The 71,906-nt window shown below is 32.4% G+C and overlaps 5 protein-coding genes and 2 pseudogenes across 15 annotated transcripts; 1 reads left to right on the top strand and 6 right to left on the bottom strand.

Annotated features, from left to right (window-relative positions):
- Positions 1-9,459: 9,459 nt before the first annotated feature.
- Positions 9,460-11,816, bottom strand: LOC100807171 (NAC domain-containing protein 83). The gene is made up of 3 exons (XM_003553913.5): positions 11,434-11,816; positions 10,769-11,028; positions 9,460-10,466 (listed from the first exon to the last, which is right to left on the bottom strand). Exons 1-3 carry the CDS (start codon positions 11,615-11,617, stop codon positions 10,263-10,265), a joined length of 648 nt encoding a protein of 215 aa, XP_003553961.1. The 5' UTR covers positions 11,618-11,816; the 3' UTR covers positions 9,460-10,262.
- A 23,474-nt stretch (positions 11,817-35,290) lies between these two features.
- On the bottom strand, positions 35,291-36,642 carry LOC100776348 (uncharacterized). Its single transcript, XM_041012893.1, has 3 exons — positions 36,539-36,642; positions 36,138-36,237; positions 35,291-36,044 (listed from the first exon to the last, which is right to left on the bottom strand). The coding sequence occupies exons 1-3, from the start codon at positions 36,640-36,642 to the stop codon at positions 35,364-35,366; spliced, it is 885 nt and encodes a 294-aa protein (XP_040868827.1). The 3' UTR covers positions 35,291-35,363.
- A 5-nt stretch (positions 36,643-36,647) lies between these two features.
- Positions 36,648-39,886, top strand: LOC100776880 (nicotinamide/nicotinic acid mononucleotide adenylyltransferase). The gene is made up of 7 exons (XM_014771474.2): positions 36,648-36,731; positions 36,892-36,975; positions 37,160-37,244; positions 37,803-37,882; positions 38,646-38,747; positions 39,438-39,496; positions 39,594-39,886. The coding sequence occupies exons 1-7, from the start codon at positions 36,648-36,650 to the stop codon at positions 39,682-39,684; spliced, it is 585 nt and encodes a 194-aa protein (XP_014626960.2). The 3' UTR covers positions 39,685-39,886.
- Positions 39,887-41,999: 2,113 nt separating this feature from the next.
- Positions 42,000-43,012, bottom strand: LOC100777414 (protein TIC 20-v, chloroplastic-like; annotated as a pseudogene).
- A 16,507-nt stretch (positions 43,013-59,519) lies between these two features.
- Positions 59,520-67,116, bottom strand: LOC100777943 (chloride channel protein CLC-f). 3 transcript variants are annotated; one of them, XM_041012466.1, is made up of 8 exons: positions 66,705-67,116; positions 64,819-65,013; positions 63,679-64,133; positions 62,939-63,043; positions 61,618-61,848; positions 61,259-61,471; positions 60,657-60,848; positions 59,520-59,890 (listed from the first exon to the last, which is right to left on the bottom strand). In XM_041012466.1, exons 1-8 carry the CDS (start codon positions 66,973-66,975, stop codon positions 59,879-59,881), a joined length of 1,674 nt encoding a protein of 557 aa, XP_040868400.1. In that variant the 5' UTR covers positions 66,976-67,116; the 3' UTR covers positions 59,520-59,878. The 3 variants fall into 3 exon arrangements, with proteins under 3 accessions (XP_040868400.1, XP_014627491.1, XP_006604169.1); XM_014772005.3 differs by having other exon boundaries at positions 60,593-60,848; XM_006604106.4 differs by having other exon boundaries at positions 59,520-60,848.
- Positions 67,117-67,264: 148 nt separating this feature from the next.
- LOC102669142 (uncharacterized) lies at positions 67,265-69,741 on the bottom strand. Of its 9 annotated transcripts, none has more exons than XM_014772007.3 (5): positions 69,505-69,741; positions 69,281-69,369; positions 68,414-68,504; positions 68,013-68,112; positions 67,265-67,919 (listed from the first exon to the last, which is right to left on the bottom strand). In XM_014772007.3, the coding sequence occupies exons 1-5, from the start codon at positions 69,564-69,566 to the stop codon at positions 67,584-67,586; spliced, it is 678 nt and encodes a 225-aa protein (XP_014627493.1). In that variant the 5' UTR covers positions 69,567-69,741; the 3' UTR covers positions 67,265-67,583. The 9 variants fall into 9 exon arrangements, 4 of the variants coding, with proteins under 4 accessions (XP_014627493.1, XP_014627492.1, XP_006604172.1 ...); XM_014772006.3 differs by having other exon boundaries at positions 68,013-68,115; XM_006604109.4 differs by lacking the exon at positions 69,281-69,369.
- A 1,294-nt stretch (positions 69,742-71,035) lies between these two features.
- The window catches only part of LOC100778474 (heat shock protein 82-like), an 883-nt pseudogene continuing 12 nt past the window's right edge, over positions 71,036-71,906 (bottom strand).

Genomic DNA, 71,906 nt, shown 5'->3' on the forward strand with positions numbered 1-71,906 from the left:
TTATCATAAACCAAAAGTTTATGAATCCAAATAAATGTGTAGTTTTGCATGACCGGTTAGGCCATCACATGTCTATCATGGTGCGAAAAGTAGTTGAAAACACTCATTGAAGAGCCAAAAGATTCTTTAGACCAATAATTTTCTCATGTACTTTCTGATTTCAAGGAAAGTTGATTATTAAATCATCAATAGGAAAAATTGGGAATGAGTCCATTTCATTTTTAAAATGAATACAAGGTTATTTTTGTGGACCAATACACTCACTATGTGGACCATTTAGATATTTTCATGGTTTTAACTAATGCATCAACTAAATGGTCACATGTTTGCTTTTTGATAACTCACAACCATAAGTTTGTGAGATTATTAGCTCAATTAAATTGATTAAGAGTACATTTCCCCAATTACGCTTGTGAGCTTACATCTTATGCTTATAATGAGTATCATATCAAACCAACAAATTATAATTATCTTTCCTTTAAAATTGATTTTTGGTGAGCAATCTAATATTTCCCATTTGAGAATCTATGAATGTGTTGTGTATTTCAATTATCCTATTGCAACACACTAACATGAGTCCTGAAAGAAGGTTGGAAATATATGTTGGGAATGAATATGCATCTATAAAGATTTATATATGGCTCAATTTATCAATTATCATTTTGAATAAGTTGTTCCAACAATAGAGGTAGAGAATAAGCAGTTGGAAATTGATATTAGTTGGAATGAATTCTCATCTTGCTCCTTGAATGAAACAATGTGAACTAGAAGTTTAGCAAAAAAAAAAAAAAAGGCTAAATCATATGTACCAACTACTAAAGCTCCAATAAGATATGATGTCCCTGTTGGACAATATAATATTGTAAAATGAGTCTGAGGCACTTCGGATGCATGGTATTTTTTACCCAAAAGAGGTATTTTTTTCGTATTTTCCATATGGGTTCAATTTTGAATTAATTACTGAAAGGGGGTAAATCGTAACAAGTCTGAGTTAGAAGTCATAATACCTGTTATGACTTTAATTTTTTATAACTAAAGTCGTAAATAACTTTACGACTTCTGTATAAATATATTTTTTTACGATTTCAAAGTCGTAACCTTTTTTTTGCCTTTACGACTTCAAAGTCGTAAAAGCTATTTTTTAATAAAAGTTTTAAATTTTATTTTTTACGGTAATTTATTTTATTTTATTTCATTTTGTTTTCAAATTATTTAAAATTATAAAAAAAATTATTATTTATTTAATTATTAAATAAGTAATTTTAATTTTACTTGTTATTAGTTTTATTTAATATGTTGTATATTTTATGGTTTTATTTAATATGTTATATTTTTTAATGTTTTATTATTTAAAATATGTTATATCTTTTTAATATTGTTTTATTTAAATATTTTTGTCTATTTAAAATTTAGATAACCTATTAATAAATATAGATACTAAAATTAAAAGGAGATACTAAAATTTTAAAACACTTTAATTTAAAAATTGAAGACATTTATATGAAAATTACATGTTTTTTTAAAAAAAATTAATAATGAGATGATATCCCACAATAAGTTCTTCTAGATATGCATCAAAGTCTCTCATCTTGTTGGACTAGATTTGCATGTGTTTGTTGTCCTCTTGCTCTACGACCTCTACCTCCTCTTGTTCTAGGATGATCACGTGTAATTGTGTGTTGTTGTTGAGGAACATGACCACCACCATTGTCATCATCGTATTGTTATCATCATTTTCCTCCTCATCATCATGACTCATACCACGCATTTGAGTAGGAAATAATGGACGATAACAATAGCTCGATGGTGATAGATTATATGCAGATGGTGGAGTGTTGAAAGTGGTGTCAAACCTTTATGAGGGTCCATAAAAAACATTTGAGGTAGAAGGAACGTGAAATGAGTATTGAGACATATATGATGAGAATCCTAATGGTTTAAAACTTTGTTGACATCCTTGAGACGCGTATCCAAGAAAGGCCGATGATTGATATTGTGCTTGTGATGGATGATGCTGGGACATATATCTAGAAACATGCACTTGAGGTACACGGGGTTTAACATATGATTGATGTTGGTAATGGCCAAGATAATATTGTGAATTAAGATTTACAAAGTTATAAATAATAATGAATAATACTAATATGAATAATTTGTTTAAATTGTAAATTAAACTTACAACCTCAGTAGATAGTGTTCCATCATACGATATATATCGTCTAGTTCGACGAATATACCATTTGAATGTATTCTGAATTTTCATGCAAAAGATCTTGGTCCATTTCACCGTGAACAATATAATCATTCCAATAATTCTATTTGGCAATCCAATGACGATGATGGTGAGGCCAAAAAATATTTGTTCTCCCTCTCATATTTATTTCAAGCACTTTGACTTCCTTGCTCGCATGCGATTGCAGCGTGTACTTTTTATAATTTAAATTATGATGACTTTGTTGATCTTCTATACAAGTTGGAAAACATTTTCAAAATTTATCAGCATCACTTTCATTCCCTTGAAAGTGAAAACAAACGACCTCAATATTTAGGTCCACATTTTATGTGTGATCCTTCGAAACGATGACAAACATCGGGAATGTTAGCCACTACTCATATATATAATGAGATGACGAACCAATTTCAAATAGATCTAAGAAATGTTCATTGTGTAGAAGTGAATGACATAATCGTATTAACTGTCCATACAAACAAGTAAATGATTAATCTAATTTCTACTTTTTATGTTTCTCTTTAATTTGTATTGTTCACTTTATATTAATGTATTATGTTATTTTTATTACTAAAAGATTATCTAAATTTTAAATAAACAAAAATATTTAAATAAAATAATATTAAAAAGGTATAATATATTTTAAATAATAAAACATTAAAAAAATATATAACATTAAATAAAATCATAAAAAATATACAACATATTAAATAAAACTAATAACAAGTAAAATTAAAATTATTTATTTAATAACTAAATCAATAATTTATTTTACAATTTTAAAAAATTTGAAAACAAAACAAAATAAAATAAAAAGATTACCTTAAAAAATTTTAAAACTTTTATTAAATAAAAGAAAGGTATTACAACTTTGAAGTCATAATACAAAAAAGAAAGAAAAAAAGTTTTATGACTTTGAAGTGGTAAAAGAAAAAAAAATTACAACTTTAAAGTCATAGTTTTACTACTTTAATTAAAAAAATTAAAGTTATAACATGTATTATGAGTTATTTCTTTTTGGTAATTAATTTAAAATTGACCCATATGAAAAAAAAAACCCTATCGGGTAAAAAAGCCACAATTTGAAGCAAACCCATTTTTCGCAGTCAACGCCGACAAACGACTTCTTAATCCTTTGTTCGGTAATCCTTCTCTTCTCCGTCTCCAGTGATTGCCAAGGATGACAACTTTTGGTCAAAATAAATCGGACCCTCCAAAAATGTTTTGATTTTGTCCATGGTTTAAAAATAGGTTTTTTTCATTTTCAATTTTGGTAGCTGTTTTTTTAGTCCTTCTGCCTATGAAGCTTTGCATTCTAGAACTAGTATTTGGTGGTGAACAACTTGAGCTAGTTGTTCGTGTTGAATTTTGTACTTCGCTCATTTTTCTTCGCTCTTTGATAATTGAGTCACCATGCTGTACTACTTCTTATTAGGATAGAGATTGAAAATGAAAATACAAAAATGTGGAATTATGGCACATGTTGGAATGAGGGGGTTGCTCTATTCACCTGCCGTCCAACAAAATAAATAAAATAATTTTTTTAAAATATTCTTGCAAGATTTAGCAAAATGAAGGTAATGTCTGAGTGGATGTGCCAAAGTTATGTTCGTTTATGTCAGTTGCTTATTCCTTTGTCATGATAAAAAAATTTATATTAAATATGCAAGCATGATGATTGTGAAAGCTATAGGTTTTTCCCCACCTTTCTTTTAACCCTTTTATCTAGAGGAAGCATATAATTTCTAAGAAGCACTAAATTGATGAAGAATAAATGCTTAGATACCTTGGTCTTTTACCCACCTAATCCATGTTTCCGAAGATAGCTTTGTAAATATTATTTCTCTAATTCATTGTCATAACCGGAAAATGTTGGTCAGCAAGATGCAAGAATTTAGTAGGTATAAGTATAATTAACTTTCTTCAAATGCTTGATGTTGTCAACTATGGATTCAGTACATGAATGAGTGAAAATTGAAAAATATCTTATTCTCCAAAACAACTTAGATTTCTGGTTTTGGCTTGAAACAATGCCTATGATATTTTAAATTTTTATATATCTAATACAGGAAGTTATAGAAGATATAGCGATATCTTAATGACCTTTATTTGATGCCAAAAATTTAAATCGCTTTGTTGTCTGAACAGAGTGCTTTCCCTTCCCTAAGGCAGCATGGAACACTAAAGGAAGTGCTTCATGAGAGGAAATTAATTGAATAAGGAATTAACCATTCTCATTGATTTTTACTGATGTGAATACAAGAGTTATGCAAGAATAAAGGTGCAAATAGCCGTGCTTCTGTAACTCCATGGGACCACATGGCTGTGAAAAAGAAAACCTGCACAACTAGCTGTGAATAACACACGTATTACCTCCTCTCAAGTGGATATTTGGTGAAGATCAACCATACCAAGCTTGGTAAGAAGTTTGCTGAAAGGAGCAGGTAACAGAGCCTTAGCGAAAAGATCAGCTGCTTGATCTTTGGAAGAAATAATCTCCTTAGCCACTACACAAAATTGATGCCCTTCTGTCTTGGCAGAAATTTAAATTTACCTTTTTATCTCTTCTCATGATGGCTTACTAGATTTAATTTTGAGATGAAAACGGGAAATAAAAACAATAATAGTTTAGTGAATGATGATGAATTTGATATATATTATGTTATTATAATTAAGTTTTTCTAAAATAGGAAGGATAATTCAATGAAAGTAGATAGATTATCTTCACTATTCTAATCTATCAATTTACATGTCGTAGCAAGTGAAGCTCTTAATCCCTCATTGCCTAGGCACAATGACCCAGGAAATTAAAATAACTTCATTTCATATAGTCTATCAAATTAAAATATTGAAATGACTTCTTTTTTTAAGATTTATCATGTTCTTCATTTTCAGAAAACCGGTGAGGTCGTGAGGATAAATTGATTTATATTGTTACTTTATATCTTCTTATTATAGTCTGTATCTCTAGTTTTATGTTTCTTCTTATTATAGTCTGTATCTCTAGTTTTGTATTGTTACAATTGTACTTATTGTTTAATTATTAATATGACTAATGCAAATGAAAGTGAGCTCAACTAATAAGATTGAATGGAATTTATGCAATTATTTGATTCTTGATCTTAATTTTGCTCAGAACAACGTATCCTTATAATTGTTTAATAATGTTTGGAATCCATAAACAAGTAAGAAATGAATCTTATGCATTAATATTTTTGTCCTTTGAAACCGTTGACCAGTTTTCTAACTAGTGATGATGATAACAAAGATTGGTGCTTTGGCATTGATGCCCGGATGCTGGTTGCAATATGTGCATTCACTTTTACTACCTCTTGGTTGGAAATTCACCTAGCTCAGTAAGAGTACCAAAGTAGGTGAAACATTACCTCGTTATGTATTAAACAGTAAGTGTTCATATCTTACCCTCCTCCCCTTCCTGTTTTATCTTTATTGGATTCCCATCTCCTTCTTTTGGGGATTTTGGTAGAAATCACTCAATGGAATAAATCTTCCTATCTAAAATGTACTTCATTCTTATAATCAGGCAATCAGAAAATATAATGTTTTATTTTTATTTCTCTTGGCATTGTAGCACTACATGTATTTATCTTCAAAAATCTTTGTTACACATATATAGGGCTCCTCATTTTACTTAATTAAATCTTTTCTTTCTACCTACACCATTTGTATACCAGTTTCAACTCTATCCCTTGTTCAAGTTTGCTGCTTTAAAACTTAGTTACTATTCCCACTATTTTTCCAGAACATTTACTTCTTTCTGTTTTCCTTAATTCTCACAGTCACACCAATGCACATAAAAAAATATTTAAAATATGATGGTGTACGATACAAATGATGGAATTGTTTGCGATCTTTACATAAAGAGTTAGGTTATTCTTAATGGTGGAGTGGAGTTAATTATCTGGGTATCCTAAGATCCAACTAACTGGGTTCATAAATCAGGATCTCTATGGCTTATGGAACTGCTTGCATACTAAAAGTGGATGGTAGGTTATCATAAGACTGAACATGTAAGGTACACTTATGTGGAAAATGTGTTGTAAGTAGGTAAAGACAACAAAGATAAAATTTTATTTTTATTAATTAACTCTTCCTACTTCATTCTTCTAATCAATCTTGATTGTATTGGTTTATTGAATGAAGCTGTTATAAAAGCTTGTGTTCAGAATTTATGACGGTTGTTGAAAATGAAAATCTTGGGCTCAGTTTCGAAATGTAATGTTATGCATAGGACTCTAGGGTACAAAGTCGGAATTTAACCTGGTTGTTTATTCATTTACGTCACAACTCAAAAAGAAGCCCTGCATTCAGCTCCTTTCTTCGTCATTGGATTATTATAACTAATTTTTCTTGCTCAAGTTTTTTTTATGCTGCCATATAGCATGTTAGAGAACATGTGCTGCATGCCTTGGTTCTTGTTTAGCTAGATTGGTGCAACGTTGTTAAGTGTCACATCGTGAATAATGTTACATTGTTTCCTAGATTGAATGACTCGATGCCTTGTTCTTGTAGGAAAAAAAAATGAGAATTTCTCCTTTGCTTGTGTTGTTCCCTCTCTCTCCTTTCCCTCGTGGAAAATTTTAATAATAGAAGTCAAAATGCATTTTATTAGTTTTGGTATCATAGTTAAACAAACACTGTTGTTATAAATAGCATTACAATAGCTACATGTTTGGCAGCTCCATTAAATGTTAAAGCTGCACAAGTACAGAAACACCTTAGTACGTGGATTTGATGCTATAATGTAATAATAGCTAGGATTCAATGCTATCTTCAACATACAAAAACTTTGGCGGGAGAGTCATTCTCCAATGACCTTTTACAAAATAAACATTATAATAAACTTCTATTATGTACACAAAATCTCGCACTGATTCCAGACTCTAGTGTGAATTTGTGTGCATGACTAAACAAAATTTAGAATGAGAAACAAGGGGGAAAAAAAGAAGAAGATCTAGAACGTCGTTATCAGCACCTCCTAATTTTTTCACTGTTCATCAAATCTTGACTATGATTGTAAAGAAACTTTAGTAGATATGGTCCAGTGTGTAGGTCTGCTTCATTTGACAATTTTGGCCCGGAAAGTCAGCAAATACTACGCAACCTCACATTACTGTGCATGATGTCAGTGACGTGAGGAATTTTACTAGTGATTCACAAAAATCCCCTATATCAAAGATTCTACTACCATGGCTGCAATAAACTTTGGTCGGCAGTTCTAACTCGGTTGCTTTTGAACTTGACTCATTTTTCTTTACATACTATGCTCACGTTGAGAGATACCTCACATGCTTGTTGAATCCAATGTCTTAACACCATGTACAAAGTATCCATACTTTACTAATAAAATGTATATATCATGGATAACGCTATAGTCTGGCTACTTTAACTTTCATCAATTTGGTCCTTCCAACTTTAAAAAACAGTAATTTTTGTTTTTCATTGCATATGATCTTCACTATGAGGGATAACAAAAATGATCGACCGAGTTTTATAAAATTTGGAGACTAAATTGATTAAATTTAAAGTTGAGGGAGTAAAATAAGTTTCATTAAAAGTCCAAATATTGAGAACATATTTTACCCATTATTATAAAGTCATGAGTAAAGTTTAATAAATAAAAAGTGAGATTTATGAAATTTTATGATGTTTAATAAATTTCATTGTGTTATTAGTGTGTTTTTTCTTACAATTAAATATTTGAGCGTTTTAGTATTATGTACCTCATTTATCAAATATCTATAAGAGGGTTATTTAGTTTATTGATACGTATGAATTGATTTGTACACAACCATTTGAAATTATAAAAACAGAAAACCTAATGCGGTCCAGCACCACTTGTAGGGGGAATGGGATTCAATTTGAAAGAAGGTGATGGGATTTCCGGGTTTCGGTCTATTTGTAATATTCCCATATCTAATTATGTATGTTACTATATATTTTGGTAGTAAGTGTATAGATCTATATTAGTACGATTGTTCTTGTAATTGATGGTTTCAACAACCGCAAAAATAATTTTATAAATCGTCAACAGCGTGGGCATTATTGACAAGAATCTTATTCTCAATGCGAGGGGTTGCGTTATCTAAGCTTGCGGGAGAATCTTATAAGAATATTTTGTGCCTTCACCCCTTCACCTACTTGACCAACACCAAGTTTTCCCTTTTGTGCCTTGTTCGCTTCACTAACTCGACCAACGCCAAGTTTTATAATTCAATTATTCTTATCATGTCGAATATTTTTTTAATGACAATGCATAGTTTTTTTATTTATTAAATTTCAGAGGACTAAAGTGGCTATCAATCATTATTATAACTAAAATGCCTTTTGAGTAACCTATTAAAACAAAATCCGCTTTGCCTTGCTTCCTATTAGAAGAAAAGTTTATTGTCAAAAAGACACATTTGATATATAGATTTCACAATAAAAATCTAGTTTTATTCCTTGAACCATATATACTCGAAGATGTTCAAATATCTATTTTCCTTATATCCTCACTTTCACCAAGAAGAATAATAATCTTTTGCTCCTTAACCTGAAAGGAAGAATTTCATAAATGGAGTATTGAGTGCTATGGAAAGAAGGATGCGAATCAAATCCACGTGCTGGTGCCTCAAAAACTTAGGCACTACGATCCTTGTTGCGAGGCTTGTATGCCTATACCCATAGGGTATCGCTTATTTTTTCATAAAGGTTATGATTAGATAATAAAGAACCTCTTCTCTACTTTCTTTGGTGGATGCCCCCCTTTTGTGTGTATTCTTTGGATTATTGTTACCATACTTTGGATCGTATTTTTGTCTCAAAAAAATCATTTCCCTTTTGATAATTATAAGCAACAGTCAACGTTATTCGGAATAGGGATTTTCATTTCCCCCTCATGATAACCATTCTCAATTTGACATACAAAATAAAATAACGAAAAATACTCATTTGATCGTATACATAAACAAATTTTATTTTTTAATCCTATACTTAAAAATCATCCATTTCATTTCATGTGCAAAGACTTTTGTACTCTTTTTTATCCTGATTATTACAAAATGGTAAGAATTAAAAGGTAAATTTTTCCTAACAGTAAGGACTAAAAAGAATTACAAACACTACAATGAATGAGTCTGTAGGAAGATAAAAATTTATACCAAATACTAAATAAGCATTTTTTTTTCATAAAATAAAGCACGTTAGTGGAGAGTATTACCAATTAATGAATAATAAACAGTTGCTTCTTATTAGTAAATTTACGAGCCCATACACAAAACAAACTTCCATATAAAGAGATCATACACTCCAAAAGCATAAGATTTAATTGCTGTTTTAGTCTTTAAATTTGAGGGATATGTTTTTTTAGTCTTTAAAAATATCTTTTTTGTCCTTGAATTTTGACAATTTATTTTTTAGTCCTTAACATAATAAATTGATATTTAATGACGATTTTTAGTGTCTTGTGACAGTTTTATAACACTATAATTTATGAAAACTAAAAATCACCATAGAGCATCAATTTATTATAATAGAGACTAAAAAGAACAATTTATTAAAATTCAAGAATTTTTTTTTAAATTTAGAAACTTAAAAAAGCACACATCCTAAATTCAGAGACTAATGACAATTAAACATTGTTTAAAGTTAGTTTTGATACCAAAAACTAATTTCTATACTTATTTTAAAATTTGTTGAAATGGCAAGAAAATGAATTGATTTTTCAAATTAAGTCATAGTATTGATTCAATTTGAATTTGTATTTCAAAATTGTCATAAGATGTTTAAAACTGTCACAAAATACAATAAATTGACATAAAAATGTTAGAGATAAAAAAATAATTCTTCAAAATTCAAAGACAAAAAAAACATTTTTAAATTTCAAAGATTAAAAAATATATATCTTAAATTCAAAGACTAAAATATTAATTAAGTCGAAGGATAATCATAATAGTAATTTGGTGCCTATGGGCTTCACAATTGATATCTTGCACTATTGAAGGTTTTGAGCAACTTGTAGTCTAACTAATTAGGAATTTTCACTAGTAGCAGGAGAGGGAGGACCAGTCCCAATGCAACTCTCCATTGTGAAATCAATGACAATGGGTGCCTCATCCATAACTTCTTCCTCACTGCTGCTGCTGCTAGAGGTCTCCCCTTCAGACCCTTTCGCCTTCTTTCCCTTTCTTCCCTCCTTCTTCTCGAATATGCGGTACACAGCCACAGAAGACACCTACATTAGAGTTCAAAATTCAGTCATTAGATACTCACACACAAGACTCAAAAACCAAATGCAACTCGTAAGCTTAATTGAAATAAAATGCATTGCTTTAAATGTGGTCAATTTTAATTAGAGTCATGGTAAGTGTCATTATAAATGTTCACCCCATTTAGAGGTAAAAAGAAGGGAGAGAAAAAAGAAGAGCAGTAAAGGTAGAGAAAGAAAAGAAAAAGTAAAATTTAGACGATAAAAGGAGTGAATGTATGTTTATAATTTTTAGTAATAATGACAGTGGATACTGTTGTATTGTTTACCATGGAAGGAAGTGATTTCGACACAAGGCGAAATTCATGCATCAGCCAATTAGATTTGGCAAAACCATTGCCCTTGGCCTCCCAGAAAGCCAAAACGTTCCTTTTTGCCACAACCTGATCGTTAGAGAGCTCAACATCTTGAGCTTCCTCTATTGTTCTCCATTGACCGTTCCCGGCTTCTCTCTTGTTAAGGTTATCGAACACACAGGTCCTCAAATCATGGAAGAAAAACCTCTGCCAATTCAAATACTTATTACCACCTGAAAAGAAAACAAACGAGATTAAACTCAATCAAAACACCATTTTGATCCAACTGGTTTGTTCATTCATTGGGGCATGGAAAAATTGGATTTTTTTTTAAGACAAGACACATTGTTCACTGACAAAAGAACAATAAAAAAAAAAACAATAATTCAGCGACAACACACATCAAACTTGACCCAAAGGCTTAGTTGGATCCCTGTAGAATAAATTTTTATGAAGAACACAAAAGTTTAAGTGTGACCAAACTTGAAACTAATGATTAGTTTTGTAACTAACCTAAAAGATCGAAATTTGAATAGGTATACATTTGGGTTCCACTAGAAAGTCAGATGGTACAAAAAATAAAAAATAAATTGAAAGCAAATGGAAAGAGAGGATTTGTGTTTGTGTTCTAGACCAACCTCCTGGCAGCTCCCAAGGCACTGTTTGGTAAACATCACAGTCTTGAATGAGGTCATTAGGGAGTGGTTGGGCCATGATCCTCTTCCTAAGGTAGTAACCAGCAAGAATTTCATCACTTGGATCAAATCTGTATCCAACTGGGAGCTTGTAGGTCTTGCCTTCAATTGGGTTTAAGACTTCCATCTCAAAGACCTTTGCCTTTGGAGAAGAAGGAGAAGGGAAGGGACTTCTTGTCTCAGCTCTTAGAGTGAATCACTGTGGCAAGGCATGATGTAAGGAATTTAATTTATAGATAAAAGACATGCAGAGTGATGGATGTGTCTGATAAGAGAGAGACGGAAAGAGATATCAGATGTGGAGAGAGAAATGAAAAAAATGAGAAAACATAACTCATATATGGTTAGAAGTCTTAATTTATGTTTGACTTTGTGGTAGGAATTGACGGTTTTTCTATATATTTATATATTATTTTCAAGAGGTGGATGAACGTTTTCACAAAAAGAAATGGTAGAATTTATTACTATCAAATAAATGCAGTAAAAAAATTAATATCAAATAAATAATTCATTAAATACATTGAGTTGGCTTCAATTTTGAATTTGGATATGACAAAAAATATTAAGTCACGCTTGGATTGAGTGTCGATTTTTTGTTTTTATTTTTATTATTTAAAAATAATTTCTATTTTCAAATTTTTAAAATTTAAAAAACATGTATGAAGAAAAAAGTATTTTTAAGTGTTATCAAAAATATTGATTTTTTATTTTTAATTTTAGGATTATTTTTGAAAATATTTTCAAAAAAATCTTTTTTAAATTTTAAGCAAATATATTTTTATTCTTATTTTCTATTTTTTTTTGGAAAATAAAAACAAAATATATTTAAAACAAGTGTCACCTTAATTACTTTTTAATGAGATTAATATTATAATTAATTAAGAAACATGTTTAAGTTGAATGTGTGTGAATTATTGTAAATTTTCTTGTATTTATTTTTTATTCTTACATAATAAAGAAAACATACAAGCTTAGGTAATTAAATAAAATTCGATTAATTGATTAAATAATCTGTTTGAATTGTTATAATTTTTTATATATTTAATTATTGTGGGTAAAAAGAAAATTGCATGAGCACTGTAAAAATTACAACTAATGTAGTACTGATCGTGCGTGGTACATGTGTAGCTGAAGGAGTAACTTTCTTCTCTCGGTCAATTGACCATGGACTGTTCAACATGTGTTACACGTTTGACATTGACAGTTTATTTTATTTTATTTATTTAATCGGTGGCATCTTTTGAGTTACTCTACTTGGTTAACTCTAAAACTTTTTAGTGTTTAATATTTTGTTTTAGTACTTAATTAATTAATAAATTTTTTATTTATTTTATAATAAATTAATAAATTTTATTTTAGTTTCAATTAATAACAAGTGAAAATTTTTTATCAAAAAATAAACATAAAATTTATTAATTTAGCCGGAACTAAAAATAAATATAATGATTAAAAATAAAATTGTTATTTTATTATATACTCAATAAAAAAAATTTATTAGAAAAAAAATACAAAAATTAAATATTTATTAAGGATTAAAAATATATTTAAGTCTAATAATAATAATATGCAAAAAAAAATTATTATACACAAATAATCATGGACTCATGGTAGCATGTTAATATTTTATGTATCCCACTTTATCATTATCAATCCCTAATTGTTTTATTTTTTTTTAACTTTTTATGGTATTTTATTTTTTTAACTTAACAAAAGAAATTATAATGTAAGGTAAATATTTAAACTGAGAAGCAAAACTTTATCTTATTAAAATAAGGAAAATTTGTCATATTACTAATATATTTACTTATTTATCTCTTTTTTAGTATTAAGAGAATATTGATCAATATATTTTTTTATCCATAAAAATCAAACTCAAATATTAAGAATTTATCACAACTCGCACGCATACACTAGTTAATTAATTGGGCTAAATTTCTTAATTGTTTGATAAAGATGTACAAAACTCTTAAATGAATGCATGATTCTATATTTTTCATCTCCAAGCACTTTTTTTCAGTTGACTTTTTCCTTAAGTTAAAAATTAATTATCATATATTAATGTTTTAGGAAGGAGGAAACTTAAGGAATAAGAAAATCTAAAATAAGGCATGCATTTAATGATTTTGGAAGAAGCCTAAAATGCAAAGTATCAAATATTTTTTTTTTCTTATAGGTTGAAATCAAAGACGGTCTTTACAAGTTTACAATAACTCATACATCTTGTTGGATCAACTAAGCTAGACCCTTGACAAATCATCTTAATTAAAACTTGTGAAAAAATAAAATATAAAATAAGATAGTATTAAATGTGACATATTTTTATGTTATAAAATAGACTAAAATATGTTTTAAGTCTTCATAAATATGTAAATGTTTGGAATTCATTCCTGCAAAAATTTTAATACGTTTTTTGGTCCTCACAAAATCGACATGTCATTTTTTTACCCAGAGCAATATGTGGATTGCTTTTTTACATCGACTATCTGCACAATCAATGTAAACATGACACATTTTACATCAGTTATATGCATAATCAATGTAAAAAACGTCACATTTACATCAATTATATGCATAATCGATAAAAAAAAAGGTCATCATCATAAGTTTGGATTTTACAAAAACATATTGTGAGAACGAAAAACATATTAAAAATTTTACAAGAATGAATTTTAAACATTTTCACATTTATAGAAACGGAAAATATATTTTAACTTATAAAATAAGGTTAAATTTTATATTATTACTAAAACATTAAATATATTTAATATTTTAATTATTTTACAATATTAAGAAATGTTTTATAATATTAATGCATGCCAGATTCTACATAGGGAAAAATAATTTGATACGCTAGTCTTTGAAGAAAATACATGTTATAAATAATAGGCTAAATAATACATATAGTTATTTGTCTTATTTTTTAGATTTGGTTTGTTATCTTTTTTTTAGGAAATTTAATTTAGTCTTTAAATTTTAAATTTGGATCAATTTGGTCCTTCCGTTAGCTCAGAATTAACGTGGTTAATAATTTTAACATAGTGGAAGTTAAAAATTACACAAAATAATATTTATTAGTTTAGTCGTGTTTTTGGATGCATATTAACATAGTGGTGGTTTTTAGTTGCTAGTTTAATATTTAAAAGTTAGAAAACTAAAAACTACTTTTTAAGGTGGTCTAATTCAATTAGTTAATTAAGCAGAGTGCGTGAGTTATTATAAACTCACTAACACTATCTTCAATTCCCTCCGATAAAAAAAAAGTCTATTTTCATGTTTGATTTTTCTCATTTTGTTCTATGAATGATAAAATTGTTTAAGGAGTTTTTCCACCTTGTGTTTTGATCAATGTATTTGAAAATAAATTAGGAGAGTATACAGATAGGATCTAATCTGCGAACCCACCCAATCTAACCCAACTCAATTAGATTTTTATGGGTTAGATTGAGTCATTAGATTGAATTGGTTTTAGTTTAATGAATCTAATTAAAATTGGATTGTGACGTGTTTGGAATTTTAGATCCTACCAAAACTCAACCCAACTTGCATATAATTAAATTACTACTATAAAAACCTTAAACTAAACACATTTCATTCTCAATGTAATACATTGTTTTAGAGTTTATCTCTTATTTTTTATTTTAAGGTAATGTATTTTTTTATGAATGATATTGTGAGTATATATTTATGATTTTTTTTCTGTTTATCATATGAATAGTACTGTATAGTTTCAAACCAAAAGATAAGGTGCATACATATTGGGAATTGAATTTTTATCACTAAGGTTTACGTAGCTTAAATGCAAAGTGAAAGATTGCATTTTACTAGATGAACCTTAGTTGAATGGATGTATTGGAAGTTGTTTTTGTTTCAACTTCCAAGATAACTTATTTATTATAGTTGGTAACAATCTTCACTATAAATAGAAAAGAGAATTAGTGGAGAAACATAACACATGAAGAGAGAGTGTGTGAGAAGAGAGATTGTGAAACAAAGTCACTTTGTTGAGAGAAAAGTGTTTTTGTGTGAGAGTATTATCATTTCTTGTAACCATTGAGGGAGGTACTTGGGTTTGTAGAGTGATACACTATTTGGGGTGGGTCATAATCTTGTAATAATTTTTGTGATAATGAAATGCTTTTTGAGACGATTACGTGGATGTAGACAAGAAGTGTCTAACCACGTTAAATTCTTGTGTTTGTTATTATTTTTCTACGGTGTAATCTTTGTGTATGTTCTCATGATCCTTGGTGGGTGTGAGTAATTTTATTTGAGAAAGTGTTGATTATCCAACAAGTACAATGTTTTATGAACATTAATATTTAAAAATATCCTTACTATTTTGTAAAAAAATAAAACATTCATACTATTTTTGAATTGGAGGATTTCTTTAATTTTTTTCCAATACTTAAAAGAGGTGACAATTTTTAATGATTCAACTCAATAATCAACCCAATCCAATTAAATCCAATTAAAGTTGGATTGTGTTAGATTGGATTGACAATAAGAAAGGTAAATACAATCAAATTTAACCCAATTAAATTTAATTAGATTGGATTAAAAAATAAGCTAAACTCAATAACCTCGATCACTTACACTTCTAAATAAAATGATTCATTCAAGCATGTATCAAAATCAAACATTTTTCTTGTGGTGAGTTTTACGAATCCAATTGAGGGATTCAAATCACCTCTCCCATCCAAGCAACATAATATAAAAATTGTTTCATTCTGATCAAGAATGAAAGAGAACAATTTTGGTTAAGTTTTTGGGGAAAAATTGTTTCATTCCGATCAAGAACGAAAGAGAACAATTTTGATTAAGTTTTTGGGTTGGAGAAACCCATTTTTGCATTACATTTCTAACATGACCCCTTCAATTCTTTCGATCTAAGCAACTCTTGTCACTTTGATTGGAATGTGTCGATCTAGAGTAATCTCATGTCAATTTTAAGATTCATGAAACAAAATTAGATAAATCAAACATGAAAATGGGCTATTTCTTTGCAAAGGGTTTTTTAATTTCTATAATTTTAAAATTATATATAGTGGAAATTTTTAACCACTGTTATATTAATTATGCATGTAGAACTAGTCCAAGCTAGTAAGTATTGTTTTGTGATGATTTTTTACTATCATTATGTTAAAATTATTAACAAGTTCGGAACTTATTTTCGCACATACCTACCATTGGGATTTTCGAAATAATATTTGTGGTGAGGGGAATGTCCCTCACATGTAGCTCTTTGTTTTTCCCTCATACACCCAAACCTATCCAAGTAAAATTACAATCCCAGACTCATTAACTGTTGGATCGTCGTGAAATTTGGACATAGGTTCAGAATGTATTTTCTCACATCCCCACCATTGAAATTTTCGAAATAATGTTTGTGGTGAGATCAATTTCCCTCACACAAAGACAGTGCAACGAAGGCTTGAATCCCTTCTCCTTCTCTCTGGCACTTGGAAACCCTAGCAGAGCAACCGGAGGAAAAGCTTCGGGAATCTTAGGAAACCACTAGAGATGCCACTATCACTACCGGACTACACACGTGAGGCCATTTAGAGGTAAGGGATGAGTTTATCGCAATTAGAGTTAGAATGAACATGTGTAGGGATCCTTAGAGGATTAAATTGAGGTTTATATTAGGATATTTATTGTATTGTAATTATTCCTGTATGATTATGTGAAATTGTTTGAGGGGCTTTCCTCCCCATGTTGTGAGAAACATTTTTGTATAATTTGTTTGTGTTTTAGATAAGATTTATTAGATTAGCATGTTAAATTGTTATATTGGGATCATGAAATTGTGATTGAAATTGTGTATAAGTGATAAATTCAATATGTGATGAATTGTGAGATATCATGTTGCTTTATAACATTGTTATTGAGATTAAGTATAAGTGCAAAGTTGAACATGTATTAATTTGTGAGATACACGTAAACACTGTTGGATCAAGTGGTCTCAGAATAATTAAGAAGGGGGGTTGAATTAATTATTCCTAAACTTTTACTGATTAAAAAATTACTCTTCTAAGGCTTTTACTATGTTGTTAAGAGAATAAGGAGTAGAAGAGAAACTTAACCAAAAGTAAAAGCGGAAATTAAAATGCACAGCGGAAAGTAAAAGAGTAGGGAAGAAGGAGACAAACACACAAGAGTTTTTATACTGGTTCGGCAACAACCCGTGCCTACATCCAGTCCCCAAGCGACCTGCGGTCCTTAAGATTTCTTTCAACCTTGTAAAAATCCTTTTACAAGCAAAGATCCACAAGGGATGTACCCTCCCTTGTTCTCTTTGAACCTAGTGGATGTACCCTCCACTAGAACTGATCCACAAGAGATGTACCCTTTCTTGTTCTCAGTCAAACCCAAGTAGATGTACCCTCTACTTGTACCACAAAGGATGTACCCTCCAATATGTTAAGACAAAGATCTCAGGCGGTTAAACCTTTGATACTTTGTGAATGGGGATACAAAAGAATTCTCAGGCGGTTAGTCCTTTAAAAACTTTTGTATAAGGGAAAGGGAAGAATCAAAAGAATTCTCAGACTGTGTCATTTTGAATTCTTTGACAAGGGAGAAGGGAGACACAAAAGAATTCAGGCGGTTAGTCCTTTGTTCTTTTGGAAAAGGGAGAAGAGAGACACAAAAAGAATTCAGGCGGTTAGTCCTTGGCGAATTATTTTTGGCAAAGGGAGAAGGAATGAAAAGAATGAATAGCACAAGTTTTCAAGGTTTAGAAAACCAGAAAACTTTGGAAAGCTTTTGGCACAAAGAAGAAGAAGAATTCAAAGAGATTCAAGGCTTGTAAAGGATTGTATGAATGATGATTGTTATTCTTTTTAAAATGCAAAACAAAGCCTTGCTTTATAGACTCTTCATGTCTGGTCAAGAGAACCATTTAGAAGAGTTATGACTTTTAGAAAAACTTAAAACCAATTTGAAAAAGTCAAAAACCATTTGAAGAGTTACATCTTTTGATTTATTCAGAAACAATCACTGGTAATCGATTACCAAATCAGTGTAATTGATTACACAAAGCTTTTATATGAAAGGATGTGACTCTTCACATTTGAATTTGAATTTCAACGTTCAAAGGCACTGGTAATCGATTACCAAAACATTGTAATCGATTACAGCTTTTTGAAATCAATTGGAACGTTGTAAATTCATTTGAAAACTTTTTCAAATCCATTTTGCTACTGGTAATCGATTACAATAATCTGGTAATCGATTACCAGAGAGTAAAAATCTTGGTAAACATGTTTTGAAAAAATCCATGTGCTACTCAGTTTTTGAAAAAACCTTTTCATACTTATCTTGATTAAGTCTTCTCTTGATTCTTGAATCTTGAGTCTTGAATCTTGATCTTGATTCTTGAAGCTTGACCTTGAATCTTGATTCTTGATTCTTGAATCAAATTTCCTCTTAACCTTGAAGTGTTCTTGATTCAATATTGAACATCTTGAACTCATTCTTTGATTATCATGATTGACCTTTGAGCTTTTTGTCATCACCTTTGTTATCATCAAAACATCTTTGAATCAATCTTGATTCATCATGAAGCTTTGCTTCTACAAACACGTGATGGTTGATTATGACATTGTGAGATGTTAAATTGTGGATATAAGATATGGTTGTGAATAAGTGTGTGGTTAATACTTGATGTGACAATTATCTATGTTGTGAGTTGTGAATTATACAATAACTGGACTAGTGTTTACCTTGAGAAAAATGTTTATGCATGAGGTGTTAAAATGAAAGTGTAGGGTTCCAAAATTAGGAACCTGAGGTGTTAAATTGTGGCACAATGTGCAAGGTATTAAAAGAAAAGTGTAGGGTTCCAAGTTAGGAACCTAAGGTATTAAATTGTAGCGTAATGTGTTAAATGTGTTTGAAAACAAGTGTGAGGTCGTGGATATTGTATAATTCATGAACAGTGTCTGCATGCAAAAGTTATTTTAGGGGTTGGACTTGAATCAGGAAGGTGAAACCCTAATAGATTCTTCGGAGTTTAGGCCTTAAGGGTAAATACACTTAGTTTAAGTGTTCCTTAAAATCTATATTGATCCCATATGTTTGGAACATTCTCGCAAAATAGAGTGACCCTGACTAGTCACATTATGATTTTACTTAGTGAGAATGATCGGACATACCCATTAGTGACGTGTCTTGTTACGTACTCCTAAGTGCTTTGTCTTGTTTTTCACTGATATGGTACCACATTGCATATAGGTTTAAGTCTTAGTATAATTGTTGCATAACGCCCATAAATGGTTTATTATGAAATTGATCAGTGTTGTTAAGCATTGATTTGAGTGTGTGATTCATGTATAACGTGATTGGCGATTGAAAATGAATTTTAAATGATAAAGTGGTGAAGTAACGTGGATTGTATTAAGTTGAGTTATTTTATAAATACTTTTATAATTTATATTGATTATGTCTTTGTTTATCTATATTTTATTTAGAAATGTGATAACTCACTCGTTGTGTGTTGTCTGTGTTTGGATCATGTGATGATCTCAAACCTTGTGTTTGTGGGACCAGATGACTAGGTGGATGATTTTAAAGAACCTTGTGCTAGAGGACGATGGAACACAATGCTATGATAGAATGTGGCATTGAGGCTTAAGTTTTTAGTTCAATTGCATGATGTTGTTTTACTTTATTTTATTTCACTATTTAACAAGATTTCTTTTATAAACTTTGACAGTCTTGTTTTAAGCCGAATATGTTTTTAAAAGTTTTATTTGGTAATAGTAAAGCGAATGTGACCCTTTTACCCACATGAGCTCTTTTATGCTTAAAATAAAATCATTTTAGTTAATTCCACATTTTTATATGTTTTTCTTATTTATATGTATGTCGGGGTAGAGGGTGTCACAACTTGAACCTGAAACAACGTCGTAATAGTGACAAAAAAAGAAGCATAAATTAGTTCATTCTCAAAAGAGACAATGATTAAACAAGGGAAAAAGTAAAAAAGAAAAGGGAAAAAAAGTGCCTTATTAGGTGTAACAGCATCGAAGACATAGACTTGGCTGCGAAATGAGAGCGCGAGCTGGCTAGAATCGTTGATAGAGATTTCAGGGTCCGAAACGATAGAAACGTCTTCGACAGCAACAACATTGTCTTCGATGGTGTGGGAACTGTAATGGATGCGGAGATGGGGCCGACGGTGTCTTCGGTGGAGACGATCTGGTTCATGGAGCCGAACATTACTGTTGTTGTTGTTGGAAAGAGGGTAGAATTACGCAGGTAAAGTAAAGAGGAACCCTAACCCTAATCCTACTTCTAACCTTATTCTCTTCCTCTTTCTCCGATTTGCTCTTGTTCCATTGATTCAACCTTTCTTTGATTCCTCCATGCCGACGAGGTCGGATCTTAGTCTGGCGAGCTCATCTGACCACCACTACGAAATGCATAAATTGTTGGTGTTAGGGAGTGCTTAGTTTGGTTTGGTTAGTTGGATGGAAAGGGAAAAGGTTAGAGACAGAGACTAGAGGGTGCTTGTCTGAGTCTAAAAAGGAGGTTTAGAAACAAAAATCATAGGATTTTGAAGAAAAGTGAGGTGGAAGAAATAAAGACGTGTTTTTTTTAGTACATATCGAGAGAGGGAGAGTGAGAATACATAGAGGCACAAGAGAGTAGAGGGAGACCTTAAAAAACTTCAAAAATATTCTAAGACAGTTTTATAAAACCGTCTTAGAATGACATCCTTCTAAGACGGTTTTGCAAAACCATCTTAGATTCGTATTTTCTAAGATGGTTTTTACAAAACCATTTTAGAATAGTTATATTTATATACAAAAATGCCACCACATTTCTTTCTACAATGGTTTTTTATCGACCGATGTTAAATCAACGTCATAAAAAAATATTTTTCTAGTAATGTCTCTAAGCTTCCAAAATTAATTTCAATCAAAAGAATCATGAAAAAAGAGCTCAGAAAAGGTTTTGACCTAAGATGATCTTTGTGTACCAAGATTCAAATCTTTCTTTAAAAGATCAAAGATTTGGCATCTCACATGGTCAACTTGTGCTGCAATGATATGATTTTCACGAATTAGGTGAATTCATTCCTTTAACTCTTTTGTTGATTCTTAGATTTGTGGGTAACTAAAATAGGATTTTTCAATTCCTTATAGTAGGTTTCTATAAGGGGATTTAGTCTTCTTTCTTGAGGGGTTCAAGATAGAGTAGGTTCTTTAAATTTTTGTGTGTGCAATGTTTGTAACTTGAAATTCATAGTGGAAAGATCTAACTCAGGTTGTTAGATCAACTAAATATAGGTCCTAAGAGACTGAACCATTATAATTTCTTTGTCCCGTTTATCTTCTTTTCTCTACTCTTAAAGATTTTGCATCTAATTCAAGTAATTGAAAGTTTGTCTTCAAGTCTTTGCATTCAATACACATCTTGGGATATACTTTGAAGTTTCTTTTTAAATCTTGTATGGTATATTAGTTTTAGAAAACAAGTTTTGAAATTAAGGAAGGGTGAAAGAAAGTTTGGAAACACCAAAATGTTAAAAGAGAATTAGAATTTATTCACCACCTCTAGAACTTTAGCCTATATCCTACATAGAGGTGGTACAAGAATTTGTTTGTTTAGGAGAAAAATGTGCTTTTAAAACTATTTAATTTGCTAGGCAGTGTTTTTTTTTTTAAACAAAGAGGAGCAAAATCATTGGGTCTACGTAGTGGATAGCACTTGAGGTTATACAATGATTTGAGCTTATACCCTTTTAAACTCAACTGAGTATTGCCTAATGTGAATTTCCCTTCTAAGAGGTGTTTTAAATAAAATTATAGGCTTGTCAGATCCCTCTAAAGGTAAAGCCTTCTTTTGGAAGGAGTTGCTTGATAGTCTGTCAATAAGAGACTTGCTCTTTTTTCAAACATGTTCTCCTTTAATTATTTGCAATATATCTCATATGTGTTCTTTTCAATAGGCATCAAGAGGTCTCTAACTACTTGTTTTTCTCTTGCCTAGTATTAATCCAGATTTGGTTTTCTTTGTATATGAGCTAGATTTAATGTTTTTTCACTTATCTCTAGTTTAGCTCATTTTCTGCACCAGGGAGGTTTTTGGTTTGCGGTAAAATAAATAAGGTTTGATCTCTGTAGTTAATGAGAATTAATATTTTATTTCATGGACGATCCTTTGATATATTTGTTCTGGTGGAAGTTATGAAGGTTTGGTCTTGATCTTGGTTCCAAGAAAATGTAAGAATGCATTTTATTTGTTTATCAAATTAGTGTGCGAAATAATTCAATGACATGTATATCTTTATGATGATCTTAAGAATGTCAAAATGGGTGGAATCGAAAGGATCAACTCATCTAACGTTTAAAATGGGTTAGATTAGGTTAGAAGATTGAACTTACCAATTTGCATAACTCAACTCAATACAATTAATTTAATGGATTAACAAGTTGGGTTGAACTGATCTGTTGAATATATTTATTTCTTAATTATTTTTTATAATTCTAAAATTAAGATATTTGAATGGTTTATTATACTACTATTTATAATAATTTATTTGTGTTCATCTTATGATTGATGTACATAATAATGATTTATGTTCTTATTTCTTATATATTAATTTATTTGTTGGCTTAACCTTGAGTTATATTTAACCTATATTTGTTATTTTTATTTTCTTATAAATTTTGACATATCAGTCCAATTCAACCTCTAATTTATAAGGATTGGGTTGAAATTTTTAACTCAATGACAAAAGGGATTCCCAATCCAACCATTTTTCTATATCTTGAGTTGGATTGGATTGATCTATGTTGACACCTTTAATTTTATTAGACTTTTTTTTTACATGAGTTAAAAATTCCTTTTATTTTTGTTATTTCAATTTCTCCCTCCTTTCAAAAAAACAAAAAGTGTGAGTTCTATGTCATCATGAATGTATTATATATCACAATCATTCATTACATGCATAAACATGCAACATCTAAAAATTTGCCAAAAATCATATAACACTTTTAGAAAGCTACATGTATGGTAATTAAAACATTCCCCAATTGGTCGTTTTGCTATTCTTTTACGCATGAGATCTTAATCTGACCCCGAATAAATCTAATATCTGATTTTTATTTTGATTCCTTTTGTTAAAATAAAAATATAAAACACAAGACATTGGTCTAGTTTTCTTGCCTATGGGAAGTCAACTTGTGCAACAATTTTGCGTGAGCCATTGAAAACTAATTCTAGCTCATTATACAAATAATTTATATATGATTTTCATCCAAAATCAAGACAGAAATTATCTTAAATGAAATCTTCATCCAGAAGAAAAATTTAGTAATTTGGTGATGAGAAATGAATCATGGAAATGACTTATTTGTACCGAAGAAGGTGTTTGCATTATTTTATATCTTCAACAAAAGCCAAAATAATGCATCATCTTATTTAATTAAAGTTCAATAAAGTTCGAATAAAATTCAAGATTAAACCTAGAAAAACAACACGAAACATGAAAACAAGGTTCCATTGAGCACGAGAGTAGAATTGTAAGAGTTCATGAGTTTTATAGCATAAAACTAATTATTGATGTAATCAAATGGTGGAAAACATGTTATACACATTCCAATAACATGCAAATGGCCTAAACATCAATCAAGATAGATTTAAGAGTTGTTAGCTTTGAACATAATTATTTGAATGATATACAAAGGAATTTACATATATATATTGCTAAATTATTCCATTGAAGGTGTATAGCAACTTCTAATCCTAATTAGGAAGTTTCATTTCCCACGCATAAGCATTCATAGGGTATGGGAAAAATGGATTTTTTTATAGACAATACACATTAAAAAAGGATCATGGATAATTTAAGGGGCATATGCAAAAGAAAGGATTAATTTAGTTATATATATATATAATTTTTTTTAACAACCTCCTGGCAGTCCCCAAGGCTCAGTTCCAAACACATCAGACTCTTGAATGAGTTTTTCAGGGAGTTGTTCACGTATGATCTTCTTCCTCAGGTAGTAACTCACGAGATCATCATCATTTGGATCGAACTTATATCCAACAGGAAACACATAGGTCTTTTCCTTGGTGATAGGGTTTATGATCTCCATCTCACAAAATGTCACCTAGAGACCTTTACTTTTCTTCTTTCTTTTTTTTTTTTTTTTTAACAAGAAGGAGCTTGTCTTAGCTCTTTTGGGTGAAGCAATGTTATAGGGACATGATGTGATGAATTTCATTTATAGATGCAAGACATGGGATGGGAATGGATCCTCTCATTAATTAAATGGTGTTATTATTTTTAAAACAATTAAATAACTTAATTTTTTTACAAGAATTAAATGACTACTAAAAATTCATAAGATGGCCACTGCATAGATCCTCTCTTTAATGGTGTTGACCAACATGCATGGAAATAGGTGACCATTTTAAAATTTGTGTATGTCTAAAAAGAGAGATGAATACAAATTTTGTAATGATATGGTTATTTAAAAAAATCATCATGAGAGAATCCATTCTCATGCATATATATGATGTCATTAATGTGCGTGAGTCATTCTATATTTGTTTGTGTAAAAATGAAGTGGAAAGAAATAGAGAATGGGGAGATGAGATAAAAATGTCAAATTTTTCTATTTGCTCGAGAAGAGAAATAATATGGAGACAAGTTATTTCTATGAGATCCATCATAAAACACTTTCAAATTGGCATGAAATGGGAGAAAAAATTAATCTTTCTATTTTTCATTTTTTTAATTTCTTAAAAAATTAAATATTTTTTTATTACATAAAAGATTTATAAAAAAAATAATAACTTTATGTTAAGAAAAAAATGGAGTAAATTTTTTAATTAATGTAAAATTATTATTTTTACATAATTTTTATTTGTTTCTACTCATTTAAATAAGTATTTCTTTCTTTCTTGTTTTTATTCATCCGAATAATACATCTCTATATTTGTTTCCTTTTTATTTTAGTCTTAGGTTAAAGACAACTATAAACGAGAGATGATTGAGAAAAGGATAAGAAGAAGACAAAGATAAATAAAATGACAGATAAAGATGTAGAGAGAGATGAAAAAAAGGAAGAACGGAACTCCTGCATGACTAGGTAATCCTAATATTTTCTTTTTGACTTATGGAAGGATTTGGTCGTTTTTTTATATATTATATTTTTTTCTTATGGGTTACTAATTATTTTCTTTGTTTAACATATTATATTTGACTAATAGTTATTTTTATAAATTAATCAAGGTAATGTTTGACCAGAAATTTAAGGGCATAAACTATGAAAGTTTGTCATTATAGTTGTTTTCTAACGGTAGAAATGGTCAATATAATAAGCAAAATGAGTTGAATCCTGAAACTCTTTAATTTTTTTTTTAAGAGTCTTAATTTTTTATAAGCAAAAGGAAAGACCACAAAGAGTGAGTGTTGGTCACATCTCAATTATGTTGGCACTCAAACAACCACTTCCCAAGGCAACAACTCCCAAATATATAAAAGAAGAATAATTAGCAGGTTCAAGTACAACAGCAAGGGGAGACCAAGCCAAAGCCAAGCAAGCCCAGAATAATAACTATTTAAACCTGTAGCTAGGAAAGCCTAGCTTGTCATTAACAAATAAACTATTAGGAAAACTTGGCATAGAATCCCACCAAGAAAAACCAAGAGTATCCACACTGAGTGGCTAGCCTATTGGCATAAGTGTTACCCTCACAAAAATATGACCAATCAAAAAACTAAAATTGGAAACTAGAAGCATTGCATTTTTCCATCTAATTCTGAGATATCAAGGCACTACTACAGAAGCGCCTTTCTATGTCGGTTTTCACCCGTCTTTGAAGCGGCTGTTGTAGAATATCAAAGACTCTACGACAACGGTTGTGCGACCGTCTTAGAATGCACACAATTCTAAGACGGGTTTTTCTCCAAATTCTTGTTAGAATGCCCATCATTCTACTATGATTTTTAGGTTATAACCGTCTTAGAAGGGTGAACATTCTAAGACGGGTTATGATCCGAAAAACCGTCTAGAATGTTGTTCATTCTAAGTCGGGTTTGGAGATAAACCCGTCTTAGAATGTGCTACATTCTAAGTCGATTTTGTCAGACAACTGTCGTAGAATGTGCTTTTCTTTTGTTTCTCAGGTTTATTAATGAAACATATAACTTGTCAAATAGTTGTTACATGTGTTGGCATAAAAGAAAATTTAGCTAAATGAAGCACCATGTTGTACAAGAAATTCAGTGAAGGCTAAAGTTAGCAACTTTGTTGAACTTGCATTGTTGGCATATGAAGTTTGCTAGTATATACCGAATTCTGAAGCCAGGTAAGTATCCTAATTATAAGGTGTAAAAGCATGTAAATCTTAGCTCTGAGACAAAGTATGGAGTTCCTTGAGAAATGCAACAAATTCATGTGGTGAAGCAAGCATATACCGAGCATTGGTTTGTGTTCGTTCAATAGCACACAAGAAGTAATTCTCCTTCTTGAGGTCAAGCACATTCCAAGAGATTTTTTAGGAGCCAGGCAACGTGGCAGGTGGCAGGCGACATACATGATTGGCAATTGTTATCTTGTCAGAGTTTGACATGGGTCGTTTTCCCTTATTTTGGGATGACGATACCCTCTCAAGAGGAAACTTGACTCCTTCTATTACCTTGGTTTGTGGTAGCTCCAACTCCAAAAAGGCGTGTGTATATATATATATATATATATATATATATATATATATATATATATATATATATATATATATAATCCAAAATTCCTGATGACTTGATGTATTTTTCCAACTTTGCATTGTCCTGGATTTTTTCATGACAATATAGGTATGGGAAAACAGAAAGCAGTAAACAATTCCCACCATTGCAGAGACATGCTTTTGTCAAATGGGGGACCCAATTTGATACTTCAAAGGCGGCACCAGACCAAGTCAAGAACTGATTTCAAGCACACCCAGAATTCTTAAAGCCTGCTAATCCGGAGACTTCATTGTTTCTAAATCAAAAGTCACAACTAGCAGCTTTCTTAGCCAGCTCAAAGTCTAAGGAAAGTTTAGCTAAGAATTTAAAAGAAGTTCTCCAACTTCTTCAACAAGAGGAAGAAGAAGGTTCTTCATCCAAAAAGGAAGAAAATGAATAGTGTCTCTAAGGCACATTAAAATTGTTGATCTATGCCCATATCAATTAAGGGTTTGATGGCTACTTGTACACAACCTATGTGTAAATATTTATATTTACGGCTATGTTCATAAATTTAGTTTTTTGAAAGTAAATGAAATTCTTCCCCTATATCTTGTCCTAGAGGAATATTATTTTCTACAGTTTTGATTATGTAATCAAAATTATGTTTGTCTTTAATTGTTTTAGGAACATATATGGTGTCCTAAGGAATTTATGGAATGTTCCAGTCATTCATGTTTTGATTTATATCTTCGAATTGGACTTCCTCATCGAAGAGATTGTGTTTTGGGGTGACCTCATGGGTCTGGTTTTCGTGCTCATTGAGCAAATTATTATTATTTTTGGGAGAATTCATTGAGGATGAAGATAAGGATGAGTTAGATCTAAACGAAATGCGGGAGAAAGAGCACAAAAGACGAGACATATTGAATTCATCCTCTAGTATCTTTGTCGTCATATGGTTCCATAAAAATGTTTCTATAAGCATATATATTACTAAATTTCTTGGATCTGAAAAATGGAAAAAATTCTCTTTCTTTTATAAAAAAACAAACAATATAGTTTGAACGTTACTTCTATAGCCACCAGTATATTATGTCTCAATATTTATTTGAACAATACACCTTAGTCTTACTGCCCTTTCTCAACCACGGGTCTTACTGCTACAGTATCATCCAACTAAAATATCAGACTAGCCAATAACAACAAAACAAACTGTGGCAGACTACGCCTGGTCAATTCAAACTCTTCAGGCCCTCGAAGACATGGGTCTTGCCAAAATTCCAAAACTAGCCAAAAAGACCTGGGCAGAAATGGCCTCAGAATCAGATGATGATTCTGAAATAGAACTCCAAAAACAAATACAAACAGCCAAGCAAACCAAAACGATTAGCAATTCAAAAGGCAAACAAACACTAGCCCAACAAAATCCTACCCCAAAGTCTACTAACAGTTATGTTTCAAAAAATAAATTTTTTACTGTTTTGCAGATGAAGCCGGAATTTTGGGACAAAAATTCCTTCAAGGCGACAACAAAGGCATTCCCACAGGGATTTCATTTCAGGCCTACGGCCATCAACAAAACAAGAAAATTTTATGAGTTCATTTTGGTGGACACAAACTCAGCATCCATCAAATATTTTAAAGACTCCAATGACCCAAGTCTGAACACACATTGGACCATCCAAATTTTAAAAGTAATGCAACCTCGACATTTTGGATCTAATCTCAATCAACCCAAGAAATTCTCTGCCCCCTTTGACCCGGCAGGATACACATATTGGGACTATATTGATGCCTGGACCAATGCCTTTTGGCATCAAAATAACAAATTCAAACATTCCTGGTTAATTTACTTCAAAAATAACACAATATACAATTTTCCGAATTGGTTTCTCCAATGGTGGAATTTTTTCGGACTAACTTCAGCAATCTATCCAGAACAAGTCCAACAAGGGTTTGACCTATTCAACAAAATGTTCAATTCTCAAGAATCCAGAATTCCTGATGACACAAGACCATGGGCTTTTGCTTTTTTGGATTAAGCCTTTGTCAAGCAAATCCTTGATTTCTTTTTGATAGTATTGAAGCAGTTCTTCATTCATCTAAATGGGTCTAGCCTTTGTGGGAATTTGTTTTTCCCTAAAATCTTTCTCATAAGGGAGATTGACAATATGCTTCTTTCTATCCCAGAATGCATGTGGCAAATCGGAACATACAATTGATTCAATATGACTTAACAAAGTTTGAATTTTTTTATTTTATTTGAGGTTTTCCTAATTGTATTTGGATGTTATTGAAAGATACTTCCTCTTTTAAGAAGTTAATTTGGTTAATCTTATTTTCTATAAGATTTATATTTCTGGAGATTGGTTTAGTAGAAAAATTAAATATAATTTTTCTTCCTAAATGATTTGTAGTTATTCCTTCTTTAGATATTTGGATAGGAAACAAGGCTCTAATGAAGGGAGTTCCTAAGATTACTTCGTTCTTAAGGTTTTTTACCAGAAGAAAGTTTGTATTAATCCTAAGACCTTAGTTTTCAATGATTGCGTTGGATAATTTGTAATTGATTTTTAATTTAGATCAACTTGTTGTACTTAGTTTCTCTGAAGTTTTTTCAAAGAATTTTGTAGGAATTAATCCTTCTAAAATATAGTTTGAATCAACCCCTGTGTCAAATAGGGCCATAGTATCTAAGACAAAATCATTGATAATGATTTTAATGTTTATTTAAAAATTTTGGATTTTAATCTTGTTGATTAATCCCATAAACATTTCATCTTCTACATTTTCAATTTCATTTTCTATATCCTTTTCAGTATTCTCGGAATCACTGCTTTCTTCGAGCTGAGAAAGGATAATTTAGTGGATTTCTTGTTGTTGACGAAGTTCTTTAACCTCTCTTTTTAGGTTATTAATCTTCGTCTGGAGATCTTGAATTGTGGTTGGCTTTGCTGAAGTATTTTCTAACCTTTTGAATATGTTGCTTACATCAAATTTATTATTGGTAATGAAATCCTTTTGTCTAGGTTTTATTTCTAAAGTTTTCTTTAATTTTTCTAGAAAAACCTTCTTTTCCTGGGGATATGATATGGAATTGATTGCTTCAAACAAGAGATCTTGTTCTCTTGTTAGAGTGTTAATTTGCCTATCATTATCTGTCGATGATAGTTGGTCATCTCGTTGGATTATGTTGAGGTTTTCATCAAAGAGCATGGAGGATGATGTTTCTGTTTCTTCCTCCGAAGTTTCTATGAGAAAATTATTTATTTACTCTTCAATGGCTGGTTCTAGGTTAAGATTTCTTAATTTTTTCTTTAACCTACAATATTTGGTAATGTGGCCTTGTTTTCCACAATTGTAACAAGTTATTTTTTATTTTAATTTTTGTTTGGAATTTTCTACTTCTTTACTAGTCGAAGGTTTGTGCGAGTATCTCTTTCTTGGAGGTCTCTTTTTGTGGATAGGTTTATTCTCATGGATTTCTTTCTTAGAGGTTTGTTTTTTCTTTTGTTTTGGACAAGCTGGTAGTCCAAATTGTTCACAGAAAGAACCTAAGTCTCTCTTTGTTTGAGCTTTTTCTTTGGCTAATTGTCTTTGAATTTTGTCATCTTGACAAATTTTTAGGGCTACCTTTTGGACATAAGAAATTAATTGATCGTAACTTAAACTCTCATATGGAATGTCTCTATTAGCAGACTGGCTATAGATTTTATCTCTAACCTTATCTCCTAATGATCTTGGAAGATAGTGACCAAAACTCAGAAAATGCAACTGAGACAAGTTCTGTATCAGAAAAAGACATAAATTCAATTAATTCCAAACACTAGAAGACACCCTCCAAATTATATTATCAATGTGCAACTGCCCTTGACCTTCTATTAAAAGAAAGAGGTGAAAACAATTTTAAGAGTTTTAGTGCAAACAACATCTATGAATGGAATATAGATGCATAGACGAAGTATAATATCATGAATACACTCCAACATATGACCATGGTAGCCAAAGCCTACCAAACATCCCATGAATGTTCGGAAGAAACCATTATTGATATCTTAGTGGCAGGATTTTTTGGATAGTTAAAAGGTTGGTGGGATAATTATCTCACTAATGAAGAAAAATAAAAAATTTACAACGCAGTTAAGATGGATCTCAATGGAAAAGTCATTACTAATGATGACAATAAGGAGATTTTTGACGCTGTTAATACACTAATATTTACCATAGCCCAACATTTTATTGGAGACGGATTGATTTTTTATTTGGAGACTGTCAAACCATTCTGTTTGATGATATGGATGAAAGTCTGAAGGTATTTAAAATGTTGGCAATATTTTGGGAAAAGATTAAAACATCGTCTATGTAAACGATAACAAATTTTGAATAAGGATTGAAAATATCATTCATAATTTTTTGAAATTTTGAAGGGGCATTCTTCAGTCCGAATGACATTATATTTCACTCATATTGGCCGAAAGGTACAGTGTACGCTGTTTTGTACCTATCTGATTCTTGGATTTGGATTTGCCAAAATCGAGATTTCATATCAAATTTTGAAAATATTTTTGCAGAATTTAATCTGTTAAGTAAATCTTTTTTGTTTGGAATAGGATACCTAATCCATTGTAATGCTTGATTCAAAGGTTTTTAATTTATGACTAAGCGAGGCGTACCCCGCTAAAAAATACTCCTTGAAAAACATGTAGACTTGCTAAACATCTCTAGGATGTTACTGTTATTTCATACGTTACAATCTCATTAATTTATTTAACCTGTTTTCATTAAACAAATCAATTCGTCCAACCTACATTCAACTACTGTAAATTATAGACATAAACACCAAAATTCTACAACATATCTTATTAGCAATGGAAAATACTACTCAAATTGAAGAGACAAAACTCAATCAACGCTACGGAGAATTGGATTTCACATAGGTCTAATCACATCTCACATACATAAATGCTATTTGCATAGTACCTTGTCTCAAACAATAATAGCGATTTTTAGACTATATCCTCTCTTGGTTTATGTTTCATTTGAAAGTAATAAAAGGATGATAATTTTAGGGGAATAAAAATAGTTAGCGAATGAGTAAGTTTTCTCATATTTATGGTTAAATATTATTTACTCCACTTCTTATGTTGGATAAATTTTCTTGAACTTCACTAGGTCACCCTACTACAACCTCACTAAATTCAATCCCTCGCTCATAATGTTTGATAAATAATGTTCAATTGCAATGTGGCATAAGGGCTATAAAAAACACACACAATTGTAAATTATGTAACTCAATATTCAGCTACAATTGTGAATTATATTAATATATAATTCAACATTCAACAATGTGTGAAATAGAGCTACTGATATGGCATGCAACTTGTAATAAAGACTAGTAACAACCATGGCTGACCACCAAATGCCTCAGCCAGACTGCCTAATCATATATTTTAATTTGCCCATGGCTACACATAAATTTAAATCCTTGCTCATGTGCTCATATAAGTTCTAAGGTGGGAGACTATGGACCATACCTACTATTACCTCCTCTGTCTCTTATTTAGCCTCACTAAATATCCTCCAGCTCCTGAACTTGATCGGCCTCTGTCTTTTACTAAAAAATTTAATCATTTACCCACCAGATCTTAATCCAACTATTACCCATAATGGTCATAACATCGTAATCTACAACAGTCATATCTTTGTTAGCCGATACACTCTTAATACCAAAAAGAAAGACCATTCGAAATAGGGCAATTGGTGTTAATTGTCATGCTTTAAGTGGGCTATCTAACCTACAATGCAGTCAATAGCTGCTCCCTGATTAAATCACTATGAAAAATTTGTAGGTGAAAACAGAACTGAGAAAAATCAATTATTAAAAAGACAATTACCTTTGTAACATTAGCATCTCGCACCTCAACAGATCGACTCCCTTGAACAACTTCCACAGATGCATTAGACATTGGACTTGTCCAGAGATGCTGCAGCATGTCCCTTGCTTGCAGTCTTCCGAACTCAACATCTATATAATGGTGATAGCATCAGTTACTGGAAATTAAGACTGCAGGCAAAACAAAAAATAGTCTCCCTAAACCTAGAGACAAATAGAGAAACAAAAAATAGTCTTTGTGATATAGAATTCATTTCTTCAAGAATTAGAACAATATCTAATGATTGTGAAAAAATCAACATGAAACGAGTAAGGATATGTTTGTATAAACTTCTCTCAAGTTAAAATCAACTTAGGCAATTCAGCTTTTTATAAAAACTCATCTAAACTTTCAAAAATTCATTTTGCCTTCTAGTTCATACATCTTATTCTCTACATAATTTTATGCTCCAGGTTTCCTCCATCAAATATTCCCATCACTAATTTCATCTCATAAAGAGTAACACTACACATTAAAGCTAGACAAACTTAATAGTTAATACTACGCATAAAAATTCTTCAAGAGGCTAATTCTATCTTCAGTTATATTGTGGTACCAGTAGTTGATTACTCACTTTAATTGGAAGTTCTGCAGAGAAAATTCTGGACATTTTTTCTTCATCCTCTAAGATAGATGCAGAGTCTTCTGGAATTACAAAGCTTTCTTGATCTTCATGCTCTTCTGGAATTTGTTCTTTCTGATAGGGGTTCAGTATTCTTGTTCTCCACAAGGCCTTTATTGTTCTTTTATGGAAACAAAATATGATGTCAGCTGAATGTGGAAAATGGCATCAATTTATAAGATTAGGAATATAAGTATGCCTGATTCATACCTGGAGGCAACACTAAATGAAACAAATGATTAAAAATGAAATCTAAGTCTCTCTTCTTGATCTTGAGTCTTTACACCATGCCTTGCATTTGGTATTTATACTAATATGCAGAGATATTAGAGTTTGATGCTATGTAAGAACCACCATCAATTTTACATGTCGAAGTTTTTGATTTTGATGGTCCATTTGACAAGGATGTTTCACTTGGACATGCTGAGATCAATTTTCTAAAACACACATCAACTGAGTTGGCAGATATGTGGGTCATGCTTGAAGGAAAGCTTGCCCAATCTTCTAAGTCAAAGTTGCACTTGAGAATTTTCTTGGATAACAATAATGGAGTTGAAACAATCAAGGAATATTTGGAGAAGATGGAAAAGGAAGTAGGCAAAAAAGTAAGCATTAGGAATCTGACTTGCTCCTTTCTCCTTGCCCCATGTATATGCTTTGTTATTATGCAGCTCAACCAACTTTTTTTCCCTATTTATGTCATAGAACATATAGAACTATTTATTGTATATGAATGGCATGCAGTTGAATCTTAGATCACCTCAAAGGAATTCTACATCATTGGCAACATTAGGAAGCCCTACATTGGTCATAATTCTGCGAAGAGGTCGGGGTCTTGATGCTATAACGAGTAGTTACAGGAAAATATGACTGATGCGGCCATAATTACGATTAGTTGTGCTGCACAATTACAGTTGCAGAATGCTGTTTAAAACCATGTTCACTCTATTTGTGCTTACTGCTTAAGCTCTGCAACCAGCTACAGGACAACATAAACTTGGGATTCTAATGTGCACTATTATCTCTCAATTTCCAATAACATGTCAAATATGTGAGAGATAATTTGCCGACAAAAACATCCCATAAAGAGGGTTGATAGTGCATAGTCCTTTCAGCCTATAACATCCTATCGCAACATTGGTGGCAAGGAACGTACGTTAATCCATTTAGTGTGAAAGGGTTTTGCCAAATAAAATGAAGCAGCTGCGTCTTGACAATGAATTAGACAGTGTCAGAAAGTCGGGTAGAAATAAACAAGGACAGTGGAATAGCAATAGTTAAAATGTTAAAACTACTAGTCTATTCAATCACTTTACTCATTAACATTTTAGCCTATGTCTTCAGAATTGAATGAGAAATTATTGAACACCAAATTGAAGCAGCGAAGCTTTCATTTCATGATTTGATTAATGGACTAAAGTCGTTGAACCGTAATTGAATTGAATAGTGCTCAAACTGAATATAATCTGTTCACACTTCAGCCGGTTCAAGTATCCAGATTAGTTTCTAAAACACTTTTTGGCTTGCATTTGACTACCTAATTCTGATTAGAGAGCATTTTCCTAGAACAGCACAACATTTAGATTTCTGTTTCTTTCAAGGTAAATCACAATGTTTAAGAAATCTAGACTCATAACTGCTCTATATCCTGGGTAGAAAAGTGTTTGTCTATGGTGTTGAGAGTTTCTAGATCAATCTCAGTGGTGGTAACAAATTTCGGTAAAGAATAATCTAATCCTTCTGCTGGTACCACATCAATTACAACAGTTTCATTCTCATGCATTTCATTGTCTTGAAGGTCTTTAACGTTAGCGCCTTCGTCCAAATTGAAGAGTTGGGTCTTCATCTCTAAGCACGGCTTCAAATCCTCCTCAGTTCGGGCTTTATTAATTTTATCCATAAGATCACTTATAGCTGATAACCTTTCAATCCCCTTTCCCCTTTCTGAAGCTTTATTAGATTCATCATCAATTGATTCATTGATGTCACCATCTACAGCACTTTTCTCGAGCTTCTTTAATCCCTCGTCTACAATTTGTTGTATTCTCATTCTCAAACCATCACTTCTCATAGAATTTGATCTTAGCTGCAATTTTAACCCAGGGATCATTGCCTCATTGCTCTCCATTGTAGTAGGATTAGACTCCAATGCAGAGGGCACATTCTCATCCAACGACTTCACAGCTAATACTTCCTCCAGTAAATCTACATTCTGCATGTATCGGTCAAAAGCTTCATTTTCCACTTCAACATTCCGCTCCTTGTATTCCTTTATCTTGGCAAATCTCCATTCATTTATAGCTGCAGCATCCTGTAAACATCACAATGCTATTACTTTCAAACGAAATACAGGTCGCCAAAACAAGTAATCATTTAAACCAAGGATTGCTTCTGCATTGTGTACCTTTCTAGTTAGTGGCTTCTTTGAACGAAGTGAAAGGTGTAAATTATTGAACTGAGCAAAACTATTGGAAAGCTGTCGAAGTGATGCAAATCTACCAGCACTTCTGACATAAAAGACAAAAAAAATCCTCAGCTCAGGGGAAAACAGAGAATTTGAAAGAAGCTTTTAAGTGTTGATTGTACAGTTGAATTAACAAGTCACAGCACAAACACACTAGAAAAGTGCTGCATTAAGAAAATGGTATGAGAAAACTGTTAGCAGTGAATTCAGCATAAAAGAACAATCTTGCCTCTGTTTTTTAAATAAATTCGATATATTTCCAGTCAAGCCCAACATGTTTAAGATATAAACTAAAAAAATTGATTTGATGCACATGTAGGGTGCTGATGCTCATAACTTACGTTGATTGAGGTGGATCTAAGGATTGCTGTTCAAGAGGAGAGGCGCCAGAAGAGGGTGCCTTGTCAGGAAAAGTTGAATTAGCTTTTAACACTGCATTCACCATAAGACATGGAAGCAAAGGGACAGAAGAATAAAGATCTGTTAGGGTCTTATATTATGGGAAATATTATAAAAAAATTGTATACAGAACAAGTACTAAGCATTTTTTTACTTTGTAGAAGAAAGTTGTACTTTTAATGCTACTAGTTTAACAAATGCTTACATGCCCCCTAACAGTTTATTAATCTAGTGATGCTATTAGTTTCACTGTCACATGTTGGTCTAATTGTATTTTGCTTGCATGTTTATATAGGGCCTAATATCTGCTGAACATCGAATACAATTATGTCATTTAGCCGGCAAAAGTTCAGATTTGATAATGGTTGATCCATGGGAGGTAGTTACTCTTTTATCAGCTAGATTGCTTGTCTTCCTATTTTCTGTGCATGTTAATAAGTTTCATTATCCATAGATTTGAAAGACAATGCTTTGATGTCATGCGTGTTGTGAGAAATTTTGGCTCTCTAGCTAACCTTATTTATTAATATTTTGCATTTTTATCTGGCTATAAACTGCTGCAGGCAAGTCAGAGCACATATCAACGCACTTTAACTGTTCTCTCTAGAGTCCACAATTCAGTTTGTGAGACAGGGTTGGTATCTCAAGGTATGCTCAATAAACAAGCCTTCAATAAAATCACATACTCTAATTGCCATTTCAAATTGCTCCCCTGTCCCATCTTAAAATTCAAAATAAAGGAAGAAGTGACACTAACACCACCTCTCTTAATCTCTTTTAAGAATGAAATACTAGTCACATTAATGATAATCGCTGATGAACTTTTAAAAAAATGTGCTAAGTGTTAGGAATACTTTGTGATTTAAATGATTAATATATGGATTTTAATGTTTGGACATGTTTTCCTGTCCCTGGCATTAGGTGGTCATTTGACTCTAGTATTTTGTGGGAATTTCTTAGTGCTATATGGATGCATGATTGGATGGGCAATTTGGTTCCGTATGGCGCTAAAGCCTTCAAAAGTTATCTATCATCTATCTTATATATATGTTCATTGACTTAATTGTGATTTAGTCTAAAAGGAGCATTAATAGTTCCTTCACTTCATTAATTAAAGATACCGTGCTAGATTTTTATTTCTTTCTATACACGTTTTTGACAATGTTGTAACAATACAATAATTTGCTTTTGTATTGATTATTGTAGAATCCCTCAAGGTCATGCTTCTTTGTGGTTCTGATCTCCTTCATTCTTTTAGCATTCCTGGATTCTGGATTCCTGACCAGGTACTATAACGGAAAAATCTAATATTATTTATCATGGATTAGTTTCACTTTCACATTGAGTTATTTGACAATTCTTGGAACAAAAGACCTTGTCCCACCTAATAATTTGGGTAAACCAACCTTAAATGGCCGTGGAATTGAAAGTCAGGAATTATATTGATTTTGTGTTTTTATTGTTAGAATTAACAACCTTATTGAGTAAATTGTTCTTATTTCTTACCACATAGATACAAGGCATGGGTGGAGTATGGATTAGGAGTGTCAAACTAATTAATTGGATAATTTTTTTGAATTGAAATGGATAGCCAATCCATTTATGATCCATTAATAATGTATTGCAAAAATCTAATTTATCCGTAACTTATTTCATAGAAAAAGGTCCATCCATTATATTTTATTTTTTTCAAAACAATACTTTTCTAAAACAAAGTTTAATATTTGTACACATTCTTACACTGAAATACCATAGAATCCAATATTTGTCTCATAAAGACCTATGTCCAAGCAATGAACTTGGAACTACTTGATTCACTGGATTGCAAAATATGTTGGATGGTTCATTATCTATCCAATAACAAATGGTAATCCAATTCAACTAATGTATTAAGTTTTATTTTTATAATTGAATAGATTGATTGGTTGATTTATACTTGATGGATTGGACTGTTAGTGAATAAAAAGATTGAATTGTCACATATGTTAATGAATACTAATTTCCCATAGGTTGTGGAAACAATAAACTATAATTGTTTTTGTACTTTAGGTTAAAACTATATGCAAAGATTATGGAGTAGTCTGCATTCCCAGGGAAGGACAAGATGTTGAAAAGACTATATTTAAAGATGACATTCTGAATGAGAATAAGGTATATCACATTTCAAGCTTGTCCTATTTCCCTATATGCGTTTAAAATGAAATGTGGCTTATGAATTTTGGACATTTTCAAATATCTGTTTGCTGTGTATTTGACCAAATTAAGGTCAAATTATAGACCAACTTATGAAATCCTTCTGTGATGTCCCATATACTTAGGTGTGTTGATGTTTGATCAACATGGGAGTTTTAAATTTGATGATTAAAATTTATTACCTTGTTTGTACATGTGTGTGCTAGGGCACATCGTTTTTTGTTGTTGTGATTGGTTAGAATTGATTAATTCCTCTCAACCTTGATTACTGATTAGCTTTTAACAATGGACACTTTTTCTTGAGGTGTCGGAGTGTGAGACATGTGCTGCAGTAACACCCACCTTCTTGACATTTTGTTTGACATGTGTCGGATACTACTTATTAAGTGTATACCAGACCTTCCTGTATGACTTGGATACTTGAACCACGATACCTTCAAAGTATGGATGGATACTTTCGAGGACACTAGTACTATATAAACTATAAAATATATATTTTTTTAAATATTCAGTAATGAAACAAAATTCCTGGGACCAGACTTTGTATTAGCGTTTTATTATGTGAACAAGAATAAGAATTAGAATGAATTGCTTTGCTACTCAGCTTTTATGCATATTTAAATTTTAATTTTCCACTATTTATTTTAGGATAATATCAAAGTTGTGAATGAACTTGTTCCAAATCAAATCAGCTCAACCAGAGTAAGGTAATGCTATGACATTGTTTACTTTCAAGAGTGAGAGGACGATAATTTTTAAAAAAAGAGAGACGTTCAATTTTCTTGTCTTTTTCACTAATTTCAGGGATTGCATTGCAAGAGGACTATCTATAAAATACCTTACCGCGGATGAAGTGATTGATTATATCAGAGAGCAACAATTATACTTGAACTAATGATAAATGATTACTACTGTTTTTCATTACATTCTGTAGACATGGGTCTTTGCAAGAACCACTGGGCATCGCTATCCGAGCCAATTTTCTATAAACAGATGATTTTTCATTTTTGTGTTGTAAATTTGCAGATAAATAAATATTACATAATTTATGTAATCGAATTGCAAATACTTGAAATTGCAACCTAATGCCTTTAAGACTTTGGGTTAGATGTAGTATATTAAGTTTATTTGTTAAGGGTTGATGGGGATCTCTGCAATTTGTTTGTGTAAAAAAAATAAAAATTGAGCCGGGGATATTCTTGATTGGAGCCCTGATATATTGAAATTTATTCAAGTAGTTGGTTGTTCTCAATAGAAAATTTGTTAGTGTAGGCTTAAACTAGCTTTTATCCCGTGGTGATGTTATAAGTTAGTAAAATTTAGTCGAGTGTCATTGTTCATTTTAATGTAGTAAAATTTATTAAATAATTAAGTGTCAACACAGATTTGATGGTAATGTTAAAAATTTAAACTGAAAGTACCTCCAAATTAAACTTTAGCTAAATAATATTATATAATCGATTACTGAGCACACTCAATATAGTTTACATTCATTCAACTTGATATAGGGGCATGAAAAAGAGACTCAATACTTAATATATTAATTTTCCATACATTTTAAACTATATACATGATCATAAAGTGTTAATATCCTTGTGGTAATGAATAATGGCATATTAACACTTTATGATTTCAAAGATTTAATTTATATTCATTTTTTCTCTTTTATTTCTCTTCAGCACCATATCACTTATTATAAATTTATATCTATATAATTTTTTTTATCTGTATAAATCAAAAAGAGAATTTACAATAATTCATGTATTTTATTCAACCATTCGAATTAGATCTTTTTAACCTATGCCTATATAATTTCATTTTATTTTTTAGGTGTCAGCTAGAATTTGATGTTTGCCCAATATCATTTTTTTGCATTATAAATTGCAACATTTTGTATCACCACTTCCCAACTTCAAAGAGAGAATTTACAATAATTCATGTATTTTATTCAACCATCAGAATTATTGTGGCTGCTGTTCTCTAATGTCCAACACCTAAGCATTTTTTAAGAACAGTAACTACAATACATGAGTATTGTAAAAGCTAATCACAGATACTATAGATGAGGTCAAGTAATAGAACCTCCGGAAACAGCTTTGATGCTGCTGTTTTTTTATCAACATCAACTTGGATAGGTAGCCGCATACCTATAGATCCCACTTGAGGGACATTTTGATAAATAAGGAAAGGCGTATAACAACGAAAAAATGAAATCCCGATTGCTTTTTAAAGTGGATACTGAGACCAAAGACAAAACTATTCTAAAACTAATCAATGCAACATTAGAGAACAGAATTGGATTGGTTGGAGACAAGGAGAAGCTAACAGATAGCATATTGACATCCTGTTATCCTTTGATTTTACACTGAAGTTACCATGGATATGTAGTCATCCTTACTATAGGTTGTCAATCCTCAGACCCTCCTAACCTTGGGAAGAGACATGGAACTTTACATCCACACATCAGAGTTTATACTCCATGTAACACCTCAAGATGCTAAATGAAGATTGATCAAACATCTCTAGAATTATCCTAGTCCAACAACCTTTAAGCATTGACGCCATCTTGTATTTCTCAAAAAAGCTTGTCGTATCTATTAACCAACTTCTGTCATACATATTTCAAGAGTACTTAGTACTTGCACATTCAACTCAGGCTCACACTCTATCACGACTGCTCTACATGTGATATAAAGGAAACTAGAAAGATACGGGGGAGAGTAAAATCTAAAATTGTCATATAGATTATCCTTGATCAATCAAACATGTTACTAATCGAGCAGAGGTGAGAAAGTAACTAAACACTTTAAGATCTAATATAGGGATCTTACTGCCTCAATATTTACTTACTTTCCCTCGTTCATTAACAGGCCAAAATAACAATTTGGTTCCAAGCTTCCAGCAAAAAAAAAAGAGGAAAAGATTACAACTTCAGCTAATTACCCCTATATGTGTTTTCCTATTCCCGCTATGCAAAACCATTATAGAAAAACACCACTCTGAAGTCTGAACTCTTAGAAGAATAGCTCAAACTAAAACCTAGCGACATAAGAACTAAGAAGAGAAGATAACTGATTGTAGGATTGTTAAACATACAAGAAATTAATGAGTATGTGTGGAACACTACAACTCAAAAGTCATAACCATTCAGTAAATCCAGAGAGATATAACATTGAATTCAATTAACAATGGAGAAAGGGAAGTTTCTCATCATCTTACAATAATTTAATCCTGATTTAGAAAGACGTACTAGAATCCAGCAATGTAAGAAACAACTAAAATCCGTTTTGCAGAAACTTTCCAAGATAGTAACTATTAAGGAAGTGAAAATGCAAACTTTTCCACTACTTAGGCTGAAGTTGCTTTGCTATTCAATTAAATTATCTCAATAACGGATTGGTGATTCAAAGAACTTGCCTATCAGCTGCCTCAGCAACAATGGGTAATCTGGGGATTTGACCCAGCAAGCAAGAAGAACCATAAATCAAGCACACCAAGAGGAACAAAAACACAGTGCTATCCAAACTGATTATCAAATCGAATCCCAACCCATCTTTGGGATTAAACCCTCTTTCAAGGAGGTCAGGGAAAATCAAGAGCACATCAAGGACAACGGCTTGCATAGTTTTGAACCTCACATACTTACTGAAATTGGGGTTTCTCACCACAACAAAATAAAGGGTCAAAAACACAAGGAATCCATTAAAAGGGAAGCTCTTGAAAACTCTTATTGCAGGAACCAATGGTTGAACAATGGCTTGAACAGGGTAGAACTGTGTGATTACATACTTTCCGTACTGTATGCAATCAAAGAAAGGGTAAAAGTAGCAAAGTGCTGAAATCAAACGATCAGGAACATCAGCAGAGTCACTGCCATTAGATTTGGCCACTATGAGGGTTCTCAGTTGGTGGGGTTTTCTCAATTTCTTTGGAAGAATGTTTAGAGTGAGAAGAGAGGGAGATGCAGAAAAGTGGATTGAAGTGGCTTCTGTGAGAAGTTAAATGCTGTTTTATTGACACAATGTTAACAATTAATTAAAAGAGAAAAATTGTTACAATCAATCACATTTTTTTAATTTACAAAACAAATAAAAAAAATTATGACTTCATTTAAAAAAAAAATTAAAATCATAACATTTTATTCCAAAAGAAATAATAATCTAAAATCAATTCCAAATTTATAATTTGAAACAAGATTTACACCTATTTGATGAATTGGGCATGATGGTAAGAGATGTCGGCAAGGCAATGTAATCTTTATAATGTGTAGTGTTAAATCACCGGCCCAGATGCATTTATACTTATACCGAATCACACATGACGAAAGAAGGAGGCGACAACATCGACATGGAGGGTCTCATCAACGTTGCTCTCGGTGCTGATGGTGGCAATCAGGAAGAACAACAACACGGGAGAGACAACTCTTCTCAATAAACCGAGATTTAAGTTTGGTTGATCCTTCTTTTAAACAAAACTAACATTTGCTAATTAAAAAAAAACTCTTCTCCATAAACTAACTATTCATTTAACCGTTCTTAATTCTTATTCTATTGCTCCTTTTTCTATATTCTGGAACAATATCGTCCTCAGTACGAGGAGCCCCAATCTCAAAGTTCCTACAAACCCCAGAAGGTAATCACGCCTCCTACCTCTCTTGGCTTCGTTGCAATTTTAACACTTTGAACAGAGATATGGCATGCATGGCTGCACCTTAGCTTAGTATTAAAGTTTATAAATGATGTGTTTGCATATCTCAATTTAAGATCTCCACTATATGTTTTTAATTTTTAAATGTAATGTAGCTCAAACCTAATTTTATTTATTCATCTAACAATAGCCATATATTATTGTTGGTTCGTTTGGTTGTTACTTGTTACCTTTATGTGATATAGATCTGTCTCTGTGCTTACAGTTTAAGCTTTGTTGTTGGAGAAAAATATTAGAAGATTTTTTTTTTTCAATTTATGTACAAGAAAAAAGTTCCACTGAATTGGTTAGTTGAGAATTTGGCTTCATGAGAGTATGGGAACATTGAAAATGTTGAGAAAGTTTGGTTATTGGACAATCTTTTTCTTCTTTCCATGTGATGCTGTATATAATAGGGATACTTTTTTTATTAAAATTGAACTATTTAGGTGAGATTTTTTAATTTGGCGGGAAAAGAAGGTATAGCCTTTTGATAACTGACTCACAAGGTAAAGAGAGTCATTTCGTTCAGAACGCATAGGGTGAAATTCGTAGCTGCATCCCTCTCTACTCTCTATTTGCACAACAAAGTTAATTTGAAACACATCTATCTATCTATCTATATCACTTCACTTCATTCTCTCCCTCTCATACGAAGAAAATCAAATCAAATATGTTTAAAAGAAGCAAATGAAGATTTCTCCGCGGTGCATGTTTCTATTCCAATTTTTGTTGCTCTTTCTATCGTTGATCCTCATTGAATGGATTCTCTCATGGCAGTTCATGAGATTCTTCGCCGAATCGAATCCGGAATATTCAACTTCGAAGAAAGCTTTCCGGCCAGAATCAGCTTCGTGTCGGTGCAGACGCCGCCGCCGCTCACTCAAATAACACCATAACCGTAAACTCCCGATCATCTCTCTCTCTTCTAGTTTATCTACTACTCTCATTATATATGTGCCGTGAATCTTTATAAAAAAAACTGCAACGCACGTTAGGCTTTCAATTTCTTTCAACGAACGATCGGTGTTGGTTTAATTTGATTTGTTTCTGCATCTCATAATTAACGTGTGTGTGAGAGAGAGAATATGTTATGTATATTAACGATTATGCATATGATATATTAATTGTTGTACTAACAGAAAGAAGTGGTAAGAGTGAAGAGCAGAGAAGAAAAGCGAGAAGAAGGACTCGCGCGAGCAAGACCTCGATGCGCATATCGGCATTAGCTGGAACAAATCTTACTGCATGCGCCAAACAACGACATAATTCCCGCTGCAACTGTTTATCGTAACCCTCGCTTATTTCACCAGTATGTACTCCTCTCCCACCTTCGTTCTAATTCTCAGCATAACATATCATCATCATCATCATCATAGAGAAGCTTATTCACAGTTTTTACTTATAATTAAAGAAAAATTATTGTATGTTATAGAATTATATGATAGTATCAAACAATTTATACGTACACAATTTTTATTTGATAGGTAATCAAATTTTATTAATTTTTCTTGTAACTAAATTGAAAAATTCAGCTAATTATATCACAGAAATTGACCGAAATCGTGAATGTGTGATTTTGATGAATTATACACAATAATTTCTTGCTTGTGAGAAACCTTCTATGTATGCTGCCGCAACATTACATGTTATTAATTTATGATCCATAAATTCTCGTCCTTGCAAGTTGCAACTGACGATAACTATAGAGCTAGGGGGTGCCATGCATATGCCAACTGCCAAGTGCATGCTTTCAGAGTTCCATATATAGTCCTCATTATATTTATATATTGATCAAATTGCTGCGGTAAAGACCTTTAGCTGTGTGCTTGTCACCATTAAAATTGTGCGAGGGGCTTGTGATCACCACCAAATTCCATGATTCGTGTGTGTCAATGAAATAACGTGGCTATGTTTGTACATCCAAGGCTAATCTTGGAATTATAGTAAGTATAGAGTTTATGCCCAGAGGTGTTCCCAGGCCGGTTCGGACTGGTTTTGATCAAATCTAGGATCTAACTTAATCAAATTTGATCAGTTCCGTTTGGTTAAATTTTCATAATTTTTTTTAACTCAATCCATTCATAAACGGTTTGGTTTGATTCGAGGCAACAAATTATTCATTTAAATTTGATCTTTTTTTCTTAAAATTACTATTTTATATCATGATTTTTTCAAATATCCAATACAATTAATGTGGAAGCAAAGCTTCATGATGAATCAAAAGTGATTCAAAGGTGTTTTGATGATAACAATGATGACAACGAAAGATGATGACAAAGGTGATGAACAAAAAGTTCAAAGATCAAAGAACAACTCAAGTGAATCAAAGAACATCTCAAGTGAATCAAGAAGAATTCAAGACTCAAGAAGAAAGCCTAGAATCAAGATTCAAGATTCAAGATTCAAGATCTCAAGAATCAAGATCAAGATTCAAGAATGAAGAAAAGACTCAATCAAGATAAGTATTAAAAAGTTTTTTCAAAACTTTGAATAGCACATGAGTTTTTGACAAAACCTTTACCAAAGAGTTTTTACTCTCTGGTAATCGATTACCATATTGTTGTAATCGATTACCAGTAGCAAAATAAGTTTGAAAAAGTTTTCAAACTGAATTTACAACGTTCCAAGTATTTTCAAAAGGCTGTAATCGATTACAATGTTTTGGTAATCGATTACCAGTGCCCTTGAACGTTGAAATTCAAATTTAAATGTGAAGAGTCACATCCTTTCACTCAAAAGCTTTGTGTAATTGATTACACTTATTTGGTAATCGATTACCAGTGACTGTTTCTGAAAAATCTAAAGATGTAACTCTTCAAAAAGGTTTTGACTTTTTCAAATGGGTTTTAAGTTTTTCCAAAAGTTATAACTCTTCTGAATGGTCTTCTTGACCAGACATGAAGAGTCTATAAAAGCAAGGCTTTGTTTTGCATTTTGAATCAATCATTCCAATCTTGAACACTTCTCCAATTCATTCAAACAATCCTTTACAAGCCTTGAATCTCTTTGAACTTCTTCTTCTTCTTTGTACCAAAAGCTTTTTGAAGTTTTCTGGTTTTCCAAAACTTGAAAGCTTGTGTTATTCATCTTTTCATTCTCTTCTCCCTTTGCCAAAAAGAATTTGCCAAGGACTAACCGCCTGAATTCTTTTTGTGTCTCTCTTCTCTCTTTTCCAAAAGAAGGAAGGACTAACCGCCTGAATTCTTTTGTGTCTCCCTTCTCCCTTATCAAAGAATTCAACACGACACAGTCTGAGAATTCTTTTGATTCTTCCCATTCCCTAATACAAAAGCGTTCAAAGGTTTAATCGCCTGAGAATTCTTTTGTATCCCTATTCACAAAGTATCAAAGGTTTAACAGCCTGAGATCTTTGTCTCAACACATTGGAGGGTACATCATTTGTGGTACAAGTAGAGGGTACATCTACTTGGGTTTGACTGAGAACAAGAGAGGGTACATGTCTTGTGGATCAGTTCTAGTGGAGGGTACATCCACTAGGGTTTCAAAGAGAACAAGGGAGGGTACATCCCTTGTGGATCTTTGCTTGTAAAATGATTTTTACAAGGTTGAAAGAAATCTCAAGGACCACAGGTCGCTTGGGGACTGGAGGTAGGCACGGGTTATTGCTGAATTAGTATAAAAACTCTTGTGTGTTTGTTTCCTTCTTCCCTACTCTTTTACTTTCCGCTATGTATTTTAATTTCCGCTTTTACTTTCTATTAAGATTCTCTTCTACTCCATATTCTCTTAACAACATAAGTAAAAGCCTTAGAAGAGTAATTTTTTAATTAGTAAAAGTTTAAGAATAATTAATTCAACCCCCTTCTTAATTATTCTAAGGTCACTCGATCCAACAATTAATACAATATTATCAAATGTCTAAAAGTAGTAAAATTAATCCAAAAAGTGACGGACTTCAAATCACATAATAGTTTTGAATGAGGAGGAGGAGGTAGGTTTGGACTGTTTGGTTGGAATGTGGAAAGAGGAGGGAATAGTAGTGAGAACTAACAAAGCATTCATTTTAAAAGGGACGGCTGAGGAAAATATTGGTTAAGTGAGTGAGACAGTATTTGAGTTCGAAATATTGGTCAAAGACAGAAGTTGGATAGAAGATCATTTGATGGAGTTAAATTTGTGGTTTATAAATTTTTATGAGTTTCAATTAATAACAAAAATATTTAGAAGAGTATATTAATAGTTCTTATCGGTCTATTATTGTCTTTGGGATCGAGAGAGTTGAGCTCTTTTTGACAAAATTATGTTTGATTACAGTAAAATGAAATTAATTATAATATTATGCTAAAATTACTTTTAACAAAACTTTTAAATCAAATCAATTCGAGATTTGATTTCGTGTTTTTAATCAAATTTCACTTTAAAATTGCTTTAATCAACATGAAATTGTTGATGACGAAAATCTGTTGAGTTTTATGTGTTTCAATTTGAGTCAAATATTGAAAAGACAATTTTTTTTTTATCTTCATTCTAATAAACATTTTTTCAAAATCTTTAATTTAATAAATTCAATTACAACATTGATTCAAGAAATAAAATTTAGTATATGTTTTTTATTTAATACTAAACTACCAACAGATTATTCAATTTAAAATTTATTATGGACTTAAAATTAATTTTTCAATATGTGAAACTAAACACTAAAAATTTATTTTAAATCATATTAAATTATATTTTTTATGAGGAAATTTAGGTGAGTTAAATCTTAAGAGTCATCAAAATTTAGGAGAAATATTTGATTACTTATCAAAAAGGTTCTAACATTGACACAAAAATCAACATAGTTTTATATTATTAATCAATTGAAATCACCACTATTCCACTAGTATGACTTTTAAGATAATTATTATAAAGTCAACCAACTTATATATATTGCTTTGTACTTGAATGACTATATAAAATTTATAAAATTACTAGTGCATAAATTATTTTCTTAACCTTTTATACTATAAACCAATAAAAAAGTTACTATTAGTGTGACTTTCAATTTAGTGATTGCAAAAGTCATCAAATTTATCATATATAGTACTATTTGATTAGATGAATGTGTAAAATTGCTTTAATCTATTAATGCATAACTTGTTTTTTTTCAAAATGTTTTAAAACAAATGTAAATTACTGTTGTAAAAATAGGCAAATTTCCCCAGATGGGATATTTTTATAAAATATTTCCCCAAATGGGGTCGTTTTCAAAATTTTTACGAGGGGGGGTTGTTTTTCACGTAAATTGCATGGGGCTCTTAGCAAACCGCCATTGGCAATGGCGAGTTTGCTGAGCATCTCTCACATGGCAAGGAAAACGCCAGTACCACTGGCGATTCCATAGAAGCTTGAGGTGGCGAGTCTGTGCATGGCTTTGGAAACCGCTAGTTTGACTAGCGGGTTGGCTTTGCAGGGTGCTCAGTCGTAGCCTAGGCGGTGCAGCTACGCTGTGGTGTAGGTTGCAGGCGCAGCAGAAAATCGCCAGTCATGGTGGCGATTTGCTTTGTTCAAATTTTTTTTTCTTCCCTATAAAGCAATGCAGGAGGTCGTTAGTTGCTTCGTTTTTGAATCTTCACTGCATTGCTTCTTCCTTCTCCTCCCTTTGTTGTTTGCTTCCTCCAGTGAACTCATATTATTTTGTTGCCAAGGGCTGTGTTATTGGTAAGTATATTGTTAACTGAACATTTTTTTTTTTTTTGTGTGATATATATGTTTAAGTATAATTGATATATTAATATTAATTGATACATTTTTTATATGTTGTAGGTAAAGTTTTTGTTCTTCTTTGGCCTACACCTTTTGGTTGGTTTTCTTAGTACGTATTTGAGGTTAGTTAATTTATTTTTATCTTGTTTGCTATATACTTTTATGTTATATACATATATGTTAAATTAATTTTAGTTGAGATATTAATGTTATTTAGGTTAGATTTTTGTAAGTTGTAAATTATTAGCTGTGTTATATATATATGTTAGGTTAGTTTTAGTTAATTTATAAATATTATTTTAAGAATATTAGTTAGGTTAATATACATATGTTAAGTTAGTATTAATTGTGCTTTAGGTTAGTTTTTGATAATATTATTTTGTTTAGATTTTATAAATTAGTATGGTATTATTTGTTTTATATATTGTGTAGATTTTGGTTAGTATATGTATAGTATGTTTGTTTAGTTTAGGTGATAATTTTAAATTTTAAGTAGTATCCTAAAATAATAAAATTATTTGTGTTATACGTACATTAGTTGTAGTTAATTTGTTAATATGAATTTGTTTAAATTTTTTTAATTGATATGTTATTATTATTTGGTTTAGATTTTTTAGAATTTGTATGATATTATTTATGTTATATATATAGTTTGTTAGGTTTAGTTAGAATGTTGATATTATTTAGTTTATTTTTTTTAATTTTTCTTGTAATATATGTAATTTAATTTAAATTTTATTTATCGGAAAATAAATTAGTAATTTAGTTAAATTTATGTATTTATTTAAATTTATGTATGTATTTAAATTTTTAATTTTGTTATTTGTATAGCATTTTAGTTAGTAATTTAGTTAGTATTTTATGTTTTTTATGTAATTTAATTTATAATTTTGTTAGAATGTTAATATTATTCAGTTTAAAGATTTTTAATTTTGTATAGTATTTTGTTGTTCAAATTTATGTATTTTGTTATTTAGTGACATTTTAATTAATTTGTTGTAAGTCAAATTAATTTTTTTTATGTTAAATTTTTGTTGTCAATTTTTGTGATTATATTTTTTTTTACAGTATCGATGGCATCTTCGTCCTCGTCTTCATCAAGTATACAAATTAAGTCTGGTCCAATAGAAGGAGACGTTTTATGGATGCAACCCAAACTGTTTCAGAACATGTTTGGAATGGGGAACCAGACAGAAAATTGCATATTCGACGAGCTGTCCCCATTTATCAAGGTCAAGAAGAGGTACCAGAGGAAATTATTCATCTGCTTCGACAATCTGGCTTTTACTGGATAATGAAGATGGGCTACCTCAAAATAAATTTGTCATTAATTACTGCCTTAATTGAAAGATGGAGGCCCGAGACCCATACATTTCACATGAGATGCGGAGAGTGTACGATTACTCTTCAAGACGTATCTGTATTATTAGGTCTGCCGGTTGATGGGGCACCATTAATTGGTCAGACTAATCTTGATTGGGACGAATTGTGTGAAGAATTGTTGGGCGTTAGACCATAGGAGGGTGAACTACAAGGCAGTGTGGTAAAATTAAGTTGGCTGGCTCACCATTTCTCAGAAATAAATATCCATGACGGTAACGTAGAATATCTACAAAGATTTACCCGTGCATGGATCCTCAAATTCATAGGAGGTGTTCTATTTGTTGATAAAAGCAGCAGTAAAGTTTTCCTAAGGTACCTTCAATTTTAACGGGACTTTGAACAGTGCAGCACGTATGCATGGGGACCTGCTGTGCTTGCTTATTTATATAGAGAGATGTGCAGCGCCACCGATTACAAAATTAAATCAATCGGAGGTATGTGCATCTTGATCCAAATGTGGGCATGGGAACGCTGCACGACTTTGGCTCCAAAGAGGACTCCTCCTATACTAGAAAATAAACCACTGGGGCACAAGTTAGTTGTTTTAAAAAAAAAATCATTTGAAAATAATCAATAATGTAACGCGTCGCCACTAATTATTTCATATTTTTTTTGTAGGTGGCTGCGACGTGGAAACCAACATATTGGCAATGATGATCTAATAGTTTTCCGTCGCAAATTGGATATCATGAAACGACATGAGGTAAGAAGATCATTATGTATTCGTTAAATAATAAATAAAATGTCATGTTTAAGTCAAAATTAACAATTGTCTTATTGTATGCAGTTTCTGTGGGAGCCTTACATAGCAACTGTTTTGTCGATGTTGCCTCCCATTTGTTTGGTTGGTAGTGTGGCGTGGTGCGCAGTGGTGCCACTCATTTGTTTCCATGTTGTAGAGTGGCACCAACCCGATAGAGTGTTGCGACAATTTGAAATGCAACAACCTATTCCGGAGTCTCCTTCGTAACCACAAAATATCCATGGGCTAACGCTGAAAGGCAAACAAGATGAAAATTGGTTCCAGCTGTTGGCCCCAATGATCAGTCAGTGGAATAATCGAGCTGACTTTAGGGTCGACATTTATCCTCGACAGAAGGGCCTATTGAGTTTTAACTCAGATTACATGGTCTGGCATAGGCGAAAAACAAAGATGTTTGTCGACCAAAACAATGCAACGACAGCTACATTGGTATTTATTTCTTTTTAAATATTTAACTCCATTTTTTTTTTAAAGCATCGACATTAATTTGCTGACCCTAATAATTGCAGGGTGAAGTTGCCGAGACATTGCAGTATATGGTGTCACCACAAGGGCGTAACACATGGACAGTGGATGATCTCGTGCCTTATGTGGAGAAGCTGACGATTTTATCCGAAGAGCAAGAGAGGATCACTGAGCCTGTGGAACATGGTCCAGCATCAGAGTGTCGATTTCCGCCACAACAGTTTCACATGCTTCCGTCTAGTGTGGAAACTCGAGGTTTTGACAGACGCAGGGAGATTGTTCAAACGGAAGATTTTTCCCAACAAATTGAGCAGTGTGGCCATGGAATGTACAACACGCCACCAACATTTTCTCAGTATCCTTCGCAGATATATCAGTATCCTTTCGAAGGTCATGATACTGATATGTTTGCAAGTGAACATTCGTATGGTGGTGTTGCGGAAACACATCCTCATTTTTCATGGCCGACCATGACCCATTCGCAGCAACATGATGTCCCAATGGCAACACCTAATGCCCCATTAGCTCCGCAATGGAATGTACCCGGAGCAATACCTGATATGGGTGATTTATTAGGTGTTGATTTGCGTCACGAGTTTTCTGTTGAGGCTGAGCAACAAGGGCGGCGACAGCGGGCAAGAAGAAATCCTGATCGTGAAGCCCGAAGGTGGGATCGACCATGTGGCACAGGCTCACGCCATCACGGACACCATAATGACTGATTTTTATGTCTCTATTTAAAATTTGTGTTGTATCTTTGTAATTTGAATTTCAGACTTAATTTATGGTATCTCATAGTACTTGTTATGGAATGTGTTATGGAATTTCATTTTCAATGACTATTTGTTATGGAATCACCATCGCGGACACCATAATGACTATTTTTATGTTGCGCATCAAACTAGAATAATAAATAAAGTCGTAAAGAAAAATTAAAGTAGACAAATGAAAATAAGTAATGGTACTGACTAACGACAAACACCATTTTCAACTTTTAAATGAAAAATTAAAGTAGGTTTAGGGTTTAGGAGTTATGGGTTAGAGTTATGAGTTTGGGTTAGGGGTTATGAGTTATGGGTTAGGGTTATGAGTTAGGTTTAGGGTTTATGAGTTACAGTTAGGGTTATGAGTTAGGGGTATGGTTTATTAGTTAGGTTTAGGGTTTATGAGTTAGTTTTAGGACTTAGGGTTTATGACTTAGGTTTAGGGGTTATGGGCTAGTTTTATGAGTTATGGTTAGGGTTATGGGTATGGGTTATGGGTTAGGGTTTATGAGTTACAGTTAGGGTTATGAGTTTATTAGTTAGGTTTAGGTTTTAGGAGTTAGTTTTAGGATGTAGGGTTTATGACTTAGGTTTAGGGGTTAGGGGCTAGTTTTATGAGTTAGGGTTAGGGTTTATGAGTTAGTTTTATGACTTAGGTTTAGGGGTTATGGGCTAGTTTTATGAGTTAGGGTTAGGGATTATTAGTCAGAGTTTATGACGTAGGTTATGGGTTAGGGTTATGTTTAGGGTAATGGGTTAGGGTTATGAGTTAGGGGTAGGGTTTATGAGTTAGTTTTAGGACTTAGGGTTTATGAGTTAGGTTTAGGGGTTAGGGTTATGGTTTAGGGTAATGGGTAATGGGTTAGGGTTATGAGTTAGGGGTAGGGTTTATTAGTTAGCTTTAGGGTTTAACATTTAGTTTTAGGATTTAGGGTTTATGACTTAGGGTTTCGGGGTTATGGGCTAGTGTTATCAATTAGGGTTAGGGTTTATGAGTAAGGGTTAGGGTTTATGAATTAGTTTTAGTACTTTGGGTTTATGAGTTTGGTTTAGGGGTTAGGGTTATGGTTTAGGGTAATGAGTTAGGGTTAGGATTATGAGTTAGGGTTAGGGTTATGGGCTAGTGTTATCAGTTTGGGTTAGGGTTTATGAATTAGTTTTAGTACTTAGGGTTTATGAGTTAGGTTTAGGGGTTATGGGTTAGTTTTATGAGTTAGGATTAGGGTTATGAGTTATGTTTAGGATTTTTGAGTTACTTTTAGGACTTAGGGTTTATGAGTTATGGTTAAGGTTATGAGTTAGGGTTAGGGTTATGGGTTATGGGTTAGTAATCATAATGACTATTTTCATGTCGCGCATCAAACTAGAATAATAAATAAAGTCATAAAGAAAAATTAAAGTAGATAAATCCAAAATTAGGGTTTAGGGTTAGATGTTAGGGTTTATGGGTTGGGGTTTGGGTTTAGGGTTAGAGATTAGGGTTTATGGGGAGGGGTTAGGGTTAGGGGTAGTGGTTGAGGTTAAGGGGTAGGGGTTAGGGTTTAGGGGGAGGGGTTAGGGTTAGAGGAAGTGGTTGAGGTTAAGGGTTAGTGGTTAGGGTTTAGGGTTTAGAGTTAGTGGTTAGGGTTTAGGTTTAGTGGTTGAGGGTCAAAATTAGTGGTTTAGGTTTAGGGTTTATGTTTATGGTTTTAACTAACGAATTCATTGAACCCCACAAATAAGTCATGTACAAAAGACAAAATGTTTTTAACTACCGAATTCATTGAACCCCAGAAATTCAATACATTGAACAGAACGTAAACAAATACAAGTCACTCGACTAACATACATAAATCAACGATTTGAACAACTCCCACGCTCAGATTGCATTGGACAGCGATGCCTGTTATGCCCTTCAGCTCCACATCTACTGCATTTTGTTCGGTGCTCAGATGGTTCGACCCAATCCATCTCATTTCTTATCCTTGTTGATTTTGGCCGACCTTTCGCACGAATTGTAGTTGGGTCAGGGATAAGTGTCCATGCGTCATCAGAAGGAGGAATAGCCGCTTCATTCCCAAGAGGCCACCATTGTGCGGAGTAAGCTTTTAAGATGTGCTCGTTTGTATAAACAACATCTATATATTGGTCGTAGTTCATGCTCACGTAACCACAAGCTGCAATAATGTGTGAACATGGATAGTGAAGCGCAGAATACCTTCCGCATTGACAATGACGACCATTCAAGTTTACTGCCCACTTTTGTCCGCCACGTTGCGTTATAGGGTTGAAGCTCTCCTCTACTTCAAACCTTGTGGAGTGGATATCATAACGCGAACGATGTGCGCACAAGCTTGTTCTTGATTTTTCCTCAGTTCTTTAACAAGCTTTGAACAATATACTTGGCCTTCATTTAACTGTCTTTGGGCTTGGCGGCCACGCTCAACAAAGTACTTTCGACACCTACTGTACGTTGATTTCACCAATTCTGTTATGGGAATGTTGCGACAATCCTTTAAAACCTTATTGATACATTCTGAGAGGTTCGTTGTCATGTGGCCATATCGACGTCCTTCTCTATCGTAAGCCATCGTCCATTTTTCCTTTGAGATGCGATCAATCCATGTTGCTATGGCTGGACTCAGTTCACGAAATTTTTCTAAATTTTGATCAAAAATGTGCTTGCAAGGAGTGTAGGCTGCATAAAAATAGTTATGAATAACAATTTTAAGTATAAATGAAAGTAAAATAAACGTGACCATCAAATATGAAATCTTACCCAATTTCTTCAACATTTCTTTTTGTTTCGCATTATTGAATTTTCGATTGAAGTTGCTTGCTATGTGTCGCACGCAGTAGACATGATAACCGTGGGGAGGTTGCCAGCCAAGTGCTTCGTTAGCGACAACGGACTTTATACTCGCGTGTCGATTAGATATCAGACAAATACCATTTTTATCTGTGACATGTTCACGCAGGTGTGCCAAAAACCATGACCACGCTGTCAACGTCTCACCTTCGACCACGGCGAATGCTAGAGGAAGGACACCACCATTTCCATCTTGTGATGTGGTCATTAAGAGGGTCCCACGGTATTTGCCGTACAAATGTGTGCCGTCAACTTGTATGATTGGCTTACAGTACTTGAAAGCCTCTTTACATTGGCCAAAAGTCCAAAAAACTCTATGAAATTGGTAGTGTTCGCGACTAACCGTATTTCCAACGATAAAATCGTCATGTAGTATTTGAAAATACGATCTAGGAGAATGATTTTGCATGTGTGTTAGCCACGACGAAAGTTTCGCATATGACTCATCCCAATCGCCATATTCAATAGCACTGGCTTTTTGTTTCGCCAACCAAGCTTTTTTGTACGACACCTTATACGCAAATTGACTGTTAATCCTCTCTTGAATCAATGAAATTTTTATGGATGGATCTTCTCAGATCATGCCTGTGAATAGAATAACAAAATTTAAATGACAATTAAGGCTAAACAATAACATAATATGAACATAAAATACGTACCTACTACACAAGTGGCAATTAAATCTGAATCAAGTTGTTCGTGATCTTGGTCATGGTCATATTGAGACATGTGTGTGGTCCACCCCATTGATGACTTTCCATGAATAAGTTTTTTTAGATAGAATTGCCCTCATGTAGAAAGGGCAAGGACAATCTGCATATTTATTCACACAACAAACCACATACTTGTCCATTTGCTTTCAACCACTTTGAAACTTTGATGCACCTTCATAACATATTGTTTGACCGCATCTTTACTATCAAATTCCATGTCAACATATAATTCTTGGCCAACATTAAAACTGGATGGCATCTCCAAACCCACAAAAGTCCTCCTCATCAGGATGACTCCAGTTGATATTATTATAATGCAAAGCATCATTCCAAAATGGATTCTGAATTCCTTGTACACCTTATAGTCCAAAATAAAATTCAAATCATACTTATTTGGCCTTTAATACAATTGTCGTTAAATAATAAATGTATTGACGTATTTTTTAAGAGGAATTCATACCTTCTGCTGGGTGAACAATTCTTACTGGTGGAATCATGTCGGGGACTTCATTGTCTGTATCTGATATACCGTCAACACTGTCATCTTCGTCTAACGACTCTTCAACATATGAGTTAGACACAAGATAATCATCATCATCATGATCATCATCTTCGTCAAGATTTAAATTGCTCATATTTGTTGGCGGTTGTGTGTCATCATTAGATACATAATTTCCACATGATGTAAGGGAATTTGCAGAATGAAACATTGAACCACCAGCCACATCCTTTTCTATGTACAATTCTAGAACTGACATTTCTTGTTGTTGTTTAAAACTTTCCAGCATCGTTTCAACGTCTTCGTCATCGCAAATTTGCAAGGCAATATATTTTTCTGACACTAAAGATCTACAACTGATAGCAGAAATAATTTCATTATTTTCTAACTTTACCTTGTCTCCAATTTTTTTCTTCAAAGCATTGAAACTAATTCCACGTTTAATCTGAATCGGTTTTTTACTGCCTTCGAATATTACACCATCATTATCTTCATATACCCTTCCATTGAAATACAACACTGTTATAACCGAATTCATCATGTACCTACAAAAACAATATTTTAATTAATTATTCATTATAAATTCAAAATAGTAAAATGTAAGAAATAAAAAAATTATAATACAAATTATTTTACTGCAAACTAAGAAATAAAAAAAATTACTTGAAAACTGAAATCTAGTTTTAATTAAAAATTACTTAAAAAAATTATAATACAAATTATTTTACTGCAAACTAACAAATAAAAAAATTACTTTAAAAAAATTACTTGAAAGTTGAAATCTAGTTTTAATTAAAAATTACTTAAAAAAATTATGATACAAATTATTTTACTGCAAACTAAGAAATAAAATAAAAATCTTCAAACAAATTACTTTAAAGCTGAAATCTACTTTTAATTAAAAAATTACTTCAAAAAAATTATCATACAAATTATTTTACTGGAAACTAAGAAATAAAAAAAATTACTTAAAAAAAATTACTTGAAACCTGAAATTCACTTTTAATCAAAAATTAATTAAAAAAAATTATCATACAAATTATTTTACTGGAAACTAAGAAATAAAAAAAATTAGTTACAAAAAATAACTTGAAAGCTGAAATCTAGTTTTAATTAAAAATTACTTTAAAAAAATTATAATACAAATACAAATTATTTTACTGGAAACTAAGAAATAAAAAAAATTACTTAAAAAAATTTCTTAAAGCTAAAATCTAGTTTTAATTAAAAATTACTAAAAAATTATGATATAAATTATTTTACTGCAAGCTAAGAAATAAAATAAAAAATTACTTAAAAAATTACTTTAAAGCAAAAATCTACTTCTAATTAAAGATTACTTAAAAAAAATTATCATATAAATTATTTTACTGGAAACTACAAAATAAACTATAAATCTAATTTAATTATAAAATTAATAAAAACTATACATTCAAACTACTATAAATAATTACTTACATAAAATTATAACACAAATTATTAATTTTGAAAAAGGAACGTATTATCAATTATAATTTTTTTAATATATATAAGAACATGTTATTTTTACTTCCAAAAAAGGAACCTATTATTTTTTAAGTAATAATATAAATAATTTACACTAATCATGTTTTCATATTTATTTTATTAAAAAAACTTTAGTAACCTATAAATAAAGTAGTATGTTTAAATTTAACATAATTTCAAAATGCATGTTTTTATTCTAGTCAAACATAACCTATATTAATGATACTAAAATTTGTAGTAGGGTAAGTATTGTTTTTTTTTCCTCCTTCTGAATAACACAATAAATGAATTTATTATGAAAATTTTAAAATAATGCAAACATGAATAGTAACTGTGTGAAGTTGAGCGCAAAATCAAACAAGGGCATCTGCAAATTTCAAACAAGGAATTTATCTTTAAGCCTCAAATATCAAACCTTATGCAGATAAATCCCTAAACACTCATAGTTTTGAAAAAAATAAATTATAACACAAATTATAGCCTCATTCAAATATTTAAAACTGAACAACCAAATCAAATACAAAACTTTATGCGCAATTCCTAAACACTCACAATTTTAAAAATTGAAATCTCAGCAATGTTGAGATGAATTTCACGTATATAAAGCCCTTAAATCTAAGTACACAGCAACATTGAAGAAGCAAATAAGCGCAATTCCTAAACAATCACAATTTTAAAAAGAGTATGCAGCAACGTTGAGAGTATATATAGGCCTTAATTCGCCACCAGAAGTGGCTAACTCTTGTGCCCTAACTCGCTAGTGGGAGTTGCAACTTGCCCTTAAGTCGCCAATGACAGTTGCAACTCCCCTACCTGAAAAACGTGCCTTCTTTTATCTGAAAAAGCTGGAACAACGTGTCTCTCTCTGAAAAGCTAAACTGAATCTTGCAAAAGCAAAACCGCCAGTCAAACTGGCGGTTTACTTACCTGTGACCAGACTCGCCAGGAGTACTGGCGACTTGCACCTGCTACCAAATCGCCAATGGTACTAGCGTTTTCCTTGCCACGTGGGAGATGCTCAGCAAACTCGCCATTGCCAATGGCGGTTTGCTATGAGCCCCATGCAGTTTATGTAGAAAACAACCCCCCCACGTAAAATTTTTGAAAACGACCCCCTTTGGAGAAATACTTTGTAAAAGCACTCCATCTGGAGAAATTTGCCGTAAAAATACTAGTTAAAGACATGCTTCAATCAACCATATTTCGCTATTGAATTCTCAAAAATAATAATATATTACTATTGGAGATGAAATTCACAAGATGAACCATGGCATAACAGAATTTTCATTAAAAAAAAAAAAAAGATAATGGTATCGAAATTAAGTATGTTTTTGCTTTGCCTAAAAAAAAGTCCTATGTTGAGGAGGGAAGAATAGAAATACAAAAGGAACAAATTTCAGTGTTTAAACACCTTTTTTTCTATTTCCCATCGTATTCCGTAGTCCTTTGCTTCTCAAGAGTTACTTTACACGCTGCAGTGTCCTAAATTATGCAAAAGAATCTCAAGTTATGATTTAGACTTGTGGGGGTTGGAAATACTTTCTTCCTTATCCAATAACCATTATTTTGGCACTAGAATATGCATGAATTATATAGTCTCACTTTTGAAGGCAACCAAGGGAGCTTCTTGCTACAACCTCACTATTTCCTTCATAAGAGCAACAAAAAAGATTGACTACAGAATTAGTGCCCATTTGTTGTTTTCACAGCCAAATTGTTATCTGTCCTGTTTTGATGGGCTGTCTGCCTGTGATTAATATCTTTCCTGCCCATAGACATTAGACAAATATATCAACAAAGGTAATATGAATGGAAACAATAATTACTTGGCTACAAATTGTTCTTAGACATTGCCATCAGAATGATGAGATCAAAACTTAGAAGACAATTGAGACTTCAGAGAAAAGTATTTATCATACTCAACCACCAACTAGCAGGAAGAAAATGTGGAAAGAAGATAGATTGTGTTAAGATATGATTCTGTTATAATATGGTAGAGATTAAAATATGATTCTGTTCACCATATTATAACAGAATCATATATTATCATATCTCCCAAATCGCTATCATATCTCAACAAATTGTAACAGTACTTAGGCAATTAAATGTGTCGGAATACATAATCACATTCACACAGGAAATATACAAAATTGTGCTCTATTTTTATAATAATGTTGTTCAACAAATAGTGGCAGAGAAGAAAAGGCTATAAACCTTTAAAAGATCGATTTCTTATCTGCCTGATTCCTTAAGTTCTTCGAACGTATCAAAGACTATCAGGAAAAAGTTGGGTAAGTAGAAATTTTAAAAACCAGCTTTTGTTCAAAATATAGTCAGTCTAGACAGACAAGAAATGAGCATCATTCCCATGTGCTCAACTAATTAAACAAAATCTAGTTTGCAGTGGAAAAAAGTATTCATTGTATTATAAAAGATCCAAAGGACATAGCTAAAAGGCATTTTATACGTGGAAAAGAGAAACCCAGATTTAGTGTTGTGTATCATAATGCATCATAATGAAGAAGACCAACAATTCTCCTCTTCATTTCTCTACTTTGATCTACACCACGTTTAACCACTGGTAATTGCTTAATGTCCTTGGCCTCCATCAACTCTTTGGCCATAGCCAAACTAGTATTTGGATAGCAGGTTAAGATTCCTCGCTCTCGTCCACGATAGCTCATCCCTCGAGTACAAACAGAGGAAACAAGGCATGTGTTTGCCTGTCAAATATCCAATTTGAATTATCATTAGAGATTTAGAGAAGACTGGCAACAATGAAGTACAGACATTATAATAAATTAATGACAATTCTATCCTAGCAGTATAGCATGAAGATCCAGACATGAATTTCGGTAGTATTTTCTCAATGGTACATCTAAAATCCATTCATCAAAGAATTATTATAGTTTATAACTCCAAAAAATAAAAGTAGTAGCAATTCTGTTCTTGCTAGACCAAAATCTTGAAAACAGTTGGTTCAGTCAAGTTTGTTGCTAAAAATATTTCCGAATACAGTTCTTGCCAAAAATTTGTGTTTTTTTTCATGAATTATGGAAAACAACTGGTTCTAAAACAATTTGCAAACAGACATGGCTCTTGAATACATAAATAACAGGCATTTTCTACATACATCCACAATCCCTGAATCGCCATTCGAAGTGTCATTAGACTTCTGGGACAGACACCTTTTAACGTCACCATCTGTCAATATTCCTTCTAGAAAATCTTCTTTATCAACCACCAGCACACAATTCTGCTGGCTGTCATGCATGCATTTTATTGCATCGTTCAGGGTTGCAGATGACAAAACCTTCAGATATTGTTTTGACATGGTCTGAGAAACCTGAGAACCAAAAATATTAGTGTCAAAGGCAACAGAGTTTACAGATAAAAAAAAAACAAGATAAAGAAGTCAACATGCTGCAGAGTTAACATCAGAAGATGGAAATGACAGTCATCAGAAGGAAATGCGAAAAATCTTTTCTCAACCTGAAGATTGTCCAGAAGCAGTTCCTTATCAATTGGTTCAAGATTAGTGCCATCAACAATACGGAGTTCTAAATCATTCCCATCATTGGCTTGTCTCCAGTTATCTTCATTATCATATCCGGCATGTGAAATTGGAGAGTATCCTCTTGCTGATTTACTTGAATCAGGTGTCTCACTCTCCTTCACCCGGTTTGTCACTGAGGGTACCCATATTGCCAATCCAACAGCTCCCTAAGGGCAAGGTTCACACGACAAATATGAGAACATTAAATATTAGCAATTTTCACTACAATAAAAAGATGCACAATTTGCAAGTTAAGGGAGATGGGAAACCTGAATAAAACAAGAAGGTTGAAGTTCAAAGTTAAAGCCACAAGTTCTGGTTGATAGAAAATTCCACATGCATTACAAAGCCGGAGTAGTTGAAAAAAAAGTATTTTCTCTGATTTAAAATATCTGCCGTTTCAGATAATTACACAAGAATTAAAAAAATCTATAAAATAGCCTTGATTAATTTAACTGCATTTGACTAATTTATCCTTTGCTAAAATATTCAAAACACCCATCACTCCATTAATGCTCCCTCTCATTCCATTTAGTGAAGATACCAATTAATACCACCTTCATTTTCTAAAACAACAGATAAACTGTAACAAAACAAACTTCCTAAAGCAACTGATATTTTGAAAGAGAGAATAATGCAATGAATTTATGAATTCAAAACCACATTAAAAGCTAATGCACTTCACAGACAATAGATCATGTCTAACCACACTAAGTTTAAGAAACATGCAAGATCATTTGAGAGCAATTTTAGAGGGAGCAGCATAAAAATAAACAACTGTCATAAATCATAAAGAATTGTAGGGTTAAAGTTGTTAGCGTGAAAAAGAGAGAAGGTTGCATTAAAAAGAGAGTTGTTTATATAAGCAATTGTTGCATACCAGAATGGCTACACATATACATATGAACTTGAAAAAAGAGAAAACTATGCAATTCTTCTTTCAATGCATGGATATAAATGTTAATATACTTTGACTTTCAACTCCAGATCAAAATACAACAAAGCCATGGATTCATAAAGAAACAATTTCTCTTGCCATGGTGTAAATATCAGACATATATGGATAACCATCAGTGACACAAAGGAATCATGGTCAGAGTAAGCCAATCATCTTTAACAATTCAGCTACCAAAAAGAAAGATATTTACAATTAACTCATTTTGGTAGTCATAGGAACTACTAGAACAGCAGAAAACTACACATGCAACAAACAGTAATTTTCCTTTTTTTGGTAAGAGAATTCTATTGAAGGATTACCATGAGTGGAAGCAGTATCCTATAATCTTTTGTCAGCTCAAAAAGAAGTAGAACCGATGTCAAAGGAACAGAACAAGCAGATGCTAGTGTAGCAGCCATTCCAACCTGCAGAAGTTAGATTAACTTGTAACTATCTGAATCTTCATCAACCAAATCAGTATTATTGTTAGCAGTGACATTTCTGTAACCTACATACTTTATGATGTGTTTGGTACCAAAGAAAATAGAAGGAAGGAATAGAAAAGGAATGAGAACTAGTAAAAATTCATTCTTTCCATAGTTAGGAACACAAAAAGGAAATGAAAGAATGAAATGAGTGGGACCCATAAAAAGAAAAGAAGCAATCCTTCCTACACTAGCAGCTTTTCAAAACTTTGAATTTTGCAGCAAATTTTATGTGTAGAAATTAGAATATGTAATTGAAAATAAACTATAAATAAATAAATAGTTTATGAATAAAAAGAAAGTAATAAATAAAAACATTTATATATAATATGATTTGTAGTGTCAACATTTTAATATTTAAATAATAAAACTAAAAAAATAAAAATATTATTTGTCAACTTTTTATTAATTAAAAATAATTATTTTTATTCTACACTTTACTTTTCTTTCCTTTTCTTTCTTACCAAACAACCTAAAAAATCATCTTACTTTCCACTCCTTTTCTTTCCATCTCGTTTCTTTCCTTTCTCTTTCTTTTCCATACCAAACATACTCTTACAGTAAATTCAGCTTACCAGAGCATATGCTGGGGGCTGAGCAACAGCAGTATTTCCAGGAATTGCTGAATTAATAACTTCAGCAGAAAAGCCTCCAAATACAGCACCAGCTGCGGCACCTATCATTAAACTCGGTGCATAAAGACCACCTACTAGCCCAGATCCCTTGCAAAGAGCCGTTGCAATAACCTTAGCAGCTACCAATTGAGCCAGAAGCCATATTCCAGGAGCTGAAGCACTCTTTCCAGTACGTAGAATTTCTTCCACATTTGTGAAACCCCAATACAATATTCCAGGATATTTAAGAGCAATGATCCCAGCTCCAAAGCCACCTAAAGCAGGGCAGACCACGGTAGGAATGCCAAACTTATCTTGAATAATCTTAAATAATTTGGTGAACCAAGCAACCAAACGAGTCAGGGCCACACTTATAACACCACATAGCATTCCCAATATCAGGTATAAAGGTAGCTCTGCATGCAACATCATGATGAAATATCAGACAACACATGAATCAGGGTAAGATTTTCTTCTATTGAAAAACAAATAAGTTAAGATTAATATTGGTTGACAATAGAGCTTATGTACCAGCGACTAACTCTTAGGCCTTTCTATTAAAACAGATCATTGGAGCATAGGTAAAAAAGTTTCAGATCTATACAATGTGATTAACAGGGGACTGAGGCTTTGAATAAACCATTTTAGAAGACAAAGGGGAAAAAATAAAATAAATCATTCTATTTTGTGTAGACTGTAGAGAGAGAAAATTGACACATATAATGAAAATTGTTTCTCAACTATGCCACATATTATGAATATAAAAAAAATACAATACAATTTTCTTAGTTACTATAATTTACATGATACATTGACAGACATAACATACATTGAATATAAAAACAGATTGGATACTAAAAAATGTGGAATTAGGAAGTCAGAAGTACTTTTCATAATTCATATATGCAGTACTTTCAACAAAATCCTCCCAAAAAAAAAAGTGTCGTTAACCTCATCAATACAATCAACAATAAATTCAGCAGAAAAAGTACAGCAATTCCTTCTCATTGGGTAAAAAATGAGATAACAGATTTGAAAAGGCAAATATGATGACAAACCGAAACCATATATAACATACACAACAACGTTAAGGAAAAGTACCAGCAGCAGATTTCAAATCATACTCGGGTATTGTAAAAGCTGATTGGGTCCCCTGTAAAACATTAGATACAGTTGACGAGATAACAGAAGCCAATATAATCATGGCAGTTGTAAATGGGGGTGAGTTCTCTGCACGAAGAGGCCTCAGCACAGTTTCAATAGCAAAGAAACAACCAGCAACTGGAGCATTGAAGCCTGAAGAGAGGACAATTGAAAACTAAAACAACCAACATTTAAAAATCCAAAGCATAATAATCTAGATTCCAGATGCTGCAAAGTAAATCCATACTCTTAAAAAAGAAACAAGATCAGCAAGGGAAGAAAAGATTGATTTAACTCTCTAGCAAAGCTAGGTGCCACAAGATAGAAGAAAACTGTACAGGGACTTGATCTTCACATAGGAAAGAAATTTTCATTCACTCAAATGAGGTTTATTCATAATTTTATAGAACTGACATTGGAACACAATATATAACAGTTTATTATATTTAATCTGGAGCTCCATTAAAAAAACAAAAAGAAGCTACTAAAAAGTATGCGTGTAAACTTACTGCTCAATAAAAATTTATAATGATTTGTTCAACTTATTTCCTGTGACCTGGCAACAAAATTAAATGCCCAAAGGGCTACAAATTTATTAGCAAAAATAATTCATCTCTCATGAGATAACATCTTATTAGGACCCCACCTCCTGCAACAATACAGTTTTTTTAGAAAACAATAATTTAAGACAGGAAAGGGAACAGAGGATAGATCACGAATACTCTTAAGGCACAAGAAGGTGGGGTGGGAGCAAAAATAGATCATATAAGCAACCCCAAGTTTCTTTGCTTGTCTGACCCTGTCCTTTTGCAACAGGATATTATATAGAGAGCAGAGTTAAGCTATAACTAAAAAATTGAAAAGAAACTAAAACTACAACCAAAAAATCTTCTGCCTCTTTTAGGGTGTGTTTGGTTTAGAGGAGAGAAATAGAAGATTTTTTTTTTTTAATTAGAGTAGAGTGTAAAAGGTGTGGGTGCCACAGAATATAGTACAAAGTTTCTTTGGTATATTATTTCCCTCCTTTAAAACAAGCAAAGCCTTATGGGATACGGGTGGTTTTCTTAGCCCCTAAACTCAGCCAACAGTCATTTTCAAGAGGATTCTTTGTCATATTTAGTTTTCTCTCGACATAATTATTTTTCTTGTTTCTTTCAGGGGATGTTTCAAACTTCTCAACAGTACTTTCTCTTTTTCCTTGATTAAAAGTTTCTTTTATTAAAAAAAAAGTGAAAAATCTCAAGGGCAGGTTGAGAGCTGGTTGTCAATGTCTCCGAAAGGGCTACTTACGGAAGGTCTGACCAGAAAGGCTGAGTGAAGCATCATAGAGTGCAGCCACCAAGACATCAGCTCTCAAGGGCAATGCTATGATAGGGTTGTGTGTATTATGGGGTGTCTAAGTCCCACATCGAGTAGTATGGGATGCTCAGCGGAGTACCTAAGTGGTCTGGTTCTCCCCCCTTAATAGCTAACTTTTAAGGGAGGGTTCCCCAAGTGTTTGGGTGCTTATCAGATATAGGAGATACTGTCCTGTGAAGAATAGCAGTCCTGTAGCCAGGTTATTTTCAGCTATGGTGTCAAGATATAGCAGTTCTGCATCATTCTTCTTTTATGAAAAGAAAACAAATAGCACATCATGTATACTAGGATATTTTAATTTTGGAAAATCTACAATGAGTACAACATGGCAGGCATATGGTGAACCAATAAACAACTTTTTTTACTAATTTCTCATTGGTTAAATCACCATTAAAACTTTCAACTAGGTTTAAATGACCATAATATGAAATGAATAAACATCAAAATGAGTTTTAAAAAGTGGCTTTGACAATATTGCCAGCTACCTGAAGAAATACCAGCTGCTGCACCAGCCGCAACAAGTGCTATTTTCCTTTCTCTGTCGTGTTCCATCATTAGTGAGAATCCGTTGGCACATGACTTCCCAATATCAACACTAGGACCTTCAGGACCCAATGAACAGCCAGTACCTAAAGTAACTGCAGCCTGGATAGCCTTTATTGTTGGAAAGATTCCTGCAAGAAAATCAAATCCTTGTGTTTGAGAGGAAGTGGATTGCTTTATTTGGTCCAGTATTTCCAGTAAACCACACATCATGCCAACAATGACTCCTCCAGTGACAGGTATTAAAAGGATTCGATGCCATGTATCAGCCAATCTCTGAATACGAAGCCAGGCAGCACCTTCAACTGGAGTACCAGCCTACCCATTCATGTATTACATCCACCCAGATGACCACATTTCATTATATATCAGATAAATCATCTTCCTCATCGGGTTTGGCAAAGATCCTTACATAAAAAATAGAATATGCATAACCAGATAGCCCAAAACCAAATGATTTTAGTTTTCACTGTATAACAAAGAAACAGACAAAAGACAAGTATCAAAGACGGCTTGCCAAGCACGCCAGAATAATTTATAAATGCCCAAGTTCTTACCAGACAACATTAAAAGAAAAAAAAAAAAAAATATATATATATATATATATATATATATATATATATATATACACACACACAACTACAAGCAAGCCTTTTCCCACTAGGTCTACATGGATCAAATGATATCATAATGTTCCATTGTAAAAAATGTCTACAGACAAATTATTGAGTTCTAAATCCTTGATTTTATCCATAAGATCACTTATAGCTGATAACCTTTCAATCCCCTTTCCCCTTTCTGAAGCTTTATTAGATTCATCATCAATTGATGTCACCATCTACAGCACTTTTCTCGAGCTTCTTTAATCCCTCGTCTACAATTTGTTGTATTCTCATTCTCAAACCATCACTTCTCATAGAATTTGATCTTAGCTGCAATTTTAACCCAGGGATCATTGCCTCATTGCTCTCCATTGTAGTAGGATTAGACTCCAATGCAGAGGGCACATTCTCATCCAACGACTTCACAGCTAATACTTCCTCCAGTAAATCTACATTCTGCATGTATCGGTCAAAAGCTTCATTTTCCACTTCAACATTCCGCTCCTTGTATTCCTTTATCTTGGCAAATCTCCGTTCATTTATAGCTGCAGCATCCTGTAAACATCACAATGCTATTACTTTCAAACGGCATACAGGTCGCCAAAACAAGTAATCACTTAAACCAAGGATTGCTTCTGCATTGTGTACCTTTCTAGTTAGTGGCTTCTTTGAACGAAGTGAAAGGTGTAAATTATTGAACTGAGCAAAACTATTGGAAAGCTGTCGAAGTGATGCAACTCTACCAGCACTTCTGAAATAAAAGACAAAAAAAATCCTCAGCTCAGGGGAAAACAGAGAATTTGAAAGAAGCTTTTAAGTGTTGATTGTACAGTTGAATTAACAAGTCACAGCACAAACACACTAGAAAAGTGCTGCATTAAGAAAATGGTATGAGAAAACTGTTAGCAGTGAATTCAGCATAAAAGAACAATCTTGCCTCTGTTTTTTAAATAAATTCGATATATTTCCAGTCAAGCCCAACATGTTTAAAATATAAACTAAAAAAATTGATTTGATGCACATGTAGGGTGCTGATGCTCATAACTTACGTTGATTGAGGTGGATCTAAGGATTGCTGGTCAAGAGGAGAGGCGCCAGAAGAGGGTGCCTTGTCAGGAAAAGTTGAATTAGCTTTTAACTCTGCATTCACCATAAGACATGGAAGCAAAGGGACAGAAGAATAAAGATCTGTTAGGGTCTTATATTATGGGAAATAGTATAAAAAAATTGTATACAGAACAAGTACTAAGCATTTTCTTACTTTGTAGAAGAAAGTTGTACTTTTAATGCTACTAGTTTAACAAATGCTTACATGCCCCCTGCCAGGTCTTAAGGATAGGGATCCACTAAAGCTGTGTTGCATGAACACATGTGAATACTGGCATTGGTACAAGAACAAGAGGTACAATGAAATTTCTAAACCTAAGGTAAGGATACACACAAAAAAGGGGATCAACTTGCACCGCTACAAGTTACACTCTTATGGTGTAGTTCTCCCAAGGTTTTTATCAGATAGCAGCATATAACAGGAAGCCTTGAAAACACTATAGTGGAATAACATATATATATATATATATATATATATATATATATATATATATATATATATATATATTCACAATATCAGCTAACTTTTATGGTGTAGTTCTACCAAGGTTTTTATCAGATAGCAACATGTAACAGAAAGCCTTGAAAATGATAACATGAAATAGCAGATAGCAGGATAGCTACTAAAGTGAAATTATAGGTATGAGATATGAAAAATATATTTATTTATAGATATACAAATGCTTGAAAATTTAAAAATACCAGAAATTAAAGATGTTTACATTTCACATTTATTAAAAAAAAAAAACAGAAAGAGAAATTTGAGAAGATTGAACTTTGAATTGGAAAAAAAAAAAACAGAAATTTACGAACACAACAGTGAAGATTGGAGAGACAGCGTGTGAAGTGCAAACAGACTTCAGAGACAGCAGGAAGAGATGCACTGGGCGGAAAGAACCTGGGTCACATGAAATACTGGTGATGTTGGCCAGAGAATGTCTCAAAATGCAGAAGAGATGAATATACAAGAAGCAAGAATGATGAGATTGGCCTGAGTTCTTAAAACCCTATTTGATCAGAGGAGATTACTGACCCAAAAACATAAGAAAATGGGATGAAAAGATCAAAAAAGAGGGGCATTTTGTGGCTTCTCATGAAGACTGAGAGCAGCTGCTGTGATCATGAAATGGCCATTTATCAATACCAGCCGTAATTTTCCACAATGGAGAAGCACGCCTCTACTGCTCCTGTTATGCTCAAGAGCCAGGACACCTCAATAGTGCAGCCAGCTACTAACAGCGATTGATAACTATGCTTGAATGATAGTGTTAAGATCAAGTGTGTAGCCATCATATATATGTTGAAAAACAAATATATATATATATATATATATATATATATATATATATATAAGTTTTTAATATTATAAAATTATGATATTATTATATTTATTTAATATTATTTCTATATTATTTAATTATTAACATTATTATTATATATTAATATTGTTTGCTTCTACATAAGCAAACCTTAGTGGTATATATGTTTTTTTTTTTTTGAATCTCCTAATGGTATATTAAAACGTGAATTTACGGTATACACATGGTAGATAATTGTTAAGGCAGGACAATTTTGGGAGACGAGGAGATAAATAGTTGGTGGAGCGCGTGGGTGCAACTTCGTCAAGTGAGATTTGAGATCGAGGATTTCTTAGCAACGCAGAACAGAGCAGAAGAAGAAACACAGAGCCCTCTCTCTCTCCCTCCCTCCCTCCCTTCCTCTCTGGGAAGAACAAAGCAGAAGAAGCAACACAGAACAGAACCACCAAACCCACTCAGAACCACCAGTGCTTCGAAGTAGCGATGCAAAAAACTGCTCCGCAACCCGCGCCTCTCCGCCGCGATAGCGGCCGCTCCAACCGCGACCCGAAACCGTGCCACTACACACGTGTCCGTCACGGATGGGTGTCGCTCTGCTCCGTCGCTATAGTGGCCGCTACGACCGCTGTTGACAGCTATGACTTGAACCTGAAAATCAATTTTCTACTATAATCACAAGTTCTTGAATTGAATAATAAAGTATATTTGGGACGTTGTGTTCGAGTTTTTATTACTAAAGGAAAGGGTCAATATACCTCCAATAGAAGGTAATGTACATATTTAATGAATCTTTGCAATTGCTTTGCCTCTGGTGACTGTTTGTGGACAAAAACTCCACTTTTTAAGCATTTTTTATTTTTAAATTGTACATTTTATTAGCCACAGTGGTATTTTACTAGCACTGGTGTAGTTTATGGATAAGCTTTGCATAGATAGAAGAGAGAGTGAGTAGAGAGAAAGAAAGAGACATGTGAGAAAACTGTAATTGGACACCCTTCAATGTATAGTGATCCTCATATTTTTATAACAAGGTTAACAAAGTAGTGCATACGATGGCTTCCCCTCAAGCTAGAGCCTTAATAGAAAGAGACCATGTACATTACAACTTTATTTTGGGTAGCCTTTGCAACTTCAAAGTGGTTGTGCTGTGGCAGCAACCACTTAGATTCAAAAGGTTGTTTTCTACCATGGCCATGGCATGGCCTTGTTTAGAATTATTAGGGCCTAAGAAAAAATTCTTAAAAAAGATTTCAATAATCAATTATTAACTATATCAATTTATTTTATATATGTTAATTATTAAATTTTATGGATTTTATAAATAATGATAATAAAAATATTGTGTCATCTTTTTTTTTTTATCATTCAGCATAATAATATAGGCAACCAAACTAGCACAATCTACAGCTTCCAAGAGAAGCATTTGAACATCAGAAAGTGCTCCAAAACTAAAACATGTTGAGACGAAGACGTTTCACGTTCAGCTAAAACATCAGTATTTTTTACCTTCCGTGAGGGTATGCTAGAAGTTAAGCAGCCAATCTTCCTTCTTTTTCTTCTCGTCTTCGCTCTCATCAAGTTGTAGGCCTTCCTTGGTAGCAGAGACCAATTTCTTTCCCTAAAATTCCTTAAGCTGACCAACAGCATACTCATCAATAGCATCAACCATGTAGAGAACCTCGTACCCCTTCTTCTTAAGCTTTCAAGGAAGGGGGAATTCTCGACAGCTTTCTTGCTTTCACCAGTAATGTAGTAGATGTCATTTTGTCCTTCCTTCATCCTGGTAACATAGTCCTTGAGGCTGGTCATCTCATCACCACTCTTAGTGGAGTGACACCTGAGCAATTCAGCTAGCTTTGTCTTGTTCTGAGAATCCTCATGAATACTAAGTTTCAGGTTCTTAGAGAAGGCTTCATAAAACTTGTTATAGTCTTCCTTGTTCTCAGCAATTTCTAAGAACATCTTAATGCACTTCTTGACCAAGTTCTTGCTTATGACTTTCAGGATCTTGTTCTGCTGCAACATTTCTCTAGAAATGTTGAGAGGAAGATCCTCAGAATCCACAATACCCTTAACAAAGCTAAGATATTCAGGCATCAACTCCTCATAGTTGTCC

The sequence above is a fragment of the Glycine max genome, chromosome 19 (assembly GCF_000004515.6).
Source record: "Glycine max cultivar Williams 82 chromosome 19, Glycine_max_v4.0, whole genome shotgun sequence".
NCBI classification, from domain to species: domain Eukaryota; kingdom Viridiplantae; phylum Streptophyta; class Magnoliopsida; order Fabales; family Fabaceae; genus Glycine; species Glycine max.

What these genes read in the sequence shown, in the direction of transcription:
- LOC102669142 (XM_014772006.3), bottom strand. Translation starts at nt 69,566, where the DNA reads ATGAGAAGCCACAAAATGCCCCTCTTTTTTGATCTTTTCATCCCATTT. An exon ending in CCATTTTCTTATGTTTTTGG is followed by an intron (nt 69,370 to 69,504) that starts GTCAGTAATCTC and finishes CATGTGACCCAG; the next exon opens with GTTCTTTCCGCCCAGTGCAT. An exon ending in AGAAGCCACTAACTAGAAAG is followed by an intron (nt 67,920 to 68,012) that starts GTACACAATGCA and finishes TGATGTTTACAG; the next exon opens with GATGCTGCAGCTATAAATGA.
- LOC100777943 (XM_014772005.3), bottom strand. Translation starts at nt 66,975, where the DNA reads ATGATGTGTGGTTTACTGGAAATACTGGACCAAATAAAGCAATCCACT. An exon ending in TGATTTGAAATCTGCTGCTG is followed by an intron (nt 64,134 to 64,818) that starts GTACTTTTCCTT and finishes TGTTGCATGCAG; the next exon opens with AGCTACCTTTATACCTGATA. An exon ending in GCGATTCAGGGATTGTGGAT is followed by an intron (nt 60,849 to 61,258) that starts GTATGTAGAAAA and finishes GATATTTGACAG; the next exon opens with GCAAACACATGCCTTGTTTC.
- LOC100776348 (XM_041012893.1), bottom strand. Translation starts at nt 36,642, where the DNA reads ATGGTGAATGCAGTGTTAAAAGCTAATTCAACTTTTCCTGACAAGGCA. An exon ending in TTAGATCCACCTCAATCAAC is followed by an intron (nt 36,238 to 36,538) that starts GTAAGTTATGAG and finishes TTATGTCAGAAG; the next exon opens with TGCTGGTAGATTTGCATCAC. An exon ending in AGAAGCCACTAACTAGAAAG is followed by an intron (nt 36,045 to 36,137) that starts GTACACAATGCA and finishes TGATGTTTACAG; the next exon opens with GATGCTGCAGCTATAAATGA.
- LOC100807171 (XM_003553913.5), bottom strand. Translation starts at nt 11,617, where the DNA reads ATGGAAGTCTTAAACCCAATTGAAGGCAAGACCTACAAGCTCCCAGTT. An exon ending in GCCTTGGGAGCTGCCAGGAG is followed by an intron (nt 11,029 to 11,433) that starts GTTGGTCTAGAA and finishes TTTTCTTTTCAG; the next exon opens with GTGGTAATAAGTATTTGAAT. An exon ending in CGAAATCACTTCCTTCCATG is followed by an intron (nt 10,467 to 10,768) that starts GTAAACAATACA and finishes ACTCTAATGTAG; the next exon opens with GTGTCTTCTGTGGCTGTGTA.
- LOC100776880 (XM_014771474.2), top strand. Translation starts at nt 36,648, where the DNA reads ATGGAAGCAAAGGGACAGAAGAATAAAGATCTGTTAGGGTCTTATATT. An exon ending in AAAAATTGTATACAGAACAA is followed by an intron (nt 36,732 to 36,891) that starts GTACTAAGCATT and finishes ATGTTTATATAG; the next exon opens with GGCCTAATATCTGCTGAACA. An exon ending in GATTCTGGATTCCTGACCAG is followed by an intron (nt 37,883 to 38,645) that starts GTACTATAACGG and finishes TTTGTACTTTAG; the next exon opens with GTTAAAACTATATGCAAAGA.